The sequence below is a fragment of the Neltuma alba genome, unplaced genomic scaffold (assembly GCF_004799145.2).
Source record: "Neltuma alba isolate B1F8T4 unplaced genomic scaffold, ASM479914v2 tig00007217_pilon, whole genome shotgun sequence".
Lineage (NCBI taxonomy): Eukaryota > Viridiplantae > Streptophyta > Magnoliopsida > Fabales > Fabaceae > Neltuma > Neltuma alba.
Window position 1 is genome coordinate 1 of NW_021634714.1, and position 72,089 is coordinate 72,089.

The 72,089-nt window shown below is 32.8% G+C and overlaps 3 protein-coding genes and 2 pseudogenes across 3 annotated transcripts; 1 reads left to right on the forward strand and 4 right to left on the reverse strand.

Moving 5' to 3' along the window:
- Positions 1-580: 580 nt before the first annotated feature.
- On the reverse strand, positions 581-6,526 carry LOC114752073 (vacuolar-sorting receptor 1). Its single transcript, XM_028940808.1, has 12 exons — positions 5,984-6,526; positions 4,650-5,342; positions 4,467-4,555; positions 4,288-4,357; positions 4,134-4,217; positions 3,944-4,020; positions 3,777-3,858; positions 2,625-2,707; positions 2,456-2,522; positions 1,736-1,864; positions 1,547-1,656; positions 581-990 (listed from the first exon to the last, which is right to left on the reverse strand). The coding sequence occupies exons 1-12, from the start codon at positions 6,288-6,290 to the stop codon at positions 892-894; spliced, it is 1,890 nt and encodes a 629-aa protein (XP_028796641.1). The 5' UTR covers positions 6,291-6,526; the 3' UTR covers positions 581-891.
- Positions 6,527-12,268: 5,742 nt separating this feature from the next.
- Positions 12,269-33,244, reverse strand: LOC114752074 (cytochrome P450 704C1-like). Its single transcript, XM_028940809.1, has 6 exons — positions 33,233-33,244; positions 15,083-15,825; positions 14,559-14,843; positions 13,718-14,053; positions 12,851-13,051; positions 12,269-12,755 (listed from the first exon to the last, which is right to left on the reverse strand). The coding sequence occupies exons 2-6, from the start codon at positions 15,605-15,607 to the stop codon at positions 12,573-12,575; spliced, it is 1,530 nt and encodes a 509-aa protein (XP_028796642.1). The 5' UTR covers positions 15,608-15,825; positions 33,233-33,244; the 3' UTR covers positions 12,269-12,572.
- LOC114752072 (vacuolar-sorting receptor 3-like) lies at positions 24,119-27,098 on the reverse strand (annotated as a pseudogene).
- A 96-nt stretch (positions 33,245-33,340) lies between the features above and the next one.
- LOC114752075 (cytochrome P450 704C1-like) lies at positions 33,341-36,813 on the reverse strand (annotated as a pseudogene).
- A 6,255-nt stretch (positions 36,814-43,068) lies between these two features.
- On the forward strand, positions 43,069-46,633 carry LOC114752077 (putative protein TPRXL). Its single transcript, XM_028940810.1, has 4 exons — positions 43,069-43,232; positions 44,844-44,916; positions 45,092-45,425; positions 46,380-46,633. Exons 1-4 carry the CDS (start codon positions 43,069-43,071, stop codon positions 46,631-46,633), a joined length of 825 nt encoding a protein of 274 aa, XP_028796643.1.
- The last annotated feature ends 25,456 nt before the right edge of the window (positions 46,634-72,089 follow it).

The following is a 72,089-nucleotide window of genomic DNA, read 5'->3' on the forward strand; positions in this document are numbered from 1 at the left end:
TCTTGGTAAACAAAAACATTGTAACAGTCCGATTTTCTTGAAGGTCAAGAGTTCAAATTGAGATTTTGTTTAAAAAAAAAAAAACCATTGAACATGTCACCAACACTTGGTCAATTACTGCCTCAGATAGCAAGTGAAAAATTCGGCCATGATTTTTTTCCCCAACAAAATGGCTATTGGCTTATTTATAGCAAAAATACACTTATCATGGTAATTTCCTGTAGAAATAATCTAGCATTGCAAGGTACAACATCTCTATGTACAATTTGTTAAATGACTTGATGGCAAAAAGAAAAATATTTTGAAGGTTAGGTTTGTGTCGTATTCTTTTGGGTGAAGGGTGAACACCTCTTCTATGAGCTTCCAAGTCCTAAACACTGCAAAAGCGTCCAGCCATACAATTTGATGGTTTCCCAGGATATCTATCTTCAAAATTACATCTTTATGTCTTCTAAAATAACACCATCAATTTTTCAAAGAAAAAAAGTACGTGACCCCAAATCCCATTCTCTTGTCCTATGTAAGTATTAAATACTCAGAAATCAATCTAAAAGTAAGTACCGGGGGGGGGGGGGAAGGGTTAAAAATTACAATCTGAGCATCAAATGCATGGAGCAAAGATGTGCGATAAAGTGAACACTCTGAAATTACAGACTCAAGTGAAATTTCGTGGCCAGCCCTAAACATTCAGTTCTTACAGTATCAAGCAGGCTACATCCCCAACAAGAAAAAAAAAATGCAGGACAAGTAGCTTCTGGGGATATTCTAGTGTCCATGTATGATACGGCTAAAGCTAATATATAAAATTCAATGCACAGAATTCTGGATGGGCTCATAAAGGAAATAGGAAAAGCCTCATCCATGACATCCCGGGAGATTCACAAATTCTTCTCACGCTCTTTCATCACTGACATGATTTGGAACTTCTGCTTGGCTGTCCAATGGCATATACTGTGCCATGATTGCCCTGATCTCAGAATCCATGTATTGCTGCAGAACAACGCACACAAATACCAGTCAAATTTTTACCCAATTGTACACAAATTACACAGAGGAACTATCATTCACTGATAATCAACACCAAATATTATTAATCAAGCAATCTCATGTCAGCAAATTGAGGCAATCTTCTTGCTATGGAGTCATTAGTACACCATGGTAATATTTTATAAAAATTAACAAAGCTAAAAGTGGTGAGATTTTAAGATTCACATAGTTTTTGAGTGGCATAAAATATTGACCAAAGTGGTATCATCTTAAGCAACCTGGTCTCCTTATCAATAATAATTTGTTTTTGATGTCAGTTTCCCAACGAGATGCATCTGGATAACACAAGGTGTCCAAAATACTGGGGCTGAGATGACAGGATATAAAATGCCTCATGCTTTTGTGTTTTCCGATTAAGATTTCTAATATAGGTTTGGCAGACTTGAAACGTTGTGGGTCTAGTGATCTACTTCCAACCAAAGGCCACTATAATGCTATGGAAATTTGACAGCAAGTATCCAATAAAATCACCGAACTGGCAAAAGGTCAACGAGCTTACCCTTATTCTATACTTGTACACAAGATATGCCCCACCAGCAGCAATAGCTAAGCCAAGTAAAATGACCCAAAAAGCTGCCCATGCAGATCTTCCCTCACTTGCTGTCTTGCCTGTAGATTACACAACAGGGAATATGAAATCATGTTCAAATGAAGTATATGAAAACGAAATGGAGTGTAATGGACTCACTTATGCAGGCATCATGGTCTCGGATATACAAAAGATTCCCACTACAGCTGCAGTCATAACTTCCCCAGGTATTCTTGCAGCTACATTCAGGGCACTGACAAGCTTTCTTCTCCCTGCACTCATCAATATCTGCACCAAGGAAAAAAAAGAAAAGAAAATGAAAAAGAATAAGGATAAGGAGTTCAATCTCATTCTATCCTTTTCCAGTTGCAGCGGAAACATTCCGTAGATTCTTGACCCATCTCATTTTCCAGTTATCACAATCAAGTCCACAAAACTTGTCAAAAAACCAAGGATTAAGACCCCACAATTACTTCACAACTAAAATGAAAATCTGGGGAAAAAGAAGGGTTAAAAGTTCTCATTTTACCATCAAGAAAGGTTTCAATTGACAATTGGGAGGCAATGGAAATGCCATAATAGAGGACCATACTTCAATCTAATACTGTCATTTTCCAGTGACCATGCTTGATCCAGGCGATCAGCATTAAGGGCTCAAGTATTCATAGCATATAATATTAAACCATAAACTTAGAGAAAGCTTTAAAATGTTCCACTTTAGCTTCACAAAAAATATTATACAAGGTCCAGCATTTTATTGATGATAAACGCTGTAATTAGCAAGCATCATGGATAACAACAATGAACGACAAGGTTCTGGTCCCAGGAAAGAAATATCACCCAATACACACACGCAAATAAGGTCACAGCATCCCTCACCTTCACAACTTTTGACACCATCCCCTCTAAACCCTGGAGGACATTGGCATTTAACCTCTCCATCATCCTATTCAGTAACAACTTTGGTCAGTTACAAGGAAATGAAATTCAACTGTCATAAATTTGAAGGGGACAAACAAAATGAGCAGAAGATACACATATTGCTCACCGAACAAGCAGAAAATGCATGTCCATTCCGGGCTTCATGCCAACAACCTCCATTGTTTATCTTGCACCTGCCAGGTCCACTGGCTGCAAGCCAGAAGAAACCAGAATGAATGAAACTATCAAATATAAGAAGCAAAAGAACCACGTGTTTTACTTGCTTGTGAGATTGAGAGGGCCAATGACAGAACCCATTTGAAAGTCAGGACCATATGGCCGTCCCATCAGCAGAACTGATGACAAAACACATCCATACAAAAAAGGACCACACTATTTCATTTAAGTTCCCCACCGACGAGCAAAATATGGCAGAGATTCATGCCAATAATTTGAACATGGAATGGTTTCTTCAATCTAAGGAAGGAATCTCAAATCAAGACACAAAGTGACAATGTTACTGATAGCAAATCATTTAAGAGATCCCAGATCCGGGAAGAAAGAAAAGAAAAAAGAACGCTAAGCATGCTCGGTGGCAATAATCCAGGTGAAATCTAACAGAATTCACCATGATTAAGAAAGCAAACGCCAAAACCTCTATTAATGAAAAAGCTGCCCTCCCAGAATTAAGACGTGAGATTCCTAGTATCTTACGAACAAGAATCAGTCCAATGAATAAGTACAAAATCTACGCGGCACAAGGTCCATGAGTCTTTAACTCCCAATGATACCACAGCAACATTTCAAATGAATGATTATTTAAAGGACCTTGTGTCATCAACAAAATAACAAGCATGCAAACACATAAACATATCAGATATCATTTTCCTTGGAAAAATAAACTCCCATATAAGTTATAGAAGTAGGCATGAAAAGTCAATAAGCAAAGCGTTACAGCTAACATTCTAGTGGAACTGCCCCTCTTAATCCAAAATCTCCCTTCACACTCCCTGGAGAAATGTGCATGCATTTGCGAGAAAGAGAGGGCATGAAAATTTCAAGTTTGGGTAGGTATTCTAAATTTTATACAAGAAGCTTGGAAAGAGTAGAGGAAGTATTTCACATGCATCAAACAGTCAGCCGCAAACTTATCGAGATCATTATCCACAATGTATTTACCCCCTTTTTTTTTATTTCCTTCTGTTTTTCATTCCAAGCATCATGAGCATAATCGGATAAATGACCCAAAAAGAAAAGGAAAAATTTATTGTATTTTAACCTTGACACATAGTATAACCATCTCCCTTGAACTGCACGCCATCAACAAGGGGACATTCACATACTCGCCCACGGAATGTATCCTGAGCAAATGTAGATGTGTAAATAGGGGAATAACTATCTGTTAATCAGAATGAATTAAGTTATTTCATAATTTTCGATAACTACCTTGCATGCAGTGATGTTGGCCACTTTATCCTGCCAACAACCACCATTGTTGTCCAAGCACTCATTTGTTTCTACATCTGCCAAAAAAAAAAAAACCATCAAGGTGAAAAAAAAAATCAGATTGACATAATAAGCAAACCAAAAACGCCCCGGGGGGGCTCTATATCATAGCACCAAAAGCAATGTGAACCTGAGCTCAAGCAAACGGCTGGTTCAGTAGTTTCCTCAAAACCAGCACAAATAGCCTTCAGAACAGCACCTTTCTCCAACTTTCCTGAAAGTAAAAGCCTTAGGATTGGAAAAGTCCATATCATTATCTATTATACAAGGCAAGAAAGACAAACCTCGATACTGTCGATTATTGACAACAAGAGTGGGCAATATGGTAACATCACCCCGCGAACCCTTCCCAACCTGAAATTAGCAGTGTTTTGTAAGTGTCCTGGATAGATAAATTGATATAACCAGAGGAATAACAGCATAAATTTAAATTTAAAATAATAACAATAGTGAAGGAGAGTACTTGAGCATCTTGCTCTTCTTTCAGAACAGGATTTTCAGAATCAGCGTCTGGATCTCCCATGCAACTTTCAATCTTGTTATTATCAAGACCTGCAAAATTAAAATAGAGACATGAGATGTCATTGTCAACATTCAGCACAGCAGCACCCAAATAAGGCATAATAAGCTGTGACAGATTACTAACCGAGTGACTTAATAACAGCATCTGCACATTCCTTATTGTATTTCTTTTCCTTCATGGGGCATCTTATTTGAAAATCAGTCACATAGTCCCACCAAACCCAGGGCTTTTTAGATTCATTTGCCACTTTGAAGACACATAACTGCCTTAAATTCTCAATAACCACATCTTTCCCGTCATAACCTGTGCTGAAGTCCTGCTCTGGATCAGGGGCGCAATATCTTCCATGATTTATGCACTGGGACTTGCACTGCTTGCTTAGAGTGAATGCCTGAGGACAGTACCAAGTTATATAATGCGGAGTAAACTGAGTGTAACCACCCTTCTCTAGTATCTGCGCTGCACCCTTGAAATCCTTTACAAATTCCATCAACATATCACATTTGACCCCACACTCATCATTGCTGTTGGTCCATAGCTCATATTCCACACGATCATCTGGATGAGGTACAGCCTCTCTCCAATCAAGATTTACATTGACCATCTCTCCACTACTTATAGCTTTCTTCAATCTTTCACCGAAACTTTTCTCAATGAGAGCAGAGGGTATTGTAATATTCTCTATGTATTTTGCAGATGACACATCCTCTTCAGGTGTGTCCATTGTTATTAAGGGTTCCTCAACATCATCCGCCACAAGAACTGCAGAAGCTCCTGCCTTTTGAGCATTCCAGACCTTCAAAGCAAAGAAGCAATCTGAAAGGAACAGATAAAATGACTATAAATACACCCCCAAGAGAACACTTTTAAGACTTATAACTGTATAACGTGCTACTTTGATGGGGGAAAAAATAACTGTAACAAAATGAACAAATTATTACCATCTAAAAATAGAAAACCAAATAACATATCTGGATTTGTAGGCGTTCAATTATCATTAAAAATCTAAAGGCATGCATTTAAGCATCAAACCACCCAAAAGAGACACAAACTGCCCCTTTTTTTGATTCAATTAATTAAAAAAACAGCATCCAACGGTTAAAACAACCAGATTAAAGTAAAATTGTTAATGAACAAAATCTTTTCCCACCAAAATTAGAGCAAAAAGGCAAATTACCCAAGCACGTAAAAGATACAGCCAAAATTATAAATGCAAAATGACATGATGAGATACTACATTATCCATGGACCAAAGCAAACCGAGAGAACTACCACTGACAAAGAAAACAACTTTTGCATATTAACAAGCAGAACAAACGATTGAGCTAGAATGGAGCATCTGCAGTGAAGCGAACCAAACTGCAAAACTCATAACGACTACCAATTAAACCGAAAAAACAAAAGGATTAGTTTAACCTCAATCCCCAACAAGACATGCAAATTCATCAAGTTCTTACTTCCACGATCGAGTAAAAGGATTGTGGGAAGAGCTCCAGGCCTCGATTTGAAGGAGAGGCCAAAGTCATCGAACTCTTTACAAGCCTTCTGGTTATCCTTAGGGTACACAACAGTCCCAGCCATGCTACCTCCATACTGAGGAATCCCAAAGTTCCCGATCGCACTGTCATATGTACCTTTGATTTTGTCCGGCGAGGTCACCCTCAAGCTGTTCTTCTCCACCACGAATCTCCCCATTGACGAGGGGGCGAAGGACAGTAGCAGAAACCCTAGAAAAAACCTCAGCAATGACCTCCGAAGCTTCATCTTTAAACCCCAAAAAATATCAGGGTTTCCAAATGGGTTAGCTTCGAAAATCAACAAGAACACAAATTTATTCCTTCTCTCAACTCCCCTCTTATTTTCCGTAGTTCTTCTGTTTTGCTGAAAAAAGAAAGAACTGTTATTGCTATCGCCAAACAGCAAACGAATATCGTTTAAAGATGAAGAAGCTGTGGAAACTTGGAGACGCTCGACTCCCTGGTCCAGTGAGAGACAACACCACGGACTCTCATTTCTTAATTAGTGGTAGTTTGATTTGATCAGCTTATTTAATTATAAAAGTTAAACTTGGTTAGTCTATCTTCATATATTGATTGGTTGAAGCGAAGAAGACAGAATTAGACTTGCCTTTAATAATTCGTAATTTTGAATATAAATTATTATTGTTAATATTAGATCTACAGATATTTTTTTAATTTTTCAGTTATACTTACAAAAATAAGATGCATGTAAAATTTTTTTTTTTTGAGCAATTCAGTTTTCTTTTCAAAGAATTGGGAAATCAATTATGTGTTGAGCTGTTCCATGAGTTTAAAATGGTGCCTTCACCAAATTATCCAATTAATTATTTAATTTTGTCATTTTCACGCTGATGTTACATTTTCATTATAAATTGATGTCTGAGGGTTAGATTTTTTTTTTTCCCCCCTGGTTTGCGCGTTAATTGAAATTTTAAATATTGGAGGCTGGAGCCACGTAAAATTTAAAAGTTTAAGCTTCTATAAAGCTGGCTCAAGTAATAAGAAATGAGTAATGTATAATTAGTGGCTAATGCGTCAAATAATCATGACCTAATAAATTTAAGATTCTTAATGTGTAATAATTCAAAGAATCAAACATTTAGAGGTATTTTTAATTTTAAATATCCCCTTGTGTGCGGATAGACAGGTGGATACAAATTCATTATTTAAAACTTTAATTTGAAAGTAACACTTGTACTTAATTATTTTAAAAAAAAAAAAACAGCAGCAGGACAAAAGATTGATACCCATCTAAATATAAAACGGCAAGAGATTGCATTTTAATTTACTGATGTGTTTTTTATTTGGACCAAATATACTGATTAGTTTAATTTCAATCAAATAATGGCTGGTCGATCTTTTTTCCTGAATAAAGCAATAAGTTTTTTTGGCCTAAAAAAGAAATAAAGTATTTTTCTTTTCTCCGGTTATGCCCAAAAAAATATAAAATTATTTTAGAGCGAAAGATGCACAGAATCCAAGAAGAAACGGGGTAAAAACAGAGAGAGTCACAGTCAAATAAATGCTAGTACAATTTGATATAACCTTTTCATGTAAAAACATGCTACGTTCAATTCATAATATAAAAACGAAATAACTAATTTACAAAAGTTAAAAAAATTAATTAAATTAGTAAAACACAATAAATGTGTATTGATTTTTCTAAATATCATCTTTAATTTGTGTATTAAAAGTATTCCTTAATAAAAATTCTTTTTAATTTATAAGATATTTTAGAAAAAAAACATTGTAAATTTTAGAGACAAAGAGCAGGGTAAGATTTTATATTTATAATCAAATTTAATTTTTAATTAATTTTTATATTAAGAATCAGAAAGACTATGCAAAACATGGTTACAAAGAGAAGCATTTTAGGGGGGGAACATAATTTATATGAGTAACTATCTTATTTAATTTTCAAGAGAAATATACTATATATTTTGATTTGATATTATTGATATTATTCTAAGCGGACGTGAGCCAGTGTGATTCCCATAGAGCGTTGATTAATTAAGTATCACACATTATAAAAGTAAATTAAAAAATGGACAAAAAATAAATAAATTGAGCTAAACATACATTTAATATATCGAATCATCAAAATAATGTTTATGCACTGTGGCCATAAATAAATGTAATTAGGAATTATGCATGTCAATGTGAGAAACGTTTCAACATACGAATAAAGACACTGATGTTTTAGAAATTTTTTTATTAAAAAAAAATCGTCTTATTCAAAAGGAACACGTTATTTGGGCCACAAGCCAGCTTAAGCAATAGGAGTTTGACAAGTGTCCACAATGACTCACCCCAACCAGTCCTGGGAGGCCACCGCGTTGAAGCAAAATATTGAGGACCAGGACCACAGATTTTCCTTTTATGTAATGAGAACGCAATTTTAAGCATAAGGAAAATAATATCTTTTGTTATCACTACTAGCTAGCATCTAATAATATGGTACTAGCTGGTCCAAAAAAAAAAAAAACTAATAATATGGTACTATATTGTTTATTATTATTTTAGATAGTATAATAACAAGAGTTATCCATTCTTATATATAATTTATTTTCATTACGTAACAAGAATTTTTTTCATTTTACCAACGGGCCTACGCCCAATATAGCAAGGGGTTTATAATACTCATCCGATTTTTAATATAAGACATATTTAACTAATTTAATTATATTAAAAAAATGAGGTAAGTTAGTTAATTATAAAAAAATATGACATATTTTTTTAAACTATCATAATCATCTTTCTTAATATCCTTACTCCCTCTTCTATTTGATTATATGGTTAACAAAGTATTCATAGGTATAATTTAAAAAAATTAATAAATATAAAAAATAAGTATTATATTTAAAATCAAAATTAACTTACTAATTAAGTTTTATATTAAGGACAGAAAGAGTATTTTACTAGAGAAAAAGTTTGGTCTATTTCCTGGGGAATCAAGGTTTAAGAGTTTCGTTGGAAGACACACTTCTGGCAAAAAACAGATCGGTCGATTTGTGAATATTTATTTGATATAAAAAAAACTAAGAAATATAAGCAAATTACTCCAATTCCAATATATGTGAAGGAAAAGAGGACGGAAGGTAAAATAAAACAATGAGAAACGTTAATCACGTGGGGGTATGAGTGTGGGAAGAGAGAGAGAGGGGGGGAGGGTATAGTGGTCCATTCAAAGAAATAAAGAAGGACAGCGTCCTGTCGATTCCTGCACATTGATATATTTTGTCGGTTAGCACATGAAAGGCAGCGATAAGATTGCTACAGTCTGCTTTGCTTCGGGAAGGGCAATGCCTCCAACTCCACTTCCATATTTAATTTAATTTTAAGAAAAATTGCGTTGGGGTCCCAAGAAAGAGAAAATACAACAAAAATTTAGTAATTGTTTACAAATCCCACTTAGGAGCTGATCCTAATAATATAAAAAGTGAATAGACTCATTTGCACATGGAATTCTGACGAAAAAACGGTAAAGAAAAACAGAAAGAACTGATTTCTTGCATTTTTAAGTTCTTAAACATGAGAAAAAAGAGATTGACAACAAAATAACTAAATTTTAAGTGTCTTCCATCTTTATCATCTTTTGAGGTTTAAAACTTTCTTTCCCCTCATCTCTTAGAAAATTTTAGTTAAAATTAACTCAATGAATTTATAAAAACACATGTATAAAAACTTTCTCCCATTTTGATTTTTTTTCTGATTTTGATTTTTATTATTATTTATTTTTGAAGGAGTTGATTAATGCAATGAAATGATTGTTACAATTTTAGACATTCCTTAAATATATTTTACTAATTTTAGGCATAAGTCCAAAGGAGTTTTGGCTTCATGCTTTTATGCCGTGGAAGGTTACATGGGGCTCGGTTTTGCTTTACCATTATTTAGATTTGTTTATTTAAATACTTATAAGTACATTTTATATATAAAAAAAATTTCTTACATATTTCGTATTTTATAAATTACGATTAAAAAACTACTTATAAACTATTTCAAACAAATTATTTGTGTTGGAATGCTTTGAAGTTGAAAGATTACCAAGAAGTTTCTTCCACTTTTTATTTTTTGTAAAAAAAAATTTAGGTGAGTTGGTTCCTAGGGTTTACCATGATTAAGACATGTCTCTAAACTCAAAGAACATTTACAGAGATATTTACACATTACCCATTAATAAGATTCTCATATTAATAATGAGATTTGAACTCACAATATTATACATTACTCTCTCCGTTCCTTATATATGATGTTTATGGCTTGTTCCTATATATAAGAGATACTTAAAAGTTGTCTCTACTTTTTTGTGTTGATTTCTTATTTTTCTCATATTTATTATCTCCAACTCACACTCTCTCTCCCTCCCACTTCTATTTTTTTTAATAATTTAATTGTTCTCTCATGCTCTCTCTCTTCTTATTACTGAGGGCATTTTTGAAAAAAAAATTATACTTTTTACACATTAATTATTCTTAACTAATTTTAACTGTTTTTTTTATCAACGTACTTCAGTTATTTGTCTCTTATAATAAGAAACGGATGGAGTATTAACTAACTTTTTATCTAGAATGTGTTGTAACTGCAAATGGAAAAGCTGTGCTGGCATATAGGCCTGGGCTTGGTGGGGCAACTCTTTGGACACCCGCCTCTTTTAGCTCTTTGGACAGCCACCTCTTTTAGCCGCTTGGACGGCTCTTGCACGACAAAGCACTAAGTTACATATCATATTCATAGGGCTGTTCTTTCCTCTTACTGTCATTTTTCTCTGTTTGGTTTCATTCTTCATGAGAGAGGTTTGCACATTATTAAATGATGGTTTGTGGATGCTACTTGTTAGGTTTAGATTCAATTAATAATACAATATGATTTGTTGGCCAATAAAATTAGAAAAATGTGTTATCCATTTTATAAGCTTTATTTTAGATCTATCCAACCATTTAATATATTTTTTTAATTTTACAATTAATTAATTTATTCTTTCTCATTTGTCGTTTTCTCATTACATTTTCTCATCCATTCCTTTTCGTTATCTTTCTTATTTATTATAAGGGCATATTTAAAAATAAATATAATTCTAACATTTTATTGCTTTTAACTAATTTTAACTGATTTTTTATTATGTGTAAATCAATTATTTAAAGCTTATAATTAGAATGACTTCGTACTTATTTTGAAATTGTTATCTTACGTAGACTGTATAGAACTGGAAGGAGTACATATTAATTTTATTATTATCCGCTTTAAAAGAGTATTGTTCTGTACGAATATTTTTGACTTGACCTTACTTCCTCTTGCTCAAAATATAAGTTAAACTTTATTGGAGGGACTTGATTTTTTTATAAGATAACATTTATTTTTGTCTAAGCATTTAATTATTTTTTTTTCAATTTTATCCCCATATATTTTCTCTTCTCTTTAATTTATTTATTATATTTTTATTTATTCTCTTTATTAATAAGGGCATATTTAAGGGAAAAATACATGTCTTATATATTTATTGTTTTAAACTGATTTTAACTAGTTTTTTTATCAACATAGAAAGATAAAGTTTAGCTTATATTTTGAACAAAATAGAGTATCAAAGTTATTCAGTTTACAAACAATTAATTAATTGCATTCATAATGCAGCTGGCGCCACACATGCGCTTATTAAATTTTGATTCCCAAAATTTAAGACCTATATTTAATTCCCTAATCTAATCATGTTATTGTGTTAACTAATCTTTCCCACTCACAATACAAGTCATTTTCAGAAAAATAACTTGATTCAAAATACAAGTCACTTAGAGAGCAATTAATGCTCATTTATAAATTTTATCCATAGAATTAATGCTTAAATATAACTATATATATTTTTCTCTCATTAACAAGCTCATTTAATATGGATAAAGTTATGAAATAAGATAAGAGTTCTATTTCAACTAACGTATAAGTGCTTACAAGATCTTAAGATACAAACAAGCTCGCTCTCACACCCACATATTCTTTTCTCCACGGTCTGAGACTCTCAGTATATGTAACTAAATATTCTTTTGAAAAATGTGATAATTCAAAAACAAAAAACAAGCTAAGAAAATTTATTTGAATAGGTAAGAATATAACACACAAGATCATAAATTCAAATTTTAACGTTAATGTGAATGCTTTATTAGTAGATAATTCTCTAAGTACCTTTCCAACCTAGAGACCTTATGAGATGTATCACTATTTCCATCCAAATAAAGGAGGCAATCGCATAAATATATTATCACTCGCCTTTTTTTTTTTTTTTTAATCTTACCATTGAGAACATGAGAATGTGGTCATACCACTTGGCAGACATGTCTGAGCCAAAACAAAACATGAAAAAAAAAAAAAAAACCAAGTCGGCTGGATAGTACATAAACACAAAATATAAAAAGACACACCATAATTCTTCACCCTTTTATTGAGAATCACAGTTCTGAAACGTCACGGTGAAGAAGAACTAGAGATGCCCTTCACAAGAAGTGAATTTGCCAGGCTTCACACATTAACACGTTCATCAAGACCTTGGCACTGCAAGTAGAGGGAGACCCTTGTCAACGTGAAGTGTTAACATGACATGGTAAGTCACTTTCCTTGTTTCATCTTCTAGTTTGAATCTGAAGAACCTAAGAAGAGCCATTGAAACTATCTTCATCTGCCTGTAAGCAAATTCCTTCCCTAAGCACATCCGAGGTCCAGCCTGCAAATGATCATGGCATAGGGAAAGTATTAGCACCAGAATGAGTGAAAATTGTCAGCAATGAAGAAAATAGGAGAGGGAAAAATGATACAAACATGGAAAGAGATGAACTTGAACGGAGATTCAGGCTTAAAAACTCCATCTTTGAGCCATCGTTCGGGGCGAAATTCCTCAGCATCCTCACCCCAAATGTAGGTCATGCGACCCATAGCATAGGACATGTAGTACACTCCATCGCCCTTTTTCACAGCGTAGCCATCAGGGAGGATGTCATCTACTTCTGCTGTCCTTCCATCCTTGAGTTACAAATCAAACATAGATAAGTAATTACAGCAAAATGCATATCGTACAAATTACAAAGCAAGTTTGTAACACAATGCTGCTTAAACCATGTATGATCACAAGTCAGGTAGAGGGTTTTATTTTGTATAGAAATAGGAATGTGTTGGGCTGCATTATGGCAGTAATAGGTTGTCGGTTCAATCTCATTTATAATCTCAGGTCATTAGTGCTTGTCTTTGTGATTCCAAAAAAACAAAAAAATCACAAGTTGAGAAAACTCAGGCCCATAGCCAAGCTCAATGTCAGCTCTCATCATGGCCTGTGAGAATTGCTGCGTATGAAACAAAAGTCAGGTAATGGCAATTTGCTTTACAGCTTAAGGAGATGTGCCAAAAATTGCTCATTCCATAAGCACATATTTGAACAGGTTATATCCAAAATGGGCTGTCTCAACAAATTCAGTTTCCCTCTGCCAGAATCAAATCAATTAGTGCATCTGACATGGCTAACAAATACAAATCACAAACTGTATAAGTAAACATCTGATAAAACCCTATACAAAACAAGAACAACGGAGGTTAATTGATAAAGTCTAGAACATGAAACGCGAAACAGTTCTAAAAATGAAACCGCAGGATACATTCTTAAGCAATAAGGGTGAAAACTGTTATACAACTTACAACTGGAACTGCAGGGTACAACCTCAAAGTCTCCGACAGAGCCGCATGAAGATAATGCATTTTCTCAAGGATGTCTTCTGTTATATTGTCCACAAACTCATGTATGTTGGGCTTACCTTCCTGCGTGCCAGTGACTTCTGTCACCTCTTGTGCAACCTTCTCTTGGATGAGAGGGTGCTTGCAGAGCAAGTAGAAGAACCATGATAGAGTGTTGCCAGTAGTGTCTTTGCCTGCAATCATGAAGTTCAGAATTATATCCCTCAGATACTGATCGTTCATTGTGGGGTCCTTCTTGCTTGCCATCAGAAACCTAGAGAGTATGTCCTCTTTATCAATCTGAAAACCTCCCAACAAAGTTACAAATGTCCCCATCAGTTCAGAGAATTCTCAATAGCACCACTCAAGAAAATTGTATACATGAAGACCAGCAGTAGTTTCATACTTTTTTGGAAAAGAAAACACTGCATATTTTCTGAAGAAGGCTTTTTCTTATCGATGACTTTTGACCAAAACATCAGATTGGTTTAAAGAAAATACTTTGTTATGAGGGAAGCACAAAAGTAAAAAGAGATTTCCATAAAATTAGAAACTAATTTTCTTCCAGAGGCAAAAGCACCTTAAATCAAAACAGAAATGAGTCATCTTAGCAATTTAACGGAAACAAATAGTTTTTTAATACTAATGAAATTGGTGAACGATTTTATTAAAAACAAATGCTTTCTTGACACACAGCATTTTGATAATCAGATTTAGGGAAAGGAAAAATGACAAGGAAATTTCAAACAAACTGAAGCACAACCATAACATATAGTAGATGGTAATGACTCTGTGATCAACTCACTTGATCTTGCTGATTAGCCAAGCGTTCTTCTTTGATCCTAATCACTCGATGCACGAAATCATCAACTACTTTCACATTTTTCTTGAGGGTAGCTTCACAGCCAATGTTGAGAAACCTCTTTAGCTTCCAAAAGGGATCCACATAGCGCCAGGAAATTATAGCATTTGCCTCATCAAAAGCCTTCATGAATTCAATCCCCTCTTTGCTTGATCCCTCTAGGCAATTCAGTTCCACTCCAAACCCGACTTTGAATATAGAATCCAACGTGCATCTCATTAATATATCCTATAAAGGAACAAAACTTTATATATGTCTTGCTATGAATTCTAAGATGGCATAAAGTGATATCTGCAATTAGAAGGAAAAAACCCAGCATGGAAGCAAAACCATTTTATAGTATAGCCTTTCAAGGACTTCAAAGGATCCACACTAAAGTTTCCACTCAAACTCAGAACCAGAAGTCAGTTGCCATTTCTCCCAAGAAGAACCACATAAAATTTCCTAGAAAATAATCAAACACTTACTTGCATATCAAAAGCCACACTCTCCTTGGAGAGTCCTGAAATAATCCGTACCAATTTGGCGGCGTTGGTTCTGAAAGCAGAGCAGCTGAAATCCCTAAGAACCCTTGTGGAGAACTCATAGCTCGCGAGCTTCCTCTGCTGCTTCCACGTTTCCCCGTTGACTGCGAAAATCCCCCGCCCAAAAAGATCAACCATAAGATCCTCATCACGCTTGCCCTTGTTGTACTTACTGAAATGGCTTTTCAGAACGTGCTCGACGTTTCCCGTGTCGGTGGTAAACAGTTCGCTCATTCCCGGACCCAGAAGCCGAAAAGTGGGTAGAGTTTTGGCGACTTCCGCCTGGTGATCAAAGAGGTTACTGAAGTAGAGGAGCTGGTGGAAGACGGTGCCTTTGACGGGGGCGTATTTTGGGTCTCCGATGGACTTCCCGGCGTACAGGGAGACAAGGAGGAGAAAAGAGAAGATGAAGAAGAGACCCAGAAACGAGAAGAGTGTGAAGGTTAAAAGGACAAAGAGGATTTCCATTTCAGGTGATGAATTTGTTATACGGAGACGTTGGTTTGTTTTGCTTCTCCTTGAGGAAGAAGACGATACAAGAAGATTCACAGAAGGTCCGATTAATCAAATCTGTAAGGGTCAGGAATGGAGAATCAGAACTTGAAGTGAAAGTACAGGCCGATTGGAAGGAGCGTCGGAGTGAAAACGACTAGAGCTCAAACTCATGCTACTCAGCTACTGGCCTACTGCGGTGGTTCACGTCAAATTGATGTTCTCAGGCCATTGGATGCGTTATCCTACCTCATGTCTTTAATATTTAATATAAAAGGTGTACTGCAGAAAAAAAATTATAGTTTTAAAAATAGTTTTATTAAATATGTAAAGGAATTTATTTTAATTTATAAAAAGTGCTTTCTATTTCTAAAATGTATTTTTAGACAATCCAACACTCTCCTAATAAAAAAATCCAATTTGCTTGAATAATTTGAAGAAAGCAAAGAAGTTAGTAATTATTTCTCTCACTAAATTTACTTTACTTGTAAATTGATATAATCTAATAATTAAGATAAATATTTTAAAGAAATTATATAACATATATTATAATTAAATAATTTATTATTTTTTAACTATTTAAATTAGTCAATTGCGTTTTTATATTAAGGATTGAAATTAATATTAAAGTATTAGATACATATAACAAATATTACTTCTGGTCTTTATTATAAGAGCTAGTTAAGTAATTTGAATAAATTAAAAAACTCATTAAGTTAATATTAGTAATAAATAGATATTATGCTTCCTAAAATATCTTTAGTAATTATGTGTATTAGTTAAAATTATTATTTGACAAAACATATATAACTACTATAAAAACTATTTCAAATAAATAAATAAATATAAAAAAAATAAATTGATATATTATATTTAAGATTAAATTAAATGTTAAACTAATTTTTTCACTGACATTATAGTCTTCTGTAAGCCGTTTAGCTTTTTTTTAAAAAGAAAAAAAAATCCTTAGTTGCACATAAATATCCTCGAGGCACTGTTGACGTTACAAGGAACTGGTTGCTTCATGGGTATGCGTGTCTGGAATGTCTTGCAATAGTGATCATCGGAGCACTCCGAAGCTGGTTTGGAGGCTATTGGCCCAGAGCACAAAATTAGGGTAGACGTGGACCCCATGACTGGTGCGTGGTTGAATTGGATTATCACTTTTTCTTTTTAATTCTTGTCATTGTTTTTATTTTTATTTTTCACAGACTGAAACTGACATTCTAACTAACCGTTAAATTTAAAATTGAAAAGTTGGCAAAAAAGTTTTAAAAATTGAAAAAAAATAATTAATATTTTAAATTTTAATTGTAGTGTTTTTTTTAATTTGGAGGAATAATTATTGAAGATTTTTTGTTATAAAAAAATATTAGGTAAGGGTCCAGGTTCAACCCAAAATAAGAGCACGGGGTTTGAATAGCTCTTCCTAAATAATACTATCTCACGTTCTAATTATAAGATCTAGTTTATTAATTTGAGGAGATTAAGAAAGTAAGTTGAGTTAGTTATTTGTAATAAATAAGTATTGTCATTTTTAAAATATCCTTACTAATTAAATGTATTGGCTAGAACTATAATTATTAGAAGAACTATCTTAGAAAAAAATATATAAATATGACAGATAAAATAGATTATGGTCTTATAATTAGGATCAAACTAAAAATCAAATAAGATTTTATATCAAGGACCCCAGGTAGTATTAGGACAAGCGAACCTATGTTGTACCTAAACTTTCCATTCTTCCATTCTAGAATGCCTCTTTAAGTGCCGTGACGGAAATGAACCCCTCCCTGTAGTTTCTACTATTGAGCTCGGGACTCATGGACAATAGGTACTACTTATTTAAGTTGGTAATGGGCGGCTGGGCTCACCAAATCCGGGCCCTAAAAAGGATCTGGTGGACTGGTGGTGGGGCGTGGTAGAGTTGGAAGAGTTGGTACTAATTATTGTTGAGGTCACGGTGAAATTACGCAGAAGATCCCTATAATTTATGAAATTATAAATGAACACCAGGGTAAAAAATTGTCAATTCTGATACGGTTAAGTGCTAACACAAGCTAACAATTTTTAAATTTTTAAAGCTTAATTATAAATATAAAATAATTAATTACAGCTGTCAACAATTTAAGTTGATTTAAATGGTATGGATTCTCATCATTTAATAATTGGCTAAAAGTTTAAAACACATGTTTGATGTATATAATGATAATTGGAGCCATTGCAAACTGAAAAACAAATGGTGTTTGCTATGGCTTTGGGAGCATATGACTTTTTGTTTAAGAGTGGCTTTGAAGTTAAAGTAATTTTTTTTATTTCTAACTTTTTGTCTAAGAACATATGACTCTTAGTCCTTCTCCTGTAATTTCATAAATTCATGTTTTTATAATATCTAATTTTTCTTGATTTTATGGTCTTCATCTATTATTTGTCTTTTGATAAAACAATAACTACTAAGTGGTCTTGCTCCGGGTAAGGATGAGAATACAAGTTCAATTTTTAGGAAGTACCCTTGTTGGTAGAGGAGTTAACCCATTAAATGACGCACTCTATCTCCTCAAACCTGAACTAGTCAATTGCTCGATTGCCTGGCTGAAAAGAAAGTCAGAGCTCAAAAAAGACGCTGGATATTGGGTGGTTGGGGTTTCCCCTTATCAATGGGGGGAAAAAACAATAATGAAGTCTCTAATCTTGAATTTCTAATCACATCGAATTATTTTCTCCCCATCTACTCATACTCATTAAACCCATTTAACTGTCACGAATTACTATTAAGGGTAAAACAAATACTACCTCCGGTCCTAATTATAAGACCCAGTTGACTTATTTGAGGAGATTAAGGAAGTAAGTTAAGTTAGTTATTTGTAATAAATAAGTATTGTTATTCCTAAAATATCCTTGCTAATTAAGTATATTGGCTAGGACTATCATTATTAGAAGGATTATCTTGGAAAAAAATGCATAAATATGAGAGACAAAATGGTTTGGGGTCTTATAATTAGGACCAAACAAAAAGTTAAACGGGGTCTTATAATAAGGACAGGAGGTAGTAAGTTTTAGTTCACCAAAAAACCGTTTTTTAATGAACAATGACTGTATGGGAATTAGTTCCCCCAATGTCTAGTTTGTCAATGAAATGCTCAGCCTACAAAATGTTCCCCTTAAGAGCGAATGCTTTAAAATGGGCTGTAGTTCGGCTTTTCTAAACCCCAGCCCATATAATATTTATTTTTTAGCCACAAAAACAGAAATAAAATGGGCTAAGTCCAAATTCATTTTTTATGCTGGCAAAAAAAAGGCACAATTATTTGAAAAAATGTCCAAATTCATTTTTATCTTGTCAGTCACCTATATTATATTTAGTATTTGTTTTTTAATTTTAATTTTGTTTATTTGACATTAAATTTTAAAAAACATATAGGATCTATGTCTTCTAGAAGATGTCTGAATTAGAGGGATTACATAAATTCCTAGCGTGAGGTGAATTATATAATCTAAACATTTTAGAGCCATCTGCCCATTTGGTTTCAGCGGATGAAATAATTTGTTTATAATATTCAATCTATAAATTTCTGTTTGTTTTAAATTGCATGTTGCTGAATTTAATTGGAAAAAAAAAAGATAATAGAATAAGGCTAAGCCTAAATTCTTAGCCCCAAAAAAACAAGAAGAAATTTTGGCTGACTTTAAACCACATATAGTTAATAATATCAAAATAGTTAAATATATACTCCTCCGGTCCTTATTATAAGACCCAATTTGACTTTTTATTTGGTCCTAATTATAAGACCCAATCCATTTTCTCTCTTATATTTATGTATTTTTTTCCAAGATAATCCTTCTAATAATGATAGTTTTAGCCAATATACTTAATTAGCAAAGATATTTTAGAAATAACAACACTTATTTATTATAAATAACCAACTTAACTTGCTTCCTTAATCTCCTCAAATAAGTCAATTGGGTCTTATAATTAGGACCGGAGGAGTATATATATATAGTGGTTGTGGATTAGTTATGCAATATCCTGACATAATTCATATTTATAATTATGCAATAAATAATAATGAAGCTGCGTTATAATTATTACACTATTATTTTTATCCATATTGTGATATCACTCTCAATTATTTATTGGACAAAATCTGGGTTCAATGTTAGCTAGATTCTTTTACTTTTAAAAAAACGTGGGCGGTTAAATTAAACTCCTTGACGAATGATTAATTGATGATTAACAAAGTTTAAGCTTTTGTTTTAAAAAAAAAAATTTAAGAATTGTTTATTAAATTTTTATATCGGTTTTCATAACCCTGCTTGACGAAACTTAATTAATTGTCTATTAACAAATCACTTGGAAAAAAGAAAATCACACTTTAATTATAGTAATCATGGTTTTTTAGAAAACTGGCATATTATTTGAAATGAAATTTGTCAAATAAGGAAAAATAAAATTCCAGCGCAGTAATAGAAGACCAAACAGAGCTGTGGACCCTTCAAACATGTTGATCTGATGAGCTTATACCAGTAATAATTATGATGAGAAATTATCAGTAATAATTATCTATATGTAGCAGCATTTTGCACCATTTCTGTTTCTTCCCCGGATGAAATAATTTCTTTATAATATTCTTTTTATAAATTTATGTTTGTTTGATTAAAATGCATGTTGATTAATTGAATTGGAAAAATAGATATGGGACGTGTGCAATTATTGATGACGATATAGGGCGTGTGAAAATTTTATATATATATATATATATATATATATATATATTGATTGAGGGCAATAAGGTTGTAGAAACAAAACAAATGCTGGTCCAAAAAGAAACAAAAGCAAATGACAAAAAATGGTAAAGGATCTTACCTAATCACTACCATATCATGAAATATCCTTCAATTAAATTGAAAATTTTAAATCCTTTAAAAGCTTATACACATGCCAAAAAAGAGGCGGAAAAATACGGATCTAATTAACCAATATCGTATATATGATCAAATACACACAAACACATGTATCTTGATTTGAGAAATTTTTTAAAGCCAATAAAATCAATCTTAATAATCATATAACGCACAAGCTGGTATGTTATTAATGGACAAATTAAAGCTGATTATTGTGGACAAAGACAATCACTAGCTTACCAAAAAAAATTAACTAAAAATATATGAAGTGGGAGGACAAATGTGCCGCATATTTATAACTGCTTGCCATTACGATCCATTATACGATGACGTTCGCAAGATACAAAATTAAAATCTGTTCAACTATATATGTAACTAAAAGTTAGCAACACCTTTAATGATTACATTTAAAGATTACTATGATTTATGAATCATAAATTGTAACACCTCCTTTATTATCATATTATATATCAATTGGAACTATTAGAAACTATTATTCAAGTCTTAAGTATGAGAAAATTTCAATTTCACAATTCTTATTTTTAGATTTTCGTATACTATTCATAGTAATTTAAACCAACTTTGAAAATTTATAACTAATTATAAAACAATCGAAATGGGATGGTTCAAAGTTTTATAGAAAGATCTTGATATGCTCTTTAGAGGAAAAATACTCATTAATATCCAGATCTCATACATCATTCCCAGATTTCGTTCAAAATGATACTGTTTATTTGGTTATTTTTTAATTTTTCAGGATTTATACCCAACTTTGGAAGGACATAACTTTCTGTACAAAACTCCGAATTTAATGAATTACCACTTGTTTTTAAGCTAAAAATGATATCTATAAGCATGCCAAGTTTCAGATCTAGATTCATCTAATTACTCAAAATCACGTTAGTCAAACTTTACTCCTAAAAAGTCAACTTTTATCCCTTTTTCATATCATTCTTGCCTTTTCTTTTTCTTTTCCTTTCATCTAGCTTTTCCCATCATACAACACATACCTAACCATAATTCCTTGAGCAATTATTCACATATAAAGTATCCACATCATTGATACACATTTTAATATAGTTCATACGCATGTATAATATTACATAACAAATGTCATACATATACAAAGATGGTAAATCACTTCCATATACTTCCATAACATAATTCCTTCTGTCAATATACCATTTCCCTGTTCTTGAACATATCCTTGAGGTTCCTATTGATTATTTATCATTGAGGGGAATGAGATTTCATTGAAATCTCAGTAGCAATGAATTATAATTATCATACAAATTAAGCAAGTATAATGTGACATGTTATAAATTTCAATATATCCTCAAGTCACATAAGATCATGTTTTGCATTATATTAAAAGAGAAATATCAACACTTTCACATTAATATATTTTCATGCATTTGGCCAAAGCACAATCTAATGTCATCAAATCCACAATAATCACAACATAAGTTCCTCAATCAAAGCAATCATCATAATCATATTAAACAAGCAAGATAAACATTCAAATTATAATTCAATGCTACCACTTAATCCTTGATGCAATTCGGCCTCCTTAAAGGAATTATGCTCTCATTGAATTTTTCTCCACAAAACTTATCAATTCAAGTGTAATTCCAAAATATATTAACAATTATTCAACTAAAATACAACACTTAATCTTAAACTTTCTTAATTCCTCTCTTTTCTTTGATTTTAACATAATTATTTCCTCTTTGTTTTTATCAAGCTCTTGATCCATTCTTACACAATTTATTGTGTAGAATCCAAATATCTAATCAGATTTATAGAAATCAAACTCCTTCCTTCTCAAATCATAGTGGTCGAGTACGGGTATTTATTTCCAAAAATTCTATTTTTGATTCCAATGATTTTAAACACTTTCCAACAACATACCTGTACACAAAAACATGTTTTAAACCTATTGCAATCATCAAATCAAGCCAAAACAATTTGCTTATGCATGAACAGCGCTAGGCCGAATTGAAGCTCTAAAACCCTAGGTAGATTTTCTTCCAAAAACCAATCCATACACCACTTAATCTTGCTTATTCCACTTGGTATTTAAGGTCTCTATCCTTCCCTAACCATCACATGGTCCAGTGAAAATTTGACAGCATTTACACTTAATTTTTCAATCCAAAACCCTTACTAACTTAGTGTAAAACTTAGGGATAAGGAAGCTCAAGCATACCTTAATGTTTCCTTGATGTAAATTGAATGATTTCTTGCCTAAAACACTTAAGATTTTCGGCCAAATGGAGCTGGAACTACAATGGCAAAGTTTTCCCTTATTTTTCTAATTTTCCAACATTTTTTTGGTATTTTCTAAAGGGATATATATAGAAAAATTTGATCTGCCTTCCCTCTCTCTATTTGGATGAAATTTTCCACCTCATGGGAGTTATGTGGCAGTCATCAAATGCTAGAAGAAGTCAGATTTGAACAAGTGGCTAATTTCCATATTTTTCCAAGCACTTATCCATGAATTTCACATTTTATTTAGTAAAAATAGAGGGACCGGGAAGCTGCACGAAATTGAACCCTTATTAGGCTCAATGTGGGCCTCACAATGGTTTGAGCTCGTCCAAAAAGCTGGCCCACAAACTAAATCACTACATCGAACCAATTTGAAACTTTATCGATTATTATTTACTAGTAAAATTCCATAACTTTTCCAAACCTCTAAAAATTTATTTCTCTCTATGAAAATTCACCTTTTAATATGAGAACATGATCTGAAAATTTTCAGAATTTTTTGCCACCTCTAGATTTTTATTTTGAATTTTTTCCCATTAAGCCTCTATCGGTGTCATTGCGGGAAAATAAATTCTTTAAAATTAATTTCTGAGCTTCCAAAGCCTACAACCAATTTTATAAATTCAGACAAGTATTTAGATGGTTTATCCATATTTTTCTCAGATTTATTGAAACTTCTAACTAATTGAAATAATTATTTTCCTCTGATTTTCTAATATTTTCCCGAAAAATATCTATTTATGGGAAATTCCGTAACAATTTATTTTCACAATAATTTCACCTTTCGGACCTCAACCGAATTTCCCAAACCTCTAGCTTATACTTTTCTTACTTTGCATGAATTTTCTACAATTTTTCTCAATTTTTTCTATTTTGCCCTTCTTAGACCGATAAATTTGAAAATACCAGTCCAGACCCTTTTTGAGTTTCACACCATGTTTAGTTTTCTTAGCCAATCTTCTTTCTCTACTGGCCCTCAATCAAATTTTTCATCCCTTCTATCAATGCTAAATTTGACGGGATGTGACATAGATCATTCAATAATGTGTTATTGTTGGATACTCACCCGGTCCTTGATATAAGATCTATTTAACTAATTTAATTATATTAAGAATGTCAGATAAGTTAGTTAATTATAAAAAATGACAGATTTTTTCTAAAACACCATAATCATCTTCTTTAATATTTTTTTCCTCTTCTACTTGATTATGACTGAAAAAGTATCTATGAGATAATTTAGAAAAAATTGATAAATATGAAAAATAAGTCTTATATTTAAGACTAAAATCAACTCGATAATTAAGTCTAATATTAAGGATCGGAGGAGTACATCACATGGAGACAAACAGGTCCTCGACGTAATTGTGGTTTTCTGTGCACTAGAACCTTATTGAGAGGACAAAAGACCATGCACGCATGGCTGTGAGTTTCAATATAAGTATTTTTGTCCTCATAAAAATTGGCATAATTGGTAAAGAGTTGGTTTATAACTCATAAGATTGTAAGTTTAGATTTTACTGCCGATTTAAAAACTTATATTAGCGGAATATTTATAAATAAGGCACGGACTAATTTTGGTGAACCTCTAAAACTTAACTCATCTGAACTTTCTCTAACTTTCCAGAAAGAAAAAGTCTTAGGATTGGAAAATTCCATATATCTATTATACAAGGCAAATCGATACTGTCGATTATTGACAACAAGCGTAGGCAATATGGTAACATCACCTCGCGAACCCTTCCCAACCTGAATTTAGTAGTGTTTTGTAACAGTCCTGGATAGATAAATTGATATAACCAGAGGAATAACAGCATAAATTTAAATTTAAAATAATAACAATAGTACAAGGAGAGTACTTGAGCATCTTGCTCTTCTTTCAGAACAGGATTTTCAGAATCAGCGTCTGTATCTCCCATGCACTTTTCAATCTTGTTATTATCAAGACCTGCAAAACTAAAATAAAGACATGAGATGTCATTGTCAACATTCAGCACAGCAGCACCCAAGAAAGCATAATAAGCTGTGAAAAATTACTTACCAAGTGACTTAATAACAGCATCTGCACATTCCTTATTGTATTTCTTTTCCTTCATGGGGCATCTTATTTGAAAATCAGTCACATGGTCCCACCAAACCCAAGAATTTTTAGATTCATTTGCCACTTTGAAGACACATAACTGCCTTAAATTCTCAATAACCACATCTTTCCCATCGTAACCCGTGCTGAAGTCCTGCTCTGGATCAGGGGTGCAATATCTTCCATGATTTATGCACTGGGACTTGCACTGCTTGCTTAAAGTGAATGCCTGGGGACAGTATCAAGTTATATAATGCGGAGTAAACTGAGTGTAACCACCCTTGAAATCCTTTACAAATTCCATCAACATATCACATTTGACCCCACACTCATCATTGCTGTTGGTCCATAGCTCATATTCCACACGATCATCCGGATGGGGTACAGCCTCTCTCCGATGAAGATTTACATTGACCATCTCTCCACTACTTATGGCTTTCTTCAATCTTTCACCGAAACTTTTCTCAATGAGAGCAGAGGGTATTGTAATATTCTCTATGTATTTTGCAGATGATACATCCTCTTCAGGTGTGTCCATTGTTATTAAGGGTTTCTCAACATCATCCGCCACAAGAACTGCAGAAGCTCCTGCCTTTTGAGCATTCCAGACCTTCAAAGCAAAGAAGCAATCTGAAAGGAACAGATAAAATGACTATAAATACACCCCCAAAAGAACACTTTTAAGACCTATAACTGTATAACTTGCTACTCAAGTCTTCAATGGGGAAAAAATAACTACAACAAAAAGAACAAATTATTACCATCTAAAAATAGAAAACTAAAACAAAACGAGAAGAATAATAAAAGCGAAGACAACAATGAACTTATCGGGAATGCTCTGTTTTATTCTTAGGGAAAATTAGAATGAAAGACCTAAAAAAATGATATTTATTATGAAAGACAATAAAAACTGTAATTATATAAAAGGACCAAATATCAAAATAAGAAATTTAAAATACTAAACCACCCTAATCAAACCTCCTACATTCCCTCCCACTTCAAAATTAAAATAAAAAACTAAAACTAAAATGAAATTAGTTTTTATAATAAAAAATAAAATTAATTTTTAATCACATCGTATTTTTGCAATACATAGCATTCTGCCTATCAAACCAAATTAAATATGGAATCTTTATAGAGCATCAGTTGTATTATTTATTTTTTTAAATAGTATAACATTTATTATTTGTAGTATTTTATATTGATATGACGCCGAACCATCACACCCACCCAACGTGGTTACAGCAGCTGCCTTTTATAACTCAAGGCCATAAACTTATTCCTAGAATCTCTCCAGAGATCTTGCAAGTTGCAAGCACTCCCTCTTTATTCTAAATAAATTAAATCAACAAAACAATAGGAACTACTTTATTTGACTGAGTAAAATAAACAAAACTGATAAAATAAGATCCCAAAAATCTCGGAGCTGGACGTTGGGATGACTACCACATGCTTTTCATGTGCTAAAGGTTTGTGCTAAGTTTAAAGTTTAAACATATCCGAATTTCTAGACGTTCAATTATCATTTAGAATTTAGAGGCATGCATTTAAGCATCAAACCACCCAAATTCAATTAATTAAAAAAAAACAGCATCCAACGGTTAAAGCAACTAGATTAAAGTAAAATCGTTAATGAACAAAATCTTTTCGCACCAAAATTAGAACAAAAAGACAAATTACCCGAGCACGGAAAAAGAACAGGCCAAAATTTTAAATGCAAAATGGCACGAAAAGGTACATTATCCATGAACCAAAGCAAACCGAGAGAACAACCACTGACAAAGAAAACAATTTTTGCATATTAACAAGCAGAATAAACGATTGAGCTAGAAGAGAGCATCTGCAGTAAAGCGAACCAAACTGCAAAACTCATAAAGACTATCAACTAAACCGAAAAAACAAAAGGATTAGTTTAATCTCAATCCCCAACAAGACATGCAAATTCATCAAGTTCTTACTTCCACGATCGAGAAAAAGGATTGTGGAAAGAGCTCCAGGCCTTGATTTGAAGGAGAGGCCAAAGTCATCCAACTCTTTACAAGCCTTCTGATTATCCTTAGGGTACACAACAGTCCCAGCCATTCTACCTCCATACTGAGGAATCCCAAAGTTCCCGATCGCACTGTCATATGTACCTTTGATTTTGTCCGGCGAGGTCACCCTCAAGCTGTTCTTCTCTACCACGAATCTCCCCATTGACGAGGGGGCGAAGGACACAGTAGCGGAAACCCTAGAAAAAACCTCAGCAATGACCTCCGAAGCTTCATCTTTAAACCCCAAAAAATATCAGGGTTTCCAAATGGGTTGGCTTCGAAAACCAACAAGAACACAAATTTATTCCTCCTCTCAACTCCTCTGTTATTTCCCGTAGTTCATCTGTTTTGCTGAAAAAGGAGAGAACTGTTACTGCTATCGCCAAACAGCAAACGAATATCGTTTGTGTTGGCAGAAGAAGCTGTGGAAACTTGGAGACGCTTGACTCTCTAGTCCAGTGAGAGGCAACACCACAGACTCTCATTTCCTAATTAGTAGTATTTTGATTTGATCAGCTTATTTAATTATAAAAATTAAACTTGGTTAGTCTATCTTCATATATGTCTCTAAAATTTATAATATTTTATCTAAAATTTGAGCAATTCAGTTTTCTTTTCAAAAAATTGGAAAATCAATTATGTGTTGAGCTGTTCCATTAGTTTTAAAATGGTGCCTTCACCAAATTATCCAATTAATTATTTAATTTTGTCATTTTCACGCTGATTTACATTTTCATTATAAATTGATGTTTGAGGGCTAGATTTTTTTTTCCTCGTTTGCGCGTTAATTAAAATTTTAAATATTAGAGCCACCTACAATTCAGAACTTTAAGCTACTATAAAGCTGGCTCAAGTAATAAGAAAGGAGTAATGTATCATTAGTGGCCAATGCATCAAATAATCATGAACTAATAAATTTAAGATTCTTAATGTATAATAATTCAAAGAATCAAACATTTAGATGTATTTTTAATTTTAAATATCCCCTTGTGTGTAGATAGACAAGTGGATACAAATTCATTATTCAAAACTTTAATTTGAAAGCAACAATTGTATTTAATAATAAAAAAAAACAGCAGCATGAGAAAAGATTGATACCCATCTAAATATAAAACGGCAAGAGATTGCATTTTAATTTACTGATTAGTTTTTTATTTGGACAAAATATACTGATTAGTTTAATTTCAATCAAATAATGGCTAGTCGATCTTTTTCTCCGAATAAAGCAATAAGTTTTTTTGGCCTAAAAAAGAAAGAATGTACTTTTCTTTTCTCTGGTAAAATTATTTTAGAGCGAAAGATGCAAAGAATCCAATAAGAAACGGCGGTAAAAACAGAGAAAGTCACAATCAAATAAATAAAAACTAAATAATTAATTTAAAAAAATTAGTTAAGTTTGTGAAATATAACAAATACTTGTTGATTTCCCTAAACTATCATTTTTAATCTGTGTATTAAAAGTATCCCTTGATAGAAATTTCTTTTAATTTATAAGATATTTTAGGAAAAAAAACATTGTAAATTTTAAAAACAAAGTAGGCTAAAATTTTATATTTATAATCAAATTTAATTTCTAACTAATTTTTACATTAAGAATTAGACATAAGACTATGTAAATAACACTGCAGCGCAACATGGTTACAAAGAGAAGCATTTTAGGGGGGGAAACATAATTTATACAACTAACTACCTTATCTAATTTTCAAGAGAAATATACTATATATTTTGATTTGATATTATTGATATTATTCTTTTTTTTTAATGGGAATTATTGATATTATTCTAAATGGACGTGAGCCAGTGTGATTCCCATAGAGTTTTGAAAAATTAAGTATCACACATTATAAAAGTAAATTAAAATTCAATTGATAATAATAATACAATGGGCCCGTTTGGATTGGCGGTAGAAAAAGTAATTTATTTTCAATTTGAGTTTTAGAAAAGTAAGATTAGATAAAAGTTAAATTGAGTAAAGTGAATTATGTTTGGATTAGAGTTTAAAAAAAGTAGTTTGTATAAATGAGATTGGTAAACGGTTGTTTAGATTATGATTAAATAGAAATAAAATTGTTTGTAAAATTACCAAAATGGGTATGGGTTTTAATAAATAATAAAACATAATTAAAAAATAATTTTATATAATACAATGAATTAAAATTAATTTAATATGAAGAAGTGAAATTTAATCAGTTAATTAAATTTTAGAACTTTAGAGAACTCAAAAAAATATTTTAAATATAAGCGAAACACAATTAAAATGAATTTACATAATATAAAATATTTAAATTAATTTAATATGAAGAAATAAAATTTAATAAGTGAATTAAATTTTAAAATTTAAAAAAAATCATAAAAAATATTTTAAATATAAAGCTTTTCCTTGATGATGGGCGTATTGTTGATGAGAGTTGGTGGCTCCTAATTTCCAAGGGCTCATGGTTCGTCTGCTTCTTGTGGGACTGGGCGAAGTTGCAGACGCAGCCATCCTCATCTTCTCAATTAACGCTTCAGTATTCACCTGCTCCGACAAAATCTCCTCCAATTGCTTCGTGTCAATCACCAACTTCACCTTCCAAACGCCATTTCTGGCCGATAGAAGGACTTCAAGCGCAGACCCATTCGACAAATTCTTCACGTATTCTGATTCTGCTGTGTCTAGCGACCTGTCTTGTTTCTTTTTGTTCTCATTCGTCCACCCTTCCTCTGCTCTATGCTCACAACGTCTGCCTTCCACTTTTTGATTTGGATCTCCATGATGATCAGTTGAAATGTTTTCAACTACCTCCTCCGGCTTCAAAGGAAGAAGGTAATAGAGAAGGCCGTAACATAAGCTCTCATGCTCCGGCAACCGCGAGGATGCATGACCTTCCGCCGGAGACGCAACGGAGCTCACGGCAACCAGCGACGGAGCTTTTGGCGAGGAGGCGATGGAGCACGTTGGGCGGCAGGGAGGAGACGTGGGAGAGCTTTGGTCGAAAAAAAACGAACAAGTGAATTATGATGGAATAATATGGCAGAAGTGAGAGAAAAATAAATGGGGGAATATCTGATGCATCACAACGCTAAAGCCAATAAGCTCTTCAAAATAAGCTTCTTCTTTAGGCTTCCACTTGAACGCACGTCGGGTGAGCTTATTCCAGACAAGCTCAGTTAGGCTTAAGTCCTTTCAAACTGGATTCATATTTTCAATCAGGTTTCTACTCAACATAAGCAGCTTCTCACCCAATTTAAGCCCTCCCAAACAGGCACAATATCATTTGTTGGCCAATACTAGGAAAAAGTGTTGTCCATTTTATAAGTTTTATTTTGAATCTGTCTAACCATTTATTCTTTTTCATTTGTCATTCTCTTATTATATTTTCTCATCCATTTCCTTTCATCCTCTTTTTTATTTATTATAAGGACATATTTTAAAAAAGTATAGATTTAACTTTTTATTGTTTTTAACTAATTTTGACTATTCTTTGTCATGGGCAAATCAATTATTTAAAACTTATAATTACAACTAATGCGTACTTATTTTGAAACTCTTTTCTTACGTAGACTGTATAGAACTGGAAGGAGTACGTATTAGTTTTATTATTTTCTGCTATAAAATCTATGGTTATGTGCGAATATCTTTGACCAGAACATACTCCCTCTAATTCAAAATATAAGTTAAACCTTATTAGAGGGATTTGATTTTTTTTTTTAATAAGATAACATTCACTTTTGTCTAAACATGAAATGAGATTTTTTTCAATTTTATTTCCATATATTTTATTTTCTCTTTAATTCATTTATTACATCTTTTATTTATTCTTTTCATTAATAAGGGTATGTTTGAAAAAAAATACATGCCTTACATATTTATTATTTTAAATTGACTTTAAATAATTTCTTGATAAACGTAAATAGATAAAATTGAGCTTTTATTTTAAATAAAAGAAAGCACCAAGTTAGTATTCTGTTTACAAACAGTTAATTAATTGCATTGATAATGCAGCTGGCACCACACATGAGCTTATTAAATTTTGATTCCCAATATTTAAGACCTACATTTAATTCCCTAATATGATCATGTTATTGTGTTAACTAATCTTTTCCAATTCAAAATATAAGTCACTTAGAAAGTAATTAATGTTTATTTTTCAATTTTATCCATACAAGTACTGCTTAAATAAAACTCTTTGTATATTTTTCTCTCATTTGCAACCTCATCTAAAATGAAAAAAGTTGTAAAACATTTTAATTTAATAAGTCGATTACAATTTTTTTAATATTGATGTACTAATTAAAGTGTGTTATATTTTGGACGGGAGAGAGTAAATCACTTGTAACTCATTCTCACATATTGAGGAATACATTAAATTGATAAAACTTTTCAAATTTATTCTTGTTAACTTTTTTCCTCTCTTTACATTTACAAACCATTTTCATTTCTTTGTTTTCCAAGAAAATTAAATAAGAATAAAATTAGACAACAACTATTCAATACTTTAGATAAAACCAAAAAATCTCCATTACAAGTTAAAAACCAGACCGGTCATTAAACTGGTTAAGGTAGTGGTTCAAACTAGAGTCAGCTCGGAATCAAATCGATCATTATTAAAATAATATAATTTAATTAGAATATACAAAACATTCATATATAATTGTAAAAAATTATTTAAATTAAAAAAATGCAATACGCCATATATTATTACATTATTAATAAACATATATTATCAATTAAATATTCTTCTAAAATAATAGAAGTAAAATTTAAAGCTTTAGATATAGAATATAAAAGTATAATTATAAAAGAGATATGAATAAGTATTTATCATTAAAAACATAAAAGTAACTAAGCACTAACATTTATGGGTTTTAAATTTAAAATCGCTTGGTTGGGAAAAAAAAATAAATTTGAGTTGGTACGTGAGAGGTAGAAACGAGTACGGGTGTGGGTAAAGAAATTGGAAATGAACTCGTTCGAAAGTGTGAGACAATGACCTGTGACTCTTTTATAAAGAAATGAAATCATGACCTTTTATACATGATCAACGGTTACGATACAATCTCCTCTCTCTCTCTCTATCGGTAGAATAAAACACTTGGATTTGAAACGCCGAACTGTACCATGGATTTGAATCTGGCTTCAGAGGAGAAAGGAGAAGTTCATAGAGGGACTCTGGCGTTCAATCGAGAAAAAATCAAAAAATTACTCAAGTTGCTGATGAGGAAACTTGGGATAGATCTTGTAACAGAGAATATCCGACTGGTTCTTTTTCTTTCCCCCTTCTCAGTTCTTCATTTTTTTTCTTCTTATCTACGTCTTCTTCAATGCTCTTATTTCTTCCTTCTCCTTCACTTTTCCGGGCATATTTTCGTTTTCCGGCTGAGCATCTAAATACGCAATTGCCTTCTTTATTTGGATGGAAATAGTGATACATCTCATATGGTCTCTAGGTTGAAAAGGTACTTAGAGAATTGTCTACCAATAAAGCATTGACATTGACATTAAGATTTGAATTCATGATTTTGTGTGTTAATATTCTTACCGATTCAAATAAATTTTCTTAGTTGTTTTTTGTTTTTGAATTATGACATATTTCAAAAGAATATTTAGTTACATGTATTTAAGGGGTGTTTAGCAATTTTCAAACCATAATTTCAAAAGCACTTTTTTGTAAAACGAGGCAAATTCCTTCACATATTTACTTCGTAAATATTTCGTAAACCGTAAAAATACTTCTAAAATCATGATTTGATTTCTATCCAAACATTCCCTCAGTCTCAAACTGTGAGGAAGCGAATATGTGGATGTGAGAGTGAGCATGTTTGCTTCTTAAGATCTTGTAAGCATTTTTACTTTTGTCAAATCAAAACACTTTTCATATTTTGTAAATTATGATTGAAACGTTATTTATGAAAGCTCCTATCCAAAAATAGTTGGTTCTTATAACAAGTCACTTGTAATTAAAAACATGATCATTTGCCTTTCTTTCTTTCTTTTTTTTTTTTAATCTTACCATCGAGAACACAAGAATGTGGTCATGCCACTTGACGGACTTATATAAAACCAAATCGACTGGATAGTACATAAACACAGAAAATATAAAACGATACCCCCTCTCTTTTTTATTATAAGAGACGAATAACCGAATCACGTTGATTTAAAAAACAATTAAAATTAGTTAAAAACAATCAATGTGTAAAAAGTATAATTTTTTTTTCAAAAAATACCCTAATTAATAAGGAGAGAGAGCATGAGAGAGAACAATTAAATTATTAAAAAAAAAGAAGTGGAAGGGAGAGAGAGTGTGAGTTGGAAACAATAAATATGGGTAAAACAGAAAATCAATACAAAAAAGTAGAGATAACTTTTAAGTGTCTCTTATATATAAGAACATGCCACAAGCATCAAATGTCTCTTATAATAAGGAACGGAGGGAGTACAACATAACACTTCACCCTTTTATTGAGAATCACAGCTCCGAAACGTCACAGTGAAGAACAAGAGATGGTCTTCACAAGAAGTGCCCTTGCCAGGCTTCACACATTAACACGTTCATCAAGACCTTGGCACTGCAAGTAGAGGGAGACCCTTGTCAACGTGAAGTGTTAACATGACACGGTAAGTCACTTTCCTTGTTTCATCTTCTAGTTTGAATCTGAAGAACCTAAGAAGAGCCATTGAAACTATCTTCATCTGTCTGTAAGCAAATTCCTTCCCTAAGCACATTCGAGGTCCAGCCTGCAAATGATCATGGCATAAGGAAAGTATTATCAGTACCAGAACGAGTGAAAAATTGTCAGCAATGAAGAAAATGGGAGAAGGAAAAATGATACAAACATGGAAAGAAATGAACTTGAACGGAGATTCAGGTTTAAAAACTCCATCTTTGAGCCATCGTTCGGGGCGAAATTCCTCAGCATCCTCACCCCAAATGTCGGTCATGCGACCCATAGCATGGGACATGTAGTACACTGCACCGCCCTATTTCACAGCGTAGCCATCAGGGAGGACGTCATCTGCTTCTGCTGTCCTCCCATCCTTGAGTTACAAATCAAACATAGATAAGTAATTACAGCAAAATGCACATCATACAAATTACAAAGCAAGTTTGTAACACAATGCTGCTTAAACCATGTATGATCACAAGTCAGGTAGAGGGTTTTATTTTGTATAGAAATAGGAATGTGTTGGGCTTCATTATGGCAGTAAGAGGTTGTCAGTTCAATCTCATTTGTGATCTGAGGTCATTTCTGAAAAAACAAAAAAATTATAAGTTGAGAAAACTCAGGCCCATAGCCAAGCTCATTGTCAGCTTTCATCATGGCCTGTAAGAATTGCTGCGCGTGAAACAAAAGTCAGGTAATGGCAATTTGCTTTACAGCTTAAGGAGATGTGCCAAAAATTGCTCATTCCATAAGCACATATTTGAACAGGTTATATCCAAAATGGGCTGTCTCAGCAAATTCAGTTTCCCTCTGCCAGAATCAAATCAATTAGTGCATCTGACATAGCTAACAAATACAAATCACAAACTGTTTGATAAAACACTATATAAAACAAGAACAACGGAGGTTAATTGATACAGTCTAGAACATAAAACGCGAAACAGTTCTAAAAATGAAACCGCAGGATACATGCTTTAGCAATAAGGGTGGACACTGTCATATAACTTACAACTGGAACTGCAGGGTACAACCTCAAGGTCTCTGACAGAGCCGCATGAAGATAATGCATTTTCTCAAGGATGTCTTCTGTTATATTGCCCGCAAACTCATGTATGTCGGGCTTACCTTCCTGCGTGCCAGTGACTTCTATCACCTCTTGTGCAACCTTCTCTTGGATGAGAGGGTGCTTGCAGAGCAAATAGAAGAACCACGATAGTGTTGCCGGTAGTATCTCTGCCCGCAATCATGAAGTTCAGAATTATATCCCTCAGATACTGATCGTCCATTGTGGGGTCCTTCTTGCTTGCCATCAGAAACCTAGACAGTATGTCCTCTTTATCAATCTGAAAACCTCCCCAAAAAGTTGCAAATGTCGCCATCAGTTCAAAGAATTCTCAATAGCACCGCTCAAGAAATTGTATACATGAAGACCAGCAGTAGTTTCATACTTTTTTGGAAAAGAAAAAACTGCATATTTTGTCAAGAAGGCTTTTTCTTATCAATGACCTTTGACCAAAACATCAGATTGGTTTAAAGAAGATACTTTGTTATGAGGGAAGCACAAAAGTAAAAAGAGATTTCCATAAAATTAGAAACTAATTTTCTTCCAGAGGCAAAAGCACCTTAAATCAAAACAGAAATGAGTCATCTTAGCAATTTAACGGAAACAAATAGTTTTTTAATACTAATGAAATTGGTGAATGATTTTATTAAAAACAGAAATGCTTTCTTGACAGAGAGCATTTTGATAATCAGATTTATGGAAAGGAAAAATGACAAGGAAATTCCAAACAAACTGAAGCACAACCATAACACATAGTAGATGATAATGACTCTGTGATCAACTCACTTGATCTTGCTGATTACCCAAGAGTTCTTTTTTTATCCTAATCACTCGATGCACGAAATCATCAATTACTTTCACATTTTTCTTGAGGGTAGCTTCACAGCCAATGTTGAGAAACCTCTTGAGCTTCCAAAAGGGATCCACATAGCGCTAGGAAATTGTAGCATTTGCCTCATCAAAAGCCTTCATGAATTCAATCCCCTCTTTGCTTGATCCCTCTAAGCAATTCAGTTCCGCTCCAAACCCGACTTTGAATATAGAATCCAACGTGTATCTCAATAGTACATCCTATAAAGGGAACAAAACTTTATACTCCTCCGGTCCTTAATATAGGACCCAATTCTTAAGTTGGTTTTGGTCCTAAATATAAGACCCATTTCTTATATTTTTCAATTTTCTCTAAATTACCCTTATGGATACTCCCCAAACCATAATCAAGTAGAAGAGGGAGAGAGGGTATTAAGAAAAATGATTATGGTGTTTTAGAAAAAATGTGTCACTTTTCGTGTAATTAAATAACTTACCTAATTTTCTTAATCTAATCAAATTAGTTAAATTGGTCTTATATTAAGGATCGGAGGAGTATATGTCTTGCTATGAATTCTAAGATGACATAAAGTGATATCTGCAATTAGAAGGGAAAAAACCCAGCATGGAAGCAAAACCATTTTATAGTATAACCTTTCAAGGACTTCAAAGGATCCACACTAAAGTTTCCACTCAAACTAGGAAACAGAAATCAGTTGCCATTTCTCCCAAGGAGAACCACATAAAATTTCCTAGAAAATAATCGAACACTTACGTGCATATCAAAAGCCACACTCTCCTTGGAGAATCATGAAATAAACCCGACCAATTTGGCGGCGTTGGTTCTGAAAGTAGAGCAGCTGAAATCGCTAAGAACCCTTGTGGAGAACTCATAGCTCGCGAGCTTCCTCTGCTGCTTCCACGTTTCCCCATTGACAGCGAAAATCCCCCGCCCAAGAAGATCAACCATAAGCTCCTCATCATGCTTGCCCTTGCTATACTTACTGAACTGGCTTTTCAGAATGTGCTCGGTGTTTACCGTGTCGGTGGTAAAAAGGTCGCTCGTTCCCAGACCCAGAAGCCGAAAAGTGCGTACAGTTTTGGCGACTTCCACATAGTAATCGAAGATGGTATTGTAGTTGAGGAGCTGGTGGAAGATGGTGCCTTTGACGGGGGCGTATTTTGGGTCTCCGACGGACTGGCCGGTGTAGAGGGAGACGAGGAGAAGAGAGAAGATGAAGAAGAGACCCAGAAACGAGACGAGGGTGAAGGTTAAAATGGCGAAGAGGATTTCCATTTCAGGTGATGATTTTGTTATACGGAGACGTTGGTTTGTTTGCCAGGGACCAGAGCACAAGCTCACGCTACTCAGCTACTGCGGTGGCGTACTGCTCCCGGTTCACGTCAAATTGACGTCCTCAGGCTGGTGAATGCATGCTGCTACCTGCTGTATTTAAAATTGCCAGATACGAAAACCGGATTGGCAATTGAACCGGTCAAAACAATGGATCAAGGGTCAATGGATCAGATTGGAGTCAAATCACGAGTCAAACCGATGAGAAATAAAAAAATAAAAAATAATTTAAATGTTCACTAAGAATTAGATATCAATTTAATATCTTGAATTACTAGTAAAATAATTACATTCTTATAATTTCTTATAATATCATACTACTAAAATCACTAAATATTCATCCCAACAAAATATCAAAATGGATATATGATAATAAAATATTTCTTCTTATAATTACTCAATCACTAAGTCTTAATTATCAACAGCTTTTTAAAAAAAATCATCAAAATATTTTTTTTTTTTTAAAAAGGGAGACCGGGTTGATCCACCAAACCAGGCGGGTCACCCCGGTTCAAGCCGGGTCATACCGAGTCACACAGTAACCTGGTTCACAGCTTAATCGGACCGGTTTCCTGGCCGGTTCACCGGTTTCCGGTCTGAACCGGCCGGTCCGGTCCGGTTTTCAATACAATGTAAAATACACAAGGGGTGTTAAATTAGAAACTTGGTTTTAAAAATATTTTTTCTGAATACAAAATAAATATGTTAAAAAATCTCAATTTATAAAAATGTGTTTTTTAAAAATATTTTTAATAATAACCAAATACCCCCTAACAAAAAACCCAATTTGCTTGAATAATTCGAAGAAAGCAAGGAAGTTAGTTTATCCCAAAAAAAAAGCAAAGAAGTTGGTAAATTATTTCACTTCGTAACTTTACTTTACTTATAAATTGATATAATCTAATAACTAAGATAAGTATTTTAAAGATATTATAACATGTATTATAATTAAATAATTTATTAATTTTTTAAACTCTTTAAATTAGTCAATTGGGTTTTATATTAAGAACCAAAAGTAGTATTAAAGTATTAGATACATATAACAAATACTACTTCTAATCCTTATTATAAAAACAAGTTAAGTATTTTAAATAAATTAAAAAAATTATTTAAGTTTATTATTTGTAATATATATACGTTATATTTTTCAAAATATTTTTACTCATTTTTTTTTAAAGAAAAAAATCCTCAGTCGAACACAGATATCCTCGAGACACTGTTGATGTCACAAGGAACGGGTTGCCGCATGGGTATGCGAGCAACTGGCATATCAACTCCAAAACTGGTTTGGACTTGGGAGACCATTGGCCCGGGGCACAAAAGTAAGGAAGACGTGGACCCCATGATTGGTGCGTGGTTGAATTGGACGTTAATGTTACTTTTTCTTTTTATTCTTGTCATTATTTTTATTTTATTTTTTTCACAGGCTAACACCAACATTCCAACTAACTGTTAAATTTAAAATTGAATAGTTGGTGGACTCGATCAGATGTGCTGACCACTTAGCCATGACCTAAGACTGCTCCTCATATAGACAAAAATTATCTCCTATTTTTATAAATTATAGTTAAAAAGTTATTTATAAATAATTCTAACTATAAATAATTCTAAATAGGACCTATGGATGATGACTTGCCTTGTAACTCAAAAAAAAAAAAAAGTTGGCCCAAAAAATTGCTTTAATTGCAGTATCTTTTAAAAAATTTTGACTCCGGGATAGTAGAGTTGGAAGAGTGGGTACTGGTTTTTGTTGAGGCCACGGTCAAATTATGCACAAGAACCCTAAAATTTATGAGATTATAAATAAACATCAAGCTAAAAAAATGTGAATGGACAGTCTGATGCAGTTAAATGCTGTAGGAAATAGAATAATATGGAGAATAATTCTCTTGTATTTCATTGATCAGAATATACACATATATATACAAGTGAGAGGAGCCTCTGCATTAATGGCTCATTATGATAATATCATATCCTATCAAATCCTAATCATAATTACATAATATTTACATATCAAATCATATCATATCTCTACACTTCCCCTCAAGTTGGAGCATAAATGTTAAGCATGCCCAACTTGTCACACAGATAGTCAACACGAGTCCCATTTAGAGCTTTAGTTAGAAGGTCGCCTAATTGATCACTAGAACGCACATATCCAGTGGAGATGAAGTTCTCCTTAAGCTTGTCTCTGATAAAATGACAATCAATCTCAATATGTTTGGTACATTCATGGAACACAGAATTGGAGGCTATATGTAGGGCAGCCTTATTGTCACACCACAACTTTGCTGGCAAAGTGGTTTTGAGGCCAACTTCCTTTAATAGCTATATATCCAGATTATCTCACATACAGACTGTGCCATAGCTCGGTATTCTGCCTCTGCGCTCGATCTGGACACCACATTTTGTTTCTTGCTTTTCCAGGACACCAGATTCCCGCCCACAAAGACACAGTATCCTGTAGTAGACCGTCTCGTGGCCTTTGATCCACCATGATCCGCATCACAGAAGCACTCAATGTCTGTATGGCCATGATTTTTGTATAATATCCCACGACCTGGACATCCCTTCAAATAATGTAACACGTGCTCCAAGGCTTCCCACTGTCTGACAGTCGGGGATGCCATGAACTGGCTTAGTACACTGACTGGATAAGTAATATCCGGACGAGTTACAGTGAGATAGTTTAACTTGCCAATCATTCTCCTGTACCTCTCAGGATTCTCAAATGGTTTGCTCTTCTGAGCCTCAAGCATCCGTTTCTCATCATCAAGAGAATCATCGAGTGGTATGCTCCCATCAGCGTCAAGGAGTGGGTTGTGAACCATAGGAAACTTAGTCGGTGATGCTCCCAACTTTCCAGTTTCCTTCAGGAGGTCAAGAACATATTTGCGCTGTGTCAGTAATATACCCTTCTTGCTTCTCATAACTTCAATACCTAGAAAGTATGTCAGAGAGCCCAGATCCTTCGTCTGAAAGTGGGAATTAAGAAAGGACTTGAGGGACGAGATGCCCGAACCATTACTGCCTGTGATCACAATGTCATCTACATATACCACCAAGAGAATCATGCCAGCCGCTGTTCTTTGATAAAATACAGAATGATCGCACTTGCTTTGGCTCATGCCAAATTTCTGTACGACAGTACTGAACCGGTCAAACCATGCACGAGGGCTTTGCTTCAAACCATACAAGGACCTCTTAAGGCGACATACTTTCCCATGCTCCCCCTGAGCAACGAACCCAGGTGGTTGCTCCATATAGACCTCTTCATGAAGATCACCATGTAAGAATGCATTTTTAATGTCTAATTGATGTAGATCCCAATCATAAGTAGCAGCCAGAGAGATGAACAGACGGACAGATGAGAGCTTAGCAACAGGAGAAAAGGTTTCGGAATAGTCAATGCCATAGGTTTGTGCATAACCTTTAGCCACAAGGCGAGCCTTAAGGCGGTCAAGTGTGCCGTCAGCCTTAGTTTTCGGAGTGAACACCCATTTACATCCAATGGCCTTTTTACCCGTCGGTAAATCGACCAGGGTCCATGTACCAGTCCGATCAAGGGCCGCCATCTCCTCTTCCATTGCAGCACGCCAACCTGAGTGGGCCAAGGCTTCACGAATAGTTTGGGCACAGAGATAGTATCTAGGGAGGCAACAAAGGAACTGGACACAGGAGACAAGCGGTCATATGAAACAAAGGACGAAATAGGATGGGCACAAGTACGTTTACCTTTGCGAAGGGCAATGGGTAGATCAAGAGAGGCATCCGGGTCTGGAACAGGAGGTGTCTCAGGATTAGGGTCAGAACGAGGTTCAATGTTGCTCAACTCAGGATCTGAGGGCGAGGCGGACCAGGGAGGAATAGAAGCTGGCGTGGCGGTAGTAATCTCCTTGACCGTCGTGTATACACACGATCAAATGGTTGAACGAGTGCGGGAGCGGGTGCTTGCGACGACAGTGATGGTGAGGTGACAGAGTATATTAGAAGGTCATCCTCCTCCGCAGGTGGAGCAGGTGGGGAAGAATGCGAGAAATATGGTGTGGACTCCTGAAAGGTGACATCTGCAGATACTAAATAACGATTGAGAGTAGGTGAGAAACAACGATAACCTTTTTGGACCCGAGAGTATCCAAGGAAGACACATTTAAGCGACTTGGGGTCTAACTTTGAAATAGATGGACGTACATCCCGCACAAAACAGACACACCCAAATATCTTAGGAGCAATAGGAAACAAAGGCTTAGAAGGAAAGAGGGTAAAAAAGGAGAGTTACCATCAAGAACAGAGGAAGGCATTCGATTAATAAGGAAGCAGGCAGTGGAGACCGCGTCAGCCCAAAATGGTTTAGGAACCTGCATTTGAAACAAAAGTGCACGGGCCACCTCAAGTAGGTGGCGATTTTTTCTTTCTGCAACACCATTTTGAGCTGGTGTATCGACACAAGACGACTGATGAAGTATACCATTTTGAAGCATGTAAGATTGGAACGAAGCAGAGAGATATTCTTTAGCATTATCACTTCGTAAGGTGCGAATAGAAACATTAAATTGAGTTTTAATCTCAGCACAAAAGGCACAAAAATGGGAAAACAATTCAGAACGATGTTTCATTAAATATAACCAAGTTGTCCGGGAATAATCATCAACAAATGTAACAAAGTATTTAAACCCTGCTTTGGACTCTACAGGACAAGGACCCCAAACATCAGAATGGACTAACTCAAAAGGGGATGAAACCCGTTTATTGACACGAGACACTAAAGGAAGACGATGATGCTTGGCAAACTGACATGACTCACAATCTAAAGACGACAAATGCTGAAATTGAGGATAAACTTTCTTAAGAGAAGATAGAGACAAATGACCCAATCGACAATGAACTTCAAAGGGAGAATGACTGCTAGCGCAAGCTACCGCATGAGACACCCGATCATCCAGTATATAGTGCCCGCCAGATTCATAACCTCTACCAATAATCCGCCTCGTCAAAAGATCCTGTATCAAGCAATGAGAAGGAAAAAGTGAGACCCAACAGTTTAGTTGACGGGTGAGTTTACTGGGAGATAGGAGATTAAAAGCAAGTTTAGGAACATTTAGCACAGATGACAAACGGATAGAGGGTGTGGGATTAACAGTGCCAAAACCGAGAACTTGAGACTGGGAACCATCAGCGATGGAAACACTTGACGGATTGGCAAAAGCATTATAAGAGGAGAAGAGATGGCTGTTACCTGTCATATGATCAGTAGCCCCGGAATCTATGATCCACTTTGAGGAAGAAGAAGCAAGGGCAGTAGCATTATTACCTGTTGTAGCTGCGGCACTCACAGACGGTGTAGTAGATTTTAACTGGGCATACTCAGCAGCAGAAATCGTGACTGTGTCACTGGCTTGTGTAGCCACGTGGGCACTGGCTTGTGTAGCCACGTGGGCAGAGTTATTCCGTTGCTGTTTATTCTGAAGTTTTCGACATGTGCGTTTTGTATGCCCCGGTTCTTTGCAGTAATAACACACTACCCCACTGGGCTCCCCCTTGCTTCGAACCACCACGGGTAGGCCCCCCGCGGTTATCAATGGGACTACGAGTCTCATAGGTGCCCTTACTGAGCAAGGCACTTGTAGGAATACTAGCAGCTGGTGGCAAGAGATTCTCAGCTCTCATTACTCTGGAAAACACATCTTGAAGGTCAGAAATTTCAGATCCGGATAAGATTTGAGACCGAACTGTGTCGTACTCAGGTGGGAGACCAGTAAGAAAGCTCATAATAGCCATTGCTCCCGTTGCTTATGCTGAACCTTCAAATTAGCAGTAAGAGGCATTGACACATTCAGTTCTTCATACATCCTTTTAAAGTCCATAAAGTAGGCTTTGAGAGGACGATCCTGTTTTTCAAAACGATAGAAAGCTTTGCAAACCTCGTAAACACGAGAGATATTTCCTTTTCCTGAATACAAAAAATCTAAATAATCCATTAGTTCCTTAACCAATTCACAGTGATTAATAGAGGGAATAATCTCACTGTCAATGGAATTACGGATCTGGAAAAATAGCCGTGCATCATCCCGCAACCAGGTCTTTTTGGAATCAGTTGTTGGAGGATCATCAGTCAGATGGTCTTCCTTCTCAATGCTCCGCAGATAGAGGCGAATGGTTTTACTCCAATCCAAATAATTTACCCAAGTCAACTTGTGATCAGTAATTTTAGTAATAGTTGGGACAAGCTCCGAGACAGATTTAATTTCCGCCATAGATGAAGTGCACTAACCAAAGGGAATGCGAAAGAGTGTTACACAGGAACACAAAGCACGATACCTGGATTACCTAATGAATACTAAAGCAGTAAAAAGGCCAACAGCTACACAGGGAGCTGCAAACAGAACTGAATTGCACAAACAGCGTGCCGGAGATGCGCCAGAAACGAAACAGAACGCCAGAAAGTAAGAACTGTACGGACTGTACGGACGCCGAGTGAGCAGTGCAGAGCGCTGGAAAAAGTCGATGAACAGTGCAGGCGTACGGACACTATACGGACACTGCACGGACGCCGAGTGAACAGTGCAGGGCGGTGGCACCAAAGGAAGCGTCGGGAAGAGGGTCACGAGCTCACACAGTAATTTTGGTATTGTAGCAACCGAAAATTAACACCCAGAAAGAAAATTCCCACGCTCTGATACCATGTAGGAAATAGAATAATATGGAGAATAATTCTCTTGTATTTCATTGATCAGAATATACACATATATATACAAGTGAGAGGAGCCTCTGCATTAATGGCTCATTATGATAATATCATATCCTATCAAATCCTAATCATAATTACATAATATTTACATATCAAATCATATCATATCTCTACAAATGCTAACACAACTAACAAATTGTAATCACATTAGACCCATTTCCAATCACATTGATTTATTTTCTCCCCCTCTAATCATACTCATTAGACCCATTTAGCGATCACGAATTAATTACTAGTAGGGGTAAAACAAATATTTTTTAGTTCACCATTATGTTGGCAAAAATTAAAAGCACAATTATTTAAAAGTAATACCACTTCAGTCTTGAAATGTATTCATTTGGTGCTATTTATAATGTACTTCTAACATGTTTCACACAGACCAAGAAAAACCTTAAACTGTATTAACTCTTTATTAAAATATAGTAACTTTCTAACTTTACCTCTATTTAATATATAGACTTTTCAAACAAAATAAGTATCTACACTGTAATAAATGAATGACAATATAGTACATTATAATGCATTCATAGTAAAAATTTAATAAAGTGACTAATAAATAGGACAAAAAAAACTTATTTCTTTGCATTATAAATAGGACCATAGGAGTAAGTCACTTATATTATGTTTAATATTTATTTTTAATTTTAATTTTGTTTATTTTTCATTAATAAAAACATATATGATCTATGTCTTCTAGAAGATGTTTGAATTAGAGGAATTACATAAATTCTTAGCGTGAGGTGAATTATATAATCTAAACATTTTAGAGCCATCTGCCCATTGGGTTTCACCGGATGAAACAATTTGTTTATAATATTCAATCTATAAATTTCTGTTTGTGTTAAATTGCATGTTGATGAATTTAATTGGAAAAAAAAAAGGATAATAGAATAAGGTTGTAGAAACAAAAAAAAATGCTGGTCAAAAAAAGAAACAAAAACAAATGATAAAAAAAAATGGTAAAGGATCTTACCTAATCACTGTCATATCATGAAATATCTTTCAATTAATCCTTTAAAAGCATAATAATCAATGTAATTAATAGAAAAATTAAAGCTAATTATTGCAGACAAAGACAATCACTAGCTTACCAAAAAAAAATTAACTAAAGATATATGGAGACAAGCGGGTCCTAGACGTAATCGTGGTTTTACGTGCACCATAACCTTATTTGAGAGGACAAAAGGCCATGCGCGTTAGGGGTGTTCACTGTGCCCGGTAGCCCAGTATGCCCGCCTGGGCCGGGGAAGAAAAAGCCCAGCCCGGTCCGAAAAAATGCAGCCTGAAAAAAAAAACTTCTGCGCAGGGCTAATCACGGGCAGGGTCAGGCTACAGGCAGGGTACCCTGCCTTGCCCGTTTGGCCCTGCCTGGAGTATATGTAATTATATATTATAATAATAATAGATAATATATAATAATACATAAAAATTTAAAATGATAAAATATATTAATATAACATAATATTTTAATTTTCCCTCTTTTCAGTTTTCACCGTCTTACTTTCATAATTTCACTTCGGGGTCTTTGATCTTGCCTTCAATTTTGGATTTCAGATTCTGAACCAAATCCATGCCGTAGCGCCTCCCTCCTCCCCTAAACTTCTGCTCATTGCCCACCGTCGATCCGTCATCAGTAGCCTCCCTCCAGTTCCAAGCTCTAGTTCGGCAGTTCAAGACTTCCACGGTTCCACTCAAGCTCAACTCATCGAGACGCTCAGACACCGACCGGTTTTGACTTCCAAGCTCAACTCGCCGAGCAGCGACACCACCTCCGTCTTTGCATTCTCTCAACCTCAACTCACTGAGATGCCGACCAGTTCCAAAGTCAACTCACTGAGCACCAACAACGACCGCCTCCGTCTTCGCATTCCCTCAAGCTCAACTCGCCGTGAGTGCTCACCGTTAGTTGCTGCCAAGCTCCATCTTCCTCTATTGATTCGGCTTTGATATTCAGCCAATGAGTTTATTTTCCAGGCATTGCAAATATATTCTGTTTCTACTTTCTATTGTGACTCTATTTTTTGAAGGCTGAAGTGAATTCATTTTGGAGCAATACTTCGTTTAGTAACAATGTAACATAATTATCGAAAGATTTGGATATGAGATGTAAGCTTAGTGGCTGTTCATATATGATATTAACAGAACCAATAACCTGTGATCGTAAGGTTTTATAGTGTCTTAAATACCAAGATTTAGCAATCCTCCTACTGAAATACTGAATACTGATGTTAAAATTGATCTCGAAATTAAACAGATACAGTGTTACACACAGCATTGTAAGTAATTAAAGAAGATTATATAGACCTCTTTGATCTTATAGCTTAGTGACATAAATATTTCTCAATAATAAATAAAAAGTAGTGGATTCCATTCTATTTGTAATTATAAATATAATTCCATGCTGTTAGGGTTAGTGGCGCGATTTGGTGGTATCCTCCCTATGGATTTTTAATAAAAGGAAATTGTGCAGAAAATAAGAAAATGGAATTTTGTTAGTGAGCACTATTTTATGAGTAATTGCATGTAATGAATTAAATGTACTAGGAGAGTAATTGGTTGAATATAATATCAAAGTAAATGAGAAAGAATGCAGCAAAGTAAGGAAAGACAATTAGGCATATAGAGAAGAGACATGTTTGTTCACCGAAACAAACAACTAAAACGGTTCTCTGCTACTCTTTGGATGGATATTATTGAGACTTTGTACCATTCTTAATCAAGTTTATAAGTCTATAAGGGTTTTGAATTAAATATCTGTTCAGCTTTGGTCCTTCCTTGTGTATTGATATGTCTTTAAAAAATAGTTTGTTGAATTATATGGTATTGCATATTTGCATTGTAGATTTAATGGATGAGGAAACTTCTATTACATCACCATCCTCGGCCATTGGTGGAGTGTCTCAAGGTGCTTCACCCCCTCTTCAAACACCAATTCCTACTGGACCTAATCAAACACCAAATCCTAATAGACCTAGTGAAGCTTCTACCACTAGCCCTACTCTTCCTATTCAGCCTCCATCTTATCCTGCCCTCTCTTGTCCCATCTCTCCTTCTACTACCCCTACTCCCCCACAAACAAGTTCTGCCACACTATAAACAAATGTTGATGGAAGGGGTACAAAGAGAAAGGCAAGAGAACCTAAACATACATCACAAGTATGGGATTACTTTGTCAGATTGCCAATAGAAGAAACTAATGGAGTTCACTTAGCAGCTTGCAAGTACTGTCATACTACTTATAAAGATGATCCAAACCATCATGGGACAAATTCTTTGTTGAGGCATATCCCAAAATGTTCAAAGAATGCACATAAGGCCACGACAGATAAAAACAGTCTATGTTAACTCTTTTGTCGGGTAAAACAGCTGGGCGAGGAAAATCTTTAATTCCACATGTATATGATGAGAAGTGATGTAGAAGAGTTTTAGCTGAATTTATTATTGGTGATGAGCAACCATTCAGAATTGTGGAGAAGCCTGTATTTAGGAAATTGTTGAATGAGTTTGAACCTCGCTTTCCAATCCCTTCAAGAACAACAATTGGAAGAGATGTGTGGCAATTATATCTTGGAGAAGTTAAAGTATTGAAGAAATTTTTGAAGCAGAGTGCTAAACGTGTTTGTCTTACCACAGATTGCTGGACATCAAATCAGAATTTCAACTACCTATGCTTGACAGCACATTTTATTGATGATGAATGGAAGCTTCACAAAAGGATTCTCAATTTTGTTATGATTGAAAATCATAGGGGTGATACTATAGGGAGGATGATTGAGCAATGCTTGTTAGATTAGGAGATTGAGAAAGTGTTCACCATAACTATGGATAATGCCTCAGCTAATGACTCAGCTTTGGGATATCTTAAAAGACATTTGAGGAGTTGGAAGGGCTTACTTTGTGATGGTGATTATCTACAATTAAGATGTTGTGCACATGTCCTAAATTTGATTGTTAATGAAGGTATTAAAGAAATGAAAGACAACTTGGAAGCCATTCGAAGTGCTGTTAGATATATTCGTTCTTCTCCTTCACGCTCCCTAAGATTCAAAACTTGGGCTGAAGCTGAAAAAATAAACACTAAAAGCCTTGTTTGCCTTGATGTATCCACTCGATGGAATTCAACATACTTAAGTTAGAAGCTGGAATGAAGTTTCAAAAAGTGTTTGAGCGGATGCATGATGAAGATGATGACTGTATTTCATACTTCAGCTCAAGCACTTCAAGCTCTAGGCGTGAGGCTTCTAGTTTTGCTAGGTGTGAGCATGATGGTACTAGACGTGACCAAGATAATTTTTCTGGTCCTATTATTGATGATTGGAATAATGCTCAAATTTTCATCAAATTCTTGAAGGTCTTCTATGACATAACATTGAAATTTTCAAGCTCCCTTTCTATATTAGCAAATGAATGTTTCCACCAGATTGCTCGGATTTAGAAAATGCTGCAAAGGAATATCACAAATAATGCTAATAGCTTCTTAAGAGAAATGAGCACTAGCATGCAGGTGAAGTATGACAAGTATTGGGATCAAGCAGAAAATATGAATCCATTGCTTTTTGTGGCTGCCATTTTGGACCCTCGGTATAAACTAGCATATGTGAATCATATGTTTGATCTTCTTTACGTTGATCCTGAAGTATCCTTGATTATGAAGGAGAGGGTCAAAGATTGTTTGTATCGGTCGTTTAATGAGTACTTTGCTGGGGTTTCTATTGACTCAGGGACTGCCTCCACAAGTACAGCAGTTGCAACTTCATTGCCTTCTTTTGATGATGATGGTGGTGGTGGTGAAGAGGATCCAGGTCATAAGTGGTTAGAATCTATGAAACAAAGAACCTCAACAGATCCTCAAACTGAGTTAGATAGATATATAGCAACTGACCCGAGAGATGAAATCCCTTCTGCAGCTGAGTTTGACATATTGTTATGGTGGAAAGCTAATTTAGAAAAATATAGAATTCTCTCACACATGGCACGAGATGTATTGGGCATGCCAGTTTCTACAGTGGCTTTTGAGTTTGCCTTTAGCACCGGAGGATGTATGGTTGATCATTATAGAGGCTCTTTATCTTCTGAGATGATAGAAGCACTAACTTGTAGCCAAAATTGGCTACAATCTGGGCAATCAATGTCTGAATTTGTTGACAAGCTTCGGGAGTTTGATAATTTTGATGAGACAGAACATGTCCTTCAACTTGCTAGTAATTTTTTTTCTCCCTAAACCTCAATAACTCATATTTTACTTCATAATTTGTAATGTCATTGTTCTTTGACTTTTTCCCCCTAGATTCCACTACACCTGGAGGGGAGAATTTAATGGCTACTAGCGATTGAAGGGTCATTTTATAAGCATGACTAGTTAAGCTGGTGAGGTGAATCGGTGCATCCTTTAAAATCCAGAAGTACTTTTTTTTATTGTTTACTTTCTAATATACTAAACTTTGTTATTTGTATTTGTATTTTTTCAAGTGTTCCATCCTTTTTTGGAAATTATGGAGATTGATGCAAAGTGCAAACTATTCAATTTTCTAGGCTCCAATTACAATATTGAATCTTGCTTTGAATGGATTATTGATGTTATTTAATTGGATCTTTGTTAGGCCTTGTTTTGGATTATTTCTGGATGATTTTAATATGTTAAAATGTAGAATTATGAAATGTGATTTTCAGGTATGGATCGATTTTTTTTTTTCATGATATGAGCAAGGCCTCGGTTTTTAGGCAATGAAGCCTGCCCTGCCCATGCCCTGCCTAAAATGGTTCGGGCTTCTACGGGCATGCAGCCCGAACATACTTTAGGCTGGGTATCAGGCAGGGCTCCTGTCCTACCCAGCCCTACTCACGTGCAGGCCTATTGTGCGTGCGTATGAGTCTTAAAATAAGTATTTTTGTTCTAATAAAAAATTTAGTATTGTTGGTAAAAGGTTTATTTATAATTTATAAATTTGTGAGTTAAAATTTTACTGTCAATATGAAGACCTTATTAGTAGACAATCTATAAATAAATACTCTTTGAGTCTTAATCCATGCACTAATTTTGATCATCCCTAAAACTAAACTCAACCATACTTTCTTTAATAAAAAAAGTAGTGTCTTTGTCTTATATATAAGTATATATATTGCCAACCATCTTTGTCTTTTATATAAAATATAACTAGTATCATATACTACCTCCAGTTCTTAATATAAGAGCTAGTTTGACTTTCAATTTGATCCTCAATATAAGACCCTAATTTACTTTGTCTCTTTTTTTTTTTTTAAGATAGTCATTGTAGTAGCTGTAAATATTAAATATTTCATCAAATGACATTTGATTAGCAATGGTACTTTGGAAAAGCAATACCTATTTACTACAAATAACTAATTTAACTAATTTTTTTAATCTACTTAAATCAACTAGTTTTTGTATTAAAGAGCGGAGGTAGTATTTATTTTGTACAACGTAATTGTTTTTTTGGTGAAAGTAGAACGAAAAATTACTTCTCCATCAAAGCCAGCTAAAATTAGTATCATTGTCATCCATATAAAATGTCAAAATCGTAACAAGGTCTACTTTACAAGTTATAAACTCAGCGTAAAATATAAACTCTCAACAGCCACTCCAAAAACAAAAAACACAACAACAAAAAACCGTCAAAATTGAAAAATTACATACAGGAACCCGTTTTAAAAATTGTTGTCAAAACCCATACTATTATTGTCAAAACTCATACTAATGTTGTAATGGATTCCTATTTATAATTTTTTTATTTCAGCAGTCTTTTTTGTGATTTTTCTCCAAAAAAAAAAGATTGCACTGCTATATTACTTTTTATGGATTTCTTCTAGCGAAATATGAATATCATGCTTTATTAATATGAATCTCGGCAGCCCCCCCACAAAAGATTTGATGGCCATGAATTATTAATATCTATATAAAGAAATAATTTTTTAATAAACAATAGTATCCTCCCTTAAAATTACGGATGCATGTTGTCATTAGTTAAATCACAATCATGATTATGAATGCGTCATCACCTTATTTTATCTGTAAGTTAAACCAAACATTTAAAACGTCGTCACGTACGGTTAAGAAACATAATTATTTCACGTAAATATCAATCGCAACTACAAATTCTCAAACCATATTTCGAGGTAATTGGATTGGTTGGTGTCACACACACCCAACAACTTGGCGAGTCTGATGTTTTCTTTTGTAAAAGGCGAAAGAATAGTTCGCCGTGTGTCCACTGCGCAGCTGCGCGGGTCTGATGTTTTCTTCCTACGTTGGAGTTATGTGTGCGGTTTAAATAAAATTTTAGCAGTTGAGATTTATACATACATATATATTTATATTTATATTGGAAAAAAGATAACAGAGCACTAAAAATTAGAAAGTCAATATTGTTTTCTGGGGCACGGTCAAAAAGTTGGGAGACTCAGAATTCTCATCATGTCATTCTTTTTTTTTTGGATATAACCACCCTTATCGTAACTATCGAAACTCTATAAATATATTATCATGATATATAAATAAAATAAAATAATCAATAAAACACGGCTATATCTAATAAAGAACAAGGCTAGGCTTGAATTTTTATCCCAAAAACACAAGAAAAAGAAGGAATTTTGGGTGACCCCCGTATATTTAACAATAATGTTGTCAGCCTGCAAGGGTCGGGTCCGACTGGTTGACAAGGGGAAGGCAAGGCGCCGCGTACCCGCCAGGTCTTGGGCTCGATTCCTCGTAGTGGCACCCATGAGATTAGTCTGGCCGTTGTGCTGGGATACTCGGAGTTAGCGATAACATCCTACTCAAAAAAAAAACAATAATGTTGTCAAATTCATGAGTCTGGACACACTCATGACAAGGATATGAATTCGGATCACGAATCATAACATCATCAGAGTTTAATTTTATCAATAAATAGCTATTAAGAAAATATAATTAAATAATTAAAATATAAAAAATAAAAACAATTTCATCTAAATATATTTTAAATCCAAATAATTAAAATTAAAACCATTAATACTCATAGTTTACAATACTCAACAAAGAAATTTCTATAAAATTCATATATATAGTTACTAATCATAATTAAATTAAAAAAAACTAACATGAGTTCACAAGCCCATTGACATGATATTATAAGCTAGAAATACAAAAATATTAAACTCAGTAAGTGAACTTATGAATTCAATCAAATTTTTAGTTAGCACAAGTTTAAAAGAGATTCGACATAATTTTGTAAGAAATTTAGAGAGTTAACTCGCAAGTTTAACAACAGTAATTAGTGGGTGTGGAGTTAGGCAATATCCTTAGGATTTAGCTAGCAACAACATGATACATATTTTAAATCAAATACTATAATGAAGCTACGTTATAATTAAATACACTATATTATTTTTTACCATATTTTCATGTGATGCCACTTCTGGTGAAAAAATGATACTACCTCCGGTCTTAATTATTAGAGCCAGCTGACTAATTTGAAGAGATTAAAAAAGTAAGTTGAGTTAGTTATTTGTCTTAAATAGGTGGTCTTTCCTAAAATATCCTTGCTAATCAAATGTATTGACTAGAACTATCATTGCTAGAAAGGCTATTTTTAAAAAAAAAAAATAAATATAAGAAACAAAATAGATTGAGATCTTATATTTAGGATCAAAACAAAAATCAAATAGAATTGTATATTAAAGACAAGAGGCAGCGTCACTTTCAATTTTTTGTTGGGCAAACCCGCCTTCAATATTGGCCAGATTCTTTCACCTTCACTTTTGAAAAAAAAACGTGGGCGGACCCATTGACCATCGACCTCAATCATTCATCGTTGATCATTAAAGAGGTTCAAGTCTTCAAGAATTGTTCATTAAATTTGTCGGTTTTGACCTCTATCTACTACCTAAAATGGAAAATATAGCGTTCACTTATCACAACCATAAATAAGCAGCTAAATTTGGGACAACACATAGACATACTATTACCTCCTGTAGGTAATATATGTGACATTCAATTTAGTTTTAAATATAATATATAAATTTATTTTGTTTTTTATATTTATCTATTTCTTTTAAAGTAGATGCTATAGTAGTTGCACTTACATATGTTAAAAGATCACATAAAATAATAATTCTAACTAATACTCATGGTTAACAAAAATATTATAGAAAAGATTACACCTATTTATTATAAATACTCATGGACGTGTGGTTTAAATAAAATTTTATCAGTTCAGATTTATAATTTAAATATTATTTTTTCTTATAAATGAATGGATAATTGATTGGTTTATAATTGATTGGATATTATTTTTTCTTATAATTTAAATTGATTGGTTGGTATCCCACATGTCCAACAACTCAGTGAGTTTGATATCTTTTTTGTTGGGCAAAACCCACCTTCAATATTAGCCAGATTCTTTCACCTTCACTTTTGAAAAAAAAAACGTGGGCGGACCCATTGACCATCGACCTTAATCATTAAAGAGGTTCAAGTCTCCAAGAATTGTTCATTAAATTTGTCGGTTACCTAAAGTGGAAAATATATTGTTCACTTATCATAACCATAAGCACCTAAATTTGGGACAAATATAGACATGCTATTACCTCCGGTAGGTAATATATGTGACATTCAATTTGGTTTTAAATATAATATACAAATTTATTTTATTTTTTATATTTATCTATTTCTTTTAAAGTAGATGCTATAGTAATTGCACTTACATATGTTAAAAGATCCCATGAAATAATAATTCTAGCTGATACTCATGGTTAACAAGGGTATTATAGAAAAAATTACATTTATTTATTATAAATAACCAATTTAGAAAACTTTCTTAATCTACTAAAATTAGTCAATTAGATCTTACATTAAAGGCCATAGGTACTACTACCTCCGGTTCTTAATATAAGATCTCATTTGATTTTTATTTTGGTCCTAAATATAAGACCTCAATCCATTTTATCTTTCATATTTATGCAATTTTTGTCAAGATAATCTTTCTAATAATTATAGTTTTAGCCAATACACTTGATTAGTAAGGATATTTTAGAAAAAATAACACATATTTATTACAAATAACTAACTTAACTTATTTCTTTAATCTCCTCAAATTAATCAAATAACTCTTATAATTATAATTAGGACGGGAGGTAGTATTATTTAATTAGTTCAAGAGAAATCAGGTTAAATTCTGACTCCTTCATGACAATTCACAATTCATATTAGAAAAGCTAAGCATCATTCAATCAGATTAAGCATTTTGTTCAACAATGACAAAAATTAAGTGAATAATTTATGAATTAATAAGAATAATGGGAATCCCATGCACAAAAGTTGTTAACACTTTGAAAAAAGAAAATCACAATTTAATTATAGTAATGACATTTTTAGGGGAAAAAAAACTGGCATGTTATTTGAAATGTAATTTCTCAGGTAAATCGAACAAAAAGCCTTGGGTGAAAATAGGGGGGAATCTTAGCCAGGGCAATAATATAAGACCACATAGGGCCTTCAAAAAAAATTTGATTTGAGTTTATATATATCGATCTATCAGTAATAAATGTGATGATGAAATTATTGGTAATGATATTACATGTAGCAACAATTTGTACCATTTCTGTTTCTTTACTGCATGAGAAAATTTGTTTATAATACTCCACCTATAAATTTATATTTGTTTTAAAATGCATGTTGATTTAATTAAATTAAAAATTTTAAATATATGCACATACCAATGAAACGGCAGAAAAATACGGATCTATATCTAATTGACCAGTATCTCGTATGATCAAATGTGTGTATATATGTGTGTGTCTTGATTTGAGAAAAATTTTTAAGCTAATAAAATCAAATCTTAATTAATAATAGCCGCATGATGCTGGTCCAAAACAAAAATAATAGCCACATGATGCACATGATTATCTCCTCACAGCCCTATATTATACATAAACTAAAAAAAAATCTTAAAATATATTAATTTTCTATTAAAATCTAATTATTTTTTCACTTTATCTCTATTTAATATATATTTTTAAAAAATAACTATTTACAGTTTCACAATAAATGAAAGACAAAATCGTATATTCACATTAACAAATCTAATAAAATAACTTATAAATAAGATTAAAAAAAAATCCTCTCTTCTCATCCTATAAATAAGGAAAAGAGAAGTAATAGACAAATTAAAACTGATTATTTTTTTTGGTTAGGAAATTAAAATCTCTGTGCAATTGGTCCAAACGATGTGACCTTACAAGGTAGAAAATTAAAATCTCTGTTATTGTGGTTTTTAATTTAATAGGATTGGGCCCCCAAAATAAATAACGTTGTTGTTGGACAGCTAATATGGAGAGAAACGGGCCCTAGGCGCAGTTGTCCTTTTTTGTACAATGGACACTTATTCAGAGATTTCTCGAATGGAATTATTTCTCGAGTTTTGCTCAAAAAAAAAAAAAAGAATTATTTCTCGAGTTTTGCTAAAAAAAAAAAAGAATTATTTCTCGAGTATTTATGTTTAAAAAAAAAAGGAAAGACAAAAAGCCATGCATGCATTTATACTTACATACAACACTCTTTTTATTTATAAGTCACTTGTACTACAAGGTGACAAATTAAGAAATATATTAAATTAATAATTTTTTTTCACATTTATGCTTATTAAAGAAATTAAAAATATGTTTTATATTTTCTCTTATCTATTTACTTTATTTCTTGCTGCATTTATTAAGTCAACATGGATAAAATTAAAAAAATATTAATTACCCTGAAAGTAAATTATAGCTACGAATAATTTGTTTCCCTAAAACTCAACTTTTTCAGGTTACACATGAACTCAGCGCAAAAGATTATATTCATATTTTATTAAAAGAAATCCTTGAAAAGCAATATAATCTACATACAATCTCAACAGCCCCCACAAAAAAATATTAATTCCTAATATCTATATAATTTTTTTTTTAATAAAAATGCACTCTTTAAACATTATGAATAAGACAGGGATATTATTCGCACTATAATCGTTAGTTAAATCGCAATAACTAATGTAACATCAGTTCATCTTATTAATAAGTAATAACCTGTTGTTTATTAAGCCAACGATGTAAAATGTGGTCACGTACGGTTAAGAAACATTATTCTTTTACTCACGTGTGAATCATAATTACAATTTTCAAACCCTTTTTATTGTAAATTGATTGGTTGGTATCCCACATGCCCAACAACTCAGTGAGTTTGATATCTTCTTGCTGCGTTGGATTTAGCTTGATATCCATTTCATGGCCAGTTTTATGTGTGTGGTTTAAATAAAATTTTATCAGTTCAGATTTATAATATAAATATTTTTTTTTCTTATAAATGAATGGATAATTGATTGGTTTATAATTTTAAATTGATTGGTTTATAATTGATTGGATATTATTTTTTCTTATAATTTAAACTGATTGGTTGGTATCCCACATGTCCAACAACTCACTGAGTTTGATATCTTCTTGCTGGGTTGGAGTTGGCTTGATGTCCATTTCATGGCCAGTTTTATGTGTGTGGTTTAAATAAAATTTTATCAGTTCAGATTTATAATTTAAATATTATTTTTTCTTATAAATGAATGGATACTTTTTAATGTTATTTTTACCCTAATTCGTTCACATTGCAACATTAAAATTTAAATTTAAAATCCTAAAGTTTAAACTATTCATATTAAATTTATAGGCCAGCAGGTCAAGATACGTAAAATACATATCGTAAAAAGAAAAGCCATACTGAGCCCATACTACTACCTTTGATTTTTATTATAAGAACTAGTTGACTAATTTGAATAGATTAAGAAAATTAGTTAAGTTAGTTATTTATAATAAATATGTGTTGTCTTTCTTAAAATACCAATACTAATCAAGTGTCATTTAATGAAATATTTAACATATACAACTATTATAAAAATTACCTTAAAAAAATAGATAAATATAAAAGACCAAATGAATTAGAGTTTTATATTTAGGATCAAATTAAAAATCAAAATAACTCTTATATTAATTAAATACGAGAGGCAGTATTATTGAGAACATGGGCATGGATGGCTGATTGTTATGGAATAATCCAAAGATATCTTAATTAGTGTTGAGTTACACACGCCAAGGAATCATCTTGTGAAACCAAACAACGTTCCAAAGTCTCTTTAATCATCATCCTTTAAAATTACGAAAGTGTCATTAGTTAAATCACATGCATGATTATGAATGCGTCATCACCTTATATTATCCATAAATTAAACCAAACAGTTAAAATGTGATCATATACGGTTAAGAAAATAATTCTTTCACGTAAATATCAATCACAATCACAAATTATTAAACCATATTTCATTTCAAGGTAATTGGATTGGTTGGTGTCACACATGCCCAACAACTTGGTAAGTCTGACTTTTTCCTCCTACGTTGCAGTTAGCTGGATGTTGCAGGTCCAAAAAAAAAAAAGAGTTAGATGGATGTCCAGGTCATACATGTTTTATGTGAGCGCTTCAAACAAGAAGAAGGAATTTTGGAATAATAAGAAATTCTGGATGACCCACGTGTAGTTAACAAAAGTGTTGTCAAATTCAAGAGTCTAGACACACTCGTGACAAGGATATGAATTTGAACCACGAATCATAACCTCATGAGCGTTTAATTTTATCAATAAATAGCTATTAAGAGCATATAATTAAATAATTAAAATATAAAAAATGACAACAATTTCATCTAAATATATTTTAAATCTAAATAATTGAAATTAAGTCCATTGATACCCATAGTTTATCATGCTCAACAAAAAAATTTCTATATAAAGTTACTAATCATAATTAAATTTAAAAACTAACACGAGTTAATGAGCGAATTGACACGATATTTTAAGTTAGAAACACAAAAATATTAAACTCAAGGAGTGAACTTATGAGTTTAATTAACCTTTTAGTTAGCACTTAGTACGAGTTTAAGAGCGATTTGATACAATTTTGTAAGAAATTCCGAGTAAAAAAACATGATACCACTTTCAATTTTTTGTTGGGCAAAATCTAGCTTCAATATTAGCTAGATTCTTCCACCTTCACTTATTAAAAAAGAAAAAAACGTGGGCGGACCCATTGACCACCTTAGCTTGATAATTGATCATTAAAGAAGTTCAAGAATTGTTCATTAGCATGAGTAACATCTTATATATCCTTAAATAATAAATAATAAGAAGAGATAATTAATAACAACCCAGACTACTACTTCTGGTTTTTATATAAGAATTAGTTGACTAATTTGAGCAGATTAAGAAAATTAGCTAAGTTAGTTATTTGTAATAAATAGATGTTATCTTTTCTAAAATACTAATGCTAATCAAGCCTCATTTGATGAAATATTTAATATGTATAACTACTATAAAAACTACTTTGAGACAAATAGATAAATATAAAAGATAAAATGGATTAAGTTTTTATATTTAATATCAAATTAAAAGTCAAAATAGCTCTTATGTTAATTAAGTATGAGGGGCAGTATCATTGAGAACATGGGCATGGATGGCTGACTGTTATGGAATAATCTAAAGATATCTTAATTAATGTTGATTTACGCTTGCCAAGGAATCATCTTCTTGTGAAATTAAACAACATTCCAAAGTCTCTTTAGTCATCATTCTTTACTGCCATTAATCTTAAACTACAATATTTTTTTATGCAAGAAAGAGTTTAAAAATACCAGGCATCTCTTTTTTTGGGGGGGGGGGGTGTTGAGATTGGCTATATCTGTGTGACGTATGGATGAACATCATATTTTGGTTTAAAAAGTAAATCATTCTCTGTGAACAGAAAAGTTCGAAAGTCTGCTTCCACCAAGTTCCCCAAAAAAATGTGCTTCCACTGGTCCAGAGTGCAAGCCTAACCAATTTACATTCTAAATACTAACAGGATTAATTACGGCCCATGTGAAATAACAGTCCAAATAAATCTACAAAGAAAAATGGCACTCTGGTGGCAGCAACACCTTAGAAATTAGAACTCTAAAATTCTAAAATATTAGTTAAAGACGTTTGTCTCTTTTATTGATTTTTTTAAAATTAAAGTTGGAAATCTTGTTCAAATTAAATTATTTTCAATTTAGTTTTTTCTCATATTCATTCTTAAATTTAAAAAAAAATATTGGAAACCAATTATGTTGGACAATCAATTTATATAAGCTGGCAATGCCGAAAGAATGAGTATGAAAAATTTGTTTAATTGAAACGATTAACCCAACAGTTGCATGGGATTTTCAACTTAACCTTCAAAGACTTTCAATTTGTATGTGGTCGACCAATTGAATTTTTCCTCTTTAGTATTTCAATGTGGGATTAATTTAAACTTTTGGAGTGCTTATTAAGAAAAAACCCCCCAAAAAATACATCTTGAATTTCAACATTCCAAATTAGTCTTGTTTTACTCCACTTTAATAGCAACGAATTACATTTGAAAAATAAATAATAACATATTTTTGTAATAATTCTTGATTTAGAATTTTGAAATTTAAGAGATATATTTTTGAGATTTTCCTTCTTATTATTCTTCTTACGTAATTCTAAAACTTATTCATCTAACATAGAACATAGTAATCAAACATTTAGTATTCCTTTCATGTTGATTTTTTTAATTTATACAAAATAGATCAGTCTATCTATTTTTATATTAAAAGTTTATTTGAGCAAACATTAGAATATGAAATTAATCTTACTTTTTATTTGAATTTCAAAATGCAAAACTTTGGATGTATTAATTTTAAAATAGTCTTAAATTTTAGTGACTATTCTAGCATTGATGATGTTGATTTATTTCCAAAATTAGATTATTGAGAGTGATGGGAGTGAAAAGAATCTATACACACATGAAAAGATCTTTGAATTTATATAACTTTATACACATTTCACTGCAAAATTTCATTGTCAGTCCGTTGCAAATTCCGTCATTAAAATTAACGACAAAAAATTTTCATCACTAAATTTTATTACTAAATTAATAATAGATTAGTGACAATTTTATTTCATCACAAATCCTTCTGTGTAAAAGATTAGAGTATGAAATTTTATTCTATAATCTAAATTTAAGCTTGTATTAAATGGCCTACGGGGCAGCCCATTTGGATTGACCAGGTTATGGGGTAACCCATTTAGTTTCCTATATTTTTTTTTGTTTTGCAGTTTTTTTAATATAGCTACCTTGTATGCAACTTTACGAAGCTTTCAATAAATTTTGCACACCAAATGGCAGACCAAAAATGAAATAACATCATATAATATCAACTATATTCAATCACACAACCTTATATAGAGTCAAAAACAATCAAAGCTTGATAAAATCATAAAAATAGTCACCGATCATAAAAAGTCTCAGACTTTGAAAGTTCCAACTTCTACCTAAAGGATAAAATAAAAGTTTAGACAAGCATTTCGGTTTGATAAAAGATGAATGAGAAACAATATCATCAATTAATCATCCAGCTAGATCTTGAGTACTATCATATTTTGCTTGATAATTACTTGAAATTGTTGAATTTGTGGCTGCTGACTTTTTCCTCTACAAGAACAAAACAAATAAAAATAAGTTAATGTCATTAATATTAGTATACAAAACATAAAGAAATGCTACAAACTCAAAATGATATAGTAATTAGTCAATTACCAACAATAACACTAGTACTCTAATCAAAATTATCAACATCCAAATCATTTGGTTCAGGCTTATTTGTATGTAGCCAATTTTGAGCACATGTGAGTGCCTCAGCCATCTTTGAAGGTAAAAAACTTCTAAAAGTATCAAGTACTCGATCCCAGTACTGAAAGTAGATTCTGAAGAGACTATAGAAACTAGTGCAGCCAACAAATCCCGTGTAATGAGATGAAGAACTTTTATATTTAGAAGCATTTACTCTCCACCATGCCAAAAGATCAAATTTAGGATCAGAAAGACCACATAATCTAGCTTGAAGACATTCATCAATCTCAGAAATTTGCTCAGGATTCTTGCACGTAATGCTTGCAATGACTAAGAACTTTTGGTAGGTAGGGTCATCTTCAATAGCCTCTTCAACACCAGGAATTAACTCATTGACCACATCACCACTAGCAGTAGAATTCACTTGCTTCAATGGTTGCTAAGATGTCGATGCGTCATCATCAGAAGGTTTGACATTAATTACATACTCATCATATAGGCGATACAAGACACTCATGACATGCTTCAATGTGACCTCACGCTTTATGGGATCATTGGGAAAAGCTCTATCAAAAGCAATATTAATATATCTCATTTAGTATCTAAAGTCGAGGATTATCCCTATAATCAGCAACGGATTCATTTTCTCAATATCTCTCAATACTTCTTGTACTTTAATTGCATCCCGATGGCTATATCAGTCAACAATGAATATTCACTAGTTGTACTTTTATGAAGGCTTGACTGGATTGCAACTACATGCAACAAGCATGTGTTTGTTGTCAAGTTAGATCTGGAGAATTTTAAGGTCATTAAGTAGAACAACTTTAAGAATGCAAGAAACTCCTTTGCAACACCCTAATCATATGCATTAAGAGGATGAGTTGTGGCCTCACCATCATATATTGTATCATCTTGGCTTGAATCAAGTCTAACTATTTTTGTAAAAATACTCCTTGTAATTTGCATCTTCTTCCTCCATTCGATGAAAGACTTTAACAAATTTTATAGCACTTTCCAACATGAGATATGTCGAATTCCACCTAATAACAAACAAAATCTTATTAACGAAACAAAATCACATCATAAAGTGTAATAAAAAAAACATAATTAAATAATTATCTAAATTACCTAGTGGGACAATCCAAACATAGTAGACTTTTGGAATCAATTCTCTCTTTAACAATAAGCTCCTTGAAGATGGAGAAGATCCAACAAACTTAATTACATGTTGAATGAGCTCAGTTGACCTATTCACATCTTTTAACCCTTCAGAAACAATCAGGTTCAAAATATGTGCCGCACAGTGCATATGCATAACTCACCATCAAGTATGAGATCATTCCAACCCCTTAAACGCTTTCTCAAATAAGCAAGTGTTGTATCATTAGAAGAAGCATTGTCAACAATGACAGTTAGAACTTTATCAATGCCCCAATTCAATAAGCATGTCTCAAGTTTTGCACCAATTGTATCTCTTTTATGGTTTTCAATCACGTAAAAATGCAAAATCTGTTTCTGTAAATTCCAATCATCAATCTAACGAGCAGTCAAACATATGTAGTTGGTATTGTGGATTGAAGTCCAACAATTTGTGGTGAGGAACACACGAACTTTAGATTGCTTAAAATATTTTTTTTTCAACTTTTTGGCTTTTTTCAAGATACACTTGGTAACAATCCCTAACAATAGTCCATTGCCAGGGGATTTTGAATCTTGGTTCAAATTGCTGTAATATGTCCTTGAAACCCTCTCCTTCAACAGGTTGAAAAGGTATCTAATTCTTTATGACGAAATGCGCAATAGCTTTTCTACATTCCTCTTTATTATATAATTGATGAGTCAATAACTTACTAGAATTAACTAAGAAGATTGACTATTGCTTGCTTACTTTATTTGGATTTTTTGGACACTTTTCGTAAGGCCACAACAATTGTTTTGTCCCATAATTAATTGGATGGCTTGCATAATCCATCCTACAATAGTTGCAACGTGCACAATGTTTACCTTTTGTTTTAGTTAGTGGCAATCTTGTGAAATGTTTCCATGCTTTAGATGTCTGCCTCCTTTTTTTCCTAGGTAATGGAGGTGGTCCTCCTCCTCCTCCTCCTCCCACATTGGTTGTTGACATTGTTGCATTCTGTTATCCAGTAGCAATAGGAGATGTGATAGAGACAGTAGTTTTAACATCATTAGTGTCTTCATTAGTCATTTGCACATCATCTATACTAGTATTTATCTTTGAGTTGCTTATTTCTTCCATATTTCAAATCAATAACAATGACAATGAGAAATATCCAAGAGAACTATAATCATATTTATGTAAGAAAACAAAGCAAAAGCCAATATTTCAAGCATATCAGCACATCACACCAGGCAAATAGGGAAAATAAAGAGAACTACAATTATATATACAGTAACTCAATAAGTCATAAACAGAACAATAGATCCCGTTTTAAAACCACAAAATAAAGACAAAAACAAGGGCCTAATTAGGGGAAATTTTGGTGCAATAGGAACATGTTATGAAAATTCTCCAATATGTAATCATATTAGCAAATCCAAAGGACTAGAACGGCAGAACCCGTCCCAACTTTTCATATTATAATTTATAAGAGTGCTTAATTCTGTACTTCTACTTAGCTCTCAATTAACTTAAATTCAAATAATCTGAGCTTGGTCTACCAGGCACCACACCAACTCAATGACCAACAATGGAGGAACAAGGAGAATTCAAAACTTAAAAAGAGAAACCTACCTTTGTCATTGATGAAAGCAAGTAGAGAACGTTAAGACAGATCTGGGACCTTTGCTTCAATCATTTGACTTCATGAATCATGCGTTACTAGGCACCAACAACTCAGTGATTGCTTTAATTGTTCGACAGATTTGGGGAAGCCACAACGGGAAGCTACCAAGAAGGTGAAGAATAGAAAGGGAAGAGTCGATCAGTCAAAGGGGAAATCTCAAACTTGAAGAGATGAACACACAGGAGCTCCGAGCTCAAAGTTGAAGATGCAACGCCAGCAATGCAACGTCGTAGTCTCGCAGATGATCACTGATTCATTAGAGCTTAAAGCTCAAGACGACAAGACGCATAGTTGCAGTCTCGCTCTCTCTGTCTCTCACAATCACAGATGATCACAGATCATTAGGATGGCAAGTTAGTCTGATTGTCACAGATGGTAGACGCAGAGGCAGAGTAGTAGCGTCAAAATGGTGATGGGTGAAGTGAAGTCTGAGATTGAAAGTGAAAATCATTTAATAAAATGAAGAATAAATATATTAAAAAAGATTAAAACTTAAATGGGCAGGTATGGGCAGCCCAATACTTTGCCCATAGCCCAATACTTTGCCCATAGCTTGTCCCATTTGATAGGCTATCCCATCCATTTAAGCCTACCCATTTATAGTCTTTTATTTGAGCTAATTGGACGGGTTTAAATGGGTAAAAATTTACTAGGCCATGAGTGACCTAGCGAGTAATGGGTTTCTTACTTGTCCCTATTAGTGACAGAAAAATTTCATCACTAACCCTCATCACAGAACATTGTGACGGATTAGTGGTGAAATTTTTTAGTCACTAATTTCCATTACAATTTTGTCACTAATCCATCATAAAAAATATAATATAAATATATAATAATTATTTTTTCATACTTATTATTAAAATAAAAATATAATATATCATAATTTTAAAATAATATATCATATAAAAATAAAAAAAAACAAATTTTATAAAATAAAAATATACTTATTATTTCATTAATTATTTGAATAAAAATATAACTTATTAGAAATTTTTATTAAAATAAAAAAATTAAATTCAAATAAATATTCCAAAAGGTGTCTAAATATATATATTTTTTATTGATTCTAAAGATACTTTTTTAAGGTCATATTTGAGCAACCCCTTCATCATATTACATATCTATTTTGATAATTTTTTCAGTGTTTACTAGTTATCTCTTTAATTTTTTTAGTAAAATGTAGACAAAATTTAAGTAATTTTTACTAATAAACATTAAAATCTTGATTGGTGACTCGAGTAATTTGTTAATAGACGTATGTTGAACACATTACTACAAAAAGATTTATTTTTGTATGTTCTGGAAGCCCTTTTGTTTGTTTATTTAAAGGAGGATGTGAATAAAGGAGATGTAGAAGAAGTTAGATATTTGTTTGTTTTCCTGAACAGACAAATATGTGGACTACATATTCATCTGTTTAGGAAAACATATGAGTATGTGGCATACATATTTGTCTGTTTTTCCAAACAAATCCATGCCTTCAAATCCTTAATCAAAGGCATCAAGTAGACATCGATATTGTTTTTCTGGCTGTTTCTGTCTTAAAATCATCATAAATAGCATCATATACTTGCGCTTCATGCATAACCAGGAAAGTAAGTTGTAAATCACCAGCAAAACTGGCTGTGCACTATGCGTGCTATTGAGAGTATTATAAGGATTGATTCAATCCGTACAAAGTCTAAGACTAAGGTTTCTTAGTTCACTATCAAATTCTAAATACATTTCATCTATTTTCTTCAATCGAGGAGAATCCGCAGGGTGCCAGAGATGTTTTAATCTCATATTTTCTCATCAAAATGCCTTGGAAACTTTTTTGCCTCGATTATATTAGCAAAAAAATGTTTAAATTAAAATATTATTAGAAAATACCACAATACCTTCAAAAATTGTCATTTAGTTTTCTCATTAACATCACCATCACAACCTATGTTCCTCTTTACTTTGTATTATGAAGTTTTACATTTTAGACACTTACTTACATCGACATGCTCTTCTCTATATAATATACAATCATTACGATAGGCGTGCATCTTTTCATGTCCATAACCATCTGAAACAAGAATTTCTTTGCCTCACACACACCACTTGGAAGAACATTATCAACTTGAAGCATATCACTTAACAATTAAAGTAACTCTGTAAAACTTTTATCGGTCCACCCATGAGTTGCTTCAAATTGAATAATTTTAATGTGGCTATCAACTGTGTATACTTAAAACACTCAAGGTATAAAGCAATCTCCACATCACTTTGCAAGTTGTCATAAATGTGATCGTGCAAAGAACCCCATTCCAACATCATGAATCATATAACCCATTCTATCATTCAAGCCACCCACAACTTCCTCTTCTTCAACCAATAGCATTGTTCCTCTTTCGCCATGCCATATTCATCTTGTATACTAAAGATTTATCCCCTCACAAAATAAGTGATCTCTTATGTCATCAATAGCCAATGGTCTCTTACGTGAACAATTAATACAGGGACAAAAATACTCTGTGTTTTTGTTATAAGCATTCTTTTTAGAAAATTCAATAAATTGTTCTACTCATTTCTCATATTCCTCACTCATTCTTAAAACACTCGTCCAATTACGATTCATTCTGTTAATATATAAGTAATTCTAAATAATTTAATTCAAGACTAAAATCAACAATATTTTAATTCAATTTAGCTCAAGTCTGAGAAAAATTAAAGCAACTCAAAACTAATTTCAACAATTTAATCTAGCAAATCAAAAAATTTAGAAATAAAAATTTTTACAAGAAATAAAGGATTACCTACAATATTAATTAAGTTGATATCTTATAACTTGATCTCAAATATTAGAATTGCTAACTTCATTATCCAATTTGAATAAAAGTAGAAGAAGTTAATAGTGTAAATATTTTTTTTATAGGTTATTGCAAATTGACATTTTTTATGAGCAAAGAAATAAAATTAATTAATTGCATAGTTATTATTTATAATTAATATATTTTATCATAAACTTTATTTTGCATTAATATTGATAGTGGTTTATGCATGCGTGTTTATCCAAAGATGAGCAATTGGTGCTAATGAAATTTTCTTAGACATGGGAAAGTTTTATTCATTTCCAAAGAATAAAATTTATCATAATTTATCATATACCATTTTTTTCAAAATAAGGAAAAAAGGTTTGCTTCTATTTAAGTTACTATTTTTCTACTATGAGAAAATGATTATACAACTCACCAATTTATTTAATCTAACCATTGTTTCTAGCTCAAATTCTAGCTCATACATATAGGCTTTCATCAAATATACAGCAATAAAATCTTAAAATCAATCTTTCTTCATAATTCATGGCTACTAGTTCTAACAAGCGCTAAAGAGAAACAAATAAACTACTAGCCACGTTCCTTCAAACTCAAATTCATTGCTTATACACAGAGGCGTTTCATCAAAGATCTAAATTGTAAAAATAAAATATAAAAGTCCACTTTGATCATATTACATAACTACTAATTCTAACAACTCTAGTAGTAGAAAGACAAGTTATAAACCATCAATCCTTCAACCCATACAATATTACCACTAACCTATGAAGTGAAGCATGAAAATGAAGCTTCCAATGAGACCCACGAAGACCCACGGCGATTATCCATCACCAAGAGGACCACGGCAAGCTAATGGCAGCCATGCGAGTTGCGAGCAGAGGGGAGAAGGAAAGCAAGATGAGGTAAACAACTTGTATCTGCGAAGGGGAGAAGGGAAGGGAATGCGAGCTGTTAAAGGGGAGAGGAAAAGGGGGAGAGGTGAACGATACTGTGTAGATCTGAAAATGGGCAGGAGCTATGTTTTTTTTTTTTTTCAAAAAAAGAAAAGCCCATACTCTTCTATTGAGCCAGACTAGACAAGTATGGAGCCAGATACTTATCTGGTTCATCAAACCAAACGAATATATGGCTCATATTCTCATCTAGTCACATGATTAGATGAGTATATGGCCCCATACTGGTCTGGTCTAGCCCAACAGACGAGTATGGAGCCCTGTACTCATCTGTGTAATGTAATTTTTTAATTTCAGATAAAAATAGGGGATAAAAATAGATTTTTTTATAGTAGTGAAAGAAAACATTTAGGAATTTCAACATATAAAATTGACATATTAATGTAATATTCTTAAAATTATATCATTTTATAATCTAATAATTTAATTGAAAATATATATACTTCAAAAATGTTTTCAGCCAATGAATGTATTTAAAATATTGCCTTATAAATAAGTTTAAATAAATGTGATTAAACATTAAAAATTATTGAGAAAATAGAATTGTAAAATTTGATAACTTTATAATATATATATATGTGTGTGTGTGTGTTTAAGTTTAATCAATTTAATAATATAACCAAAAATTTGAAAATATAAATTAAATTTATTTTTAAACAAAGAAAAGTGATTAAACAATTATTAACTAATATTTATGTTAATGAGGCGTATTTTAATCAAAACAAAATTACAATTTCCTTGTAATGCTAAAATGATCTTTTTCGAAAGAAAAAGACCAACACAGATCTTAAGAGAAATACTTTTTTGAGAGCTAAAATTTACCTTTAATTATATTATATTCATTTTGGGCAAAAAATGTTATTATCACTTCCGGTTCTTGATATAAAACTCGTTTAACTTTTATTTTGATCATAAATATAAGAACTCAATTCATTTTGTCTCTCATATTTATCTGTTTTTTAAGATAGTTTTTGTAACTATGATGCCCCGTTTGCTATGATGGAATTGGGGATCATGGAAATGGAATTGATGGCGGAATTCAAATTTTAGCCTGTTTGGTATGCTAGATTTTAATTCCCCATGGAGTCCAATTCCACCAAAAAGCCCAGAATTGGCTTCCATCACTTGACCCATGGAATTCTAAAAAATTCCATGGAATTAAGATTTTTGACATTTCTGCCGTTCATATTTTTTCAGTCATCCTTCGACTATAATCCCAACAGTAACCTTGACCTCCATTATCACCAGACAGATTGGAAAACAAAGGTGCCGTGATTGTGGATATGGGTCTTCAATCTTCATATTCGCCGGTAATGGTGCAAGCGAACAACGGCACCACCTCCACCATTCTCCATTGTGCGTCAGCATTGACGTCACAAAAATCTCAAAATGAAGCTTCATTGATCTCCCGAAGCCGAATTCGCCGTCGACTCACCGATCATCGGCGGCAAACCACTTTCTTCTTCTAAATCGGGCTTCCATCGATCCTTATTGTCCAGTATTGTGCCCTTTTTTCTCTTCCTCCAAATACCTAGATAGATTCATGAGGGGCTTCTACATCTGCCTTTCATTTTTCTAGTGGAGATAGATGGCAATTTCAGGCTTCTTTGTAGACACGATTCTTTTTTGGGTTCCTTCCTATGCTTTGATTTTTTTAGCCCTCATTCTCCATAAAATCTAGCTTAGTGGATGATTTTTGTTGAGTGACAACCACCAGTGATGAGCAATGGTTGAAGTTCTTGAAATATTTGGCGATAGCTTGGCTAGATCTTCATAGATGTGAAATCTTGCTGAAAAATTTAACAGTGCAGGTTGAGTGAAGTTGTGAACAAGACAAAGGATTAGGATTTTTTTAAAAATTTAATTTAAGAGGGTATTTTGGTCTTTCTATATAAAAATTAGATCTCATTTCCACACCATACCAAACATACTTTTAAACCTCATTTCCATTTCCATATCTATCTCCATATCCATTTCTATTTTCATTTCCATTTCCATTGAAATCAATTCCAATGTACCAAACAGGGCCTGATAGTTCTAGCTATTGAATGTATTCTGTCTGGATTTGTTGTTTATATTGGGCCAGTTTAGGTAGGCACGGCCCATTAGATGTGGTCCGTTAGGTGTGACCTATATATGTACTCCAGGACTGGTGTGTAAAAGATAGATTTCATAAATGAATAATGCATGAAATATAATTCAGTCAAGTTGCGCAGGCTCTATTTGTTATCACTAGCCAATATACTTGCTTAGTAAGTATATTTTAGGAAAGATAACATCTTTTTATTATAAATAACTAACTTAACTAGTTTTTTAATCTATTCAAATTAGTCAATTATCTCTGATATTAAGAATAGGAGGTAATATATTATTCGTCCAGTCCTTAATATAGGACCCAATTGTTGAGTTGGTTTTGATCTTAAATATAAGACTCATTTCTCATATTTATCAATTTTCTCTAAATTACCCATATGAATACTTCTTCAACCATAATCAAGTAGAAGAACAAGAGGGGGTATTAAGAAAGATGATTATGGTATTTTAAAAAAATGTGTCACATTTCTTATAATTAACTAACTTACCTAACTTTTTTAATCTAATCAAATTAGTTAAATGGGTTTTATATTAAGGATCGGAGAAGAATATGTATGCATGCTATAAGAGAAATAAAAGTGCATTATTTTTTGGCCAAAAAACCTTGTGTATTACTCCTCCAGTCCTTAATATAGGACTCAATTATTGAGTTAGTTTTGATCCTAAATATAAGACCCATTTCTCATATTTATCAATTTTCTCTACATTACCCTTATGGATACTCCCTCAACCACAATCAAGTAGAAGAATGAGAGATAGTATTAAAAAAGATAATTATGGTGTTTTAGGAAAAACGTGTCACATTTCTTATAATTAACTAATTTATTTAACTTTCTTAATCTAATCAAATTAATTAAATGAGTTTTATATTAAGCACTGGAGGAGTATTTGTATACGCAACATAAATACCTTTTTCACCTTTCCTTTGTTTTTTTTTTTTGGGCCAAACTTTTTGTCGCCTTTCACCCTGATGATAACCATGCGCCTAAGAACTTGGCACGTAGTTAGCGATTTTCAACTTTTTTTATGGTAATTAATTGGTAGCTATACTTCTTCACGTGACCAACAACCTGTTAAGTTTGATATTTTCTACCACAGTCACAGTGGGAGGGTTAGTTGGATGTTCGTTTCATACCCATTCACAATGTGTTGCAGTTCAGATTTTATAATTTTATTTATATGATCTAAATTAAATTATTATTTTTTGAAATAAACTTGCTAGTGAAAAATTAGACCATCCCAATTACGATTCTCAATTACTTCAGTCCACCATTCCGATTAAATTTGAAACTTTAATTAATAAAATCATAGGTTGAAATATGATAAGTGTAAAAAACATGTTAAAATAGTTATTCCCATTCAAGACCAGTGATTAAACGTTTAGTTAATATACTGGATACAATAATATAAAAAGTAATTTAAATTTTGATGACATTTTAATATATAAGGGATTAAAAGCAACCACTACCTAATATATAAAAGAATAGAAAAATAAAACAACCACTGACATAGCAAGTTCAATAATGTTTTTCCTTTCTTTGGAGGTTTATGATGATTGAGAGAGGATCTGCATGGAAAGATTTGATTAGTTAAGAAAAAAAACCAAAAATGACAAAGAATAATTATATTTAAAAAAACGTGTTTAGTGCTCAACACTCTTTTCACCACAATTTTCTTTGTTCTTATCACATGCAATCCCTCAAAATTTCTCAATCTGATTTCACACATATCTTTATTTTCTTTTACTTCACCGGACATTACTGAAAGGTATCCAAATTAAACAAAATAGTATTGATGCGTGAAAAAATTTAGGGTAAAGTAATATTTAGCATCCCTATATTATTTTTAGTTGAATCTAGTATCCTAATTTTATTTTTGGTATATCTAACACCCTAATCCTGTTTATAATGTATGTAGCACCTCTAAATCATAAATAATAGTATGGTGTTGGATGTAATTGAAAAATAATATCAGGCATATTGGATAAGCCAAAAAAAAAGGTACTATAAATAAGATTAAGGCTCTAGATACTACTAAGAAACAACATAATGTCGCTTTACCCAAAAATTTATATATTTATAATCCATTTTTAAGAAGAATATTTATGAATAAAAATAAATAGCAAATAGTTATAGTTACAAAATACTCACATGGTCCTATTGATAAAAGAAAACTTTTTTTATCTTATTTATAATTCACATTATTAAATTCTTTTACATAATAATATAATTTTACTCTTCATTTATTATTGTTAGATTAAGTATCATTGTGATAGGATATATATTAAACATGGATAAAATGAAAAAATAATTAAATTTAAAGAGAGAGCTAACAAGGATACCTCCCTGTAATGTTTGGGTGAAGTAAAAAAATATGGATAAATAAAAATAGATTGGAAATTTTGGAGGGCTGCAGCTTGAAAGAAAAAAACAAAGAAAAAAAATTTACGTTGAAAAAGAAAAAGAAAGGGAAAACTAAAAAAAAAAAAAACAAATTTGTCATGGCTTGATGAGCTCCTCGAATGCGAACGCTGGAAAAGCAGCTTGGAATGAGAAAGATCAAATGACGCATTAATAATAATACTCCTTCAGTCTTAAATATAATATTCTTATACACATTAGTATAAGGGTCTTATATTTAAGATTGAAGGAGTATTACCTTTAATACTAATTATAAGGCATAATTTGTAATCTATTAAAAAGGTGTTATGAATAAGACAGGAGATGATATTCAATATAAATATGTGGAAGAGAATAGTATTCCATAAACGCTCAGTGTTCCTAATTAGGAAAAATGATCTTTCATGAACATTTAACTTTCTGTCCTTGAAATTAAATTTATTATTATTATGTGGTATAAGAAAAGGGAAAACGACAAAAAAAAGGAAATTACTCAATACCAAATAAGAAAATGTAATAAAAATTTGTTATCACTTGTAAATTTAGTATTGTTAACACTAAAAAAAAATATTGTTATCAAACTTGATTTGTGATTCAATAATTTTCAGTTTTTTTTTTGGTTATTTTTCCTAAAAAATTTGGGAGAATTTTAAAAAGATATATTTGAATTTTAAAATTTCAAATCAATCTTATTTACTGCACTTTAATAATAATTGATAACTTTTAAAAAGCAAAAAGACAACAGATTTTTGTAGTCATTCTTAATCTGAGATTTTAAATTTTAGAGGTTTTTTTTTTGGAAATTCTTCG

Bases quoted from the DNA above. Each gene is read 5' to 3' on its own strand.
- LOC114752074 (XM_028940809.1), bottom strand. From the start codon at position 15,607: ATGGAAATCCTCTTTGTCCTTTTAACCTTCACACTCTTCTCGTTTCTG. The intron at 14,844-15,082 runs GTAAGTGTTTGA...GTTCCTTTATAG, and splicing joins GTGTGGCTTTTGATATGCAA to GATATATTAATGAGATGCAC. The intron at 13,052-13,717 runs GTAAGTTGTATA...TTGTAACTCAAG, and splicing joins TGTACCCTGCAGTTCCAGTT to GATGGAAGGACAGCAGAAGT.
- LOC114752073 (XM_028940808.1), bottom strand. From the start codon at position 6,290: ATGAAGCTTCGGAGGTCATTGCTGAGGTTTTTTCTAGGGTTTCTGCTA. The intron at 4,358-4,466 runs GTACTCTCCTTC...TGCTAATTTCAG, and splicing joins AAGAAGAGCAAGATGCTCAA to GTTGGGAAGGGTTCGCGGGG. The intron at 4,021-4,133 runs GTTCACATTGCT...TTTTTTTGGCAG, and splicing joins AGCCGTTTGCTTGAGCTCAG to ATGTAGAAACAAATGAGTGC.
- LOC114752077 (XM_028940810.1), top strand. From the start codon at position 43,069: ATGCGAAAGAGTGTTACACAGGAACACAAAGCACGATACCTGGATTAC. The intron at 43,233-44,843 runs GTAAGAACTGTA...ACTTCTGCGCAG, and splicing joins ACGAAACAGAACGCCAGAAA to GGCTAATCACGGGCAGGGTC. The intron at 45,426-46,379 runs GTGAGTGCTCAC...TTTGCATTGTAG, and splicing joins TCCCTCAAGCTCAACTCGCC to ATTTAATGGATGAGGAAACT.